At 51.4% G+C, this 56,738-nt stretch overlaps 5 protein-coding genes across 9 annotated transcripts in view; 1 reads left to right on the top strand and 4 right to left on the bottom strand.

Moving 5' to 3' along the window:
* Nucleotides 1-854, bottom strand: part of LOC119566364 (integrin alpha-M-like) — a 25,784-nt gene extending 24,930 nt beyond the window's left edge. Inside the window, exons 1-2 of one of the 4 annotated variants that reach the window (XM_043549181.1) lie at nucleotides 539-774; nucleotides 458-494 (exon numbers count right to left, since the gene is read on the bottom strand). In XM_043549181.1, the coding sequence (XP_043405116.1) occupies nucleotides 458-494 (37 nt within the window). In that variant the 5' untranslated portion in view covers nucleotides 539-774. Of the gene's footprint in view, nucleotides 1-457 lie in introns of all 4 variants that reach the window. The other 3 variants (XM_043549182.1, XM_043549179.1, XM_037899135.2) reach the window with 3 other exon arrangements.
* An 18,767-nt stretch (nucleotides 855-19,621) lies between these two features.
* Nucleotides 19,622-40,424, bottom strand: LOC122466288 (integrin alpha-X-like). Of its 2 annotated transcripts, XM_043549243.1 has the most exons (7): nucleotides 40,298-40,424; nucleotides 25,924-26,031; nucleotides 25,144-25,227; nucleotides 24,848-24,961; nucleotides 24,539-24,631; nucleotides 24,265-24,379; nucleotides 19,622-24,076 (listed from the first exon to the last, which is right to left on the bottom strand). In XM_043549243.1, the coding sequence occupies exons 3-7, from the start codon at nucleotides 25,162-25,164 to the stop codon at nucleotides 23,799-23,801; spliced, it is 621 nt and encodes a 206-aa protein (XP_043405178.1). In that variant the 5' UTR covers nucleotides 25,165-25,227; nucleotides 25,924-26,031; nucleotides 40,298-40,424; the 3' UTR covers nucleotides 19,622-23,798. The 2 variants fall into 2 exon arrangements, with proteins under 2 accessions (XP_043405178.1, XP_043405179.1); XM_043549244.1 differs by lacking the exon at nucleotides 40,298-40,424 and having other exon boundaries at nucleotides 23,809-24,076; nucleotides 24,269-24,379; nucleotides 25,924-26,034.
* On the bottom strand, nucleotides 31,954-40,306 carry LOC102937715 (zinc finger protein 572). The gene is given in 1 exon segment (XM_043549234.1): nucleotides 31,954-40,306. A coding segment is annotated over 1 exon segment (936 nt). The 5' UTR covers nucleotides 39,859-40,306; the 3' UTR covers nucleotides 31,954-38,922.
* Nucleotides 40,425-41,078: 654 nt separating the features above from the next.
* LOC114021342 (zinc finger protein 572-like) lies at nucleotides 41,079-45,512 on the bottom strand. The gene has a single exon (XM_037899131.2). It carries the CDS (start codon nucleotides 44,938-44,940, stop codon nucleotides 44,092-44,094), a length of 849 nt encoding a protein of 282 aa, XP_037755059.1. The 5' UTR covers nucleotides 44,941-45,512; the 3' UTR covers nucleotides 41,079-44,091.
* Nucleotides 45,513-51,580: 6,068 nt separating this feature from the next.
* Nucleotides 51,581-53,501, top strand: LOC102941991 (zinc finger and SCAN domain-containing protein 2). The gene has a single exon (XM_027830274.3). It carries the CDS (start codon nucleotides 52,140-52,142, stop codon nucleotides 53,073-53,075), a length of 936 nt encoding a protein of 311 aa, XP_027686075.1. The 5' UTR covers nucleotides 51,581-52,139; the 3' UTR covers nucleotides 53,076-53,501.
* The last annotated feature ends 3,237 nt before the right edge of the window (nucleotides 53,502-56,738 follow it).

A 56,738-nucleotide genomic window follows, 5' to 3' on the forward strand; every position in this document is an offset into this window, starting at 1 on the left:
GTTTTACACAAAGACTGAGCCATTTCAAACACTGCATCCACTACAAACCTGCTGGACTCTCCCCAAACCCGCCCCCCCCCACACCCCCCACATCCTACCGAGCACACACGCCCCACAGAGAAAGGGAGTCGCATCTGTGACCCACTCCCATCCCAGAGAGTCTGGGGGGAACAGAACAGAGAGGGAAGTGAACCCAGGAGTCCTGATTACCAGCCCTCCCCCACACAAGTCACGACAGCCCCATTCCCCTCCCAGAGCTGAGGAGAGAACCCAGGAGTCCTGATGCACAGGCCTCCTGCTGTAACCCACTGACCCCACTCCTCTCCCAGAGCCAGCCAAGGATAGCAGCCAAGAGTCCTGAGCGTCCAGCTGCTCCCATCCCCCTGCCAGAGGGGTACTCGCTGGGCACCCATGTGGAGGAGCCCAGCTTTTCCCAGGCCCTCTGGCTGGCACTTACCTGCGCACAGGTAGAGGAGCAGAGCCACGGGGTCCATCCTGTGCTGGGTGAGGGGTGTCTATGGAGCAGGGATGCTCCCGTAGGAGGTGTGAGGTTCAAGGGCGGTGCCTGGAGAGGAGGCAGCAGAATGCAGAGGAAAGAGAAGTGCTCGCTGAAAAGAGAGAAAAACTGTCAGGGTGGAGGGGGACTCAGGGTGTGATAGGGAGGGAGCAGAATGGAGAAGACGGGGGAAAAGTCAGCAACACTGAAACACTGAACTCGTCAGACAGACAGACAGCTGTATGGAGACAGATGTAAAACAAATAAAACGGCCAAACTCCACCCCTCTGAACTCTCCCCTCCCGCTTCCCCTCCATGCTAGTGGTCAGCTAGTCATTTTCCACCCTCCCCTCCCCCTCCACCCTTTGTAAATTCAAACACCCCCTAGTTTCAAATCTTGGGGAAAACACTGCACACACACCTATCCTGAAACAAACACACACGCAACCAGACAGACAGACAAGTGGTCAGACACACACAGCTACACTGAGACAGAAAACAGATACACAATTAGAAAACCAACTGCAGGGAGACATGCACACAGCTAAACAGACACACTCACAAACTCAGGGCCGTCCTTGGGCACATACAGAATATTCAGCTGTATAGGGCGGGGCACCTGAAAATTTGGAGCACCCCGGGTCTTAATATCCACCCATCCGCCTCCTCCTATGCCTGTTTTATGGTTGCTGCAGCCTGGTGAGTTTTCCTCTGGAGGGGATCTAGGTCTTGTCTACACTAGCAAGTTGGAGCTCATTAAATCGTCCCCGGGCGTCATAACGCCTGAGGTGTCCACACTGGCAAGGCACGTAGAGCGCCCGCACCCCGCGGCTGGAGCGCCCCTGGGAATCCACCTGCACAAGAGGCATAGAGCTTGCTGCACCCGGGCTGGAGCACTGCGGTGCCAGTGTGGACGCCCTGGTCTATTACTGCTCTCTGATTGACCTCCGGGACACGTCCCACAATGCCTGTTCTAGCCACTCTGCTCATCACTTTGAACTCTACTGCCCTGGCCTCAGGTGACCAACCAGGTCTGGGAAATTTGAAAGTCCCCTTCCGTGGAGTGCTCTCAGCGAATCTTTCCAGGTGACCATGTCTCCACCCGCCAGGCGATTCCCGGCATGGAGCGATGCCGAGGTGCTGGACCTCATCAGCATTTGGGGAGAGGAGGCTGTCCAGTCCCAGCTGTGCTCCAGCCATAGGAATTACGTTACCTATGGGCAGATATCAAGGGCCATGACCGAAAGGGGCCATGACCGGGACACAGTGCAGTGCAGGATTAAAGTGAAGGAGCTGCGGAACGCCTACCACAAGGTGCAGGAGGCAAACCGCCGCTCCGGTGCTCCCCCACGACCTGCCGGTTCTACAAAGAGCTGGACGCGATACGTGGGGGCGACCCCACCTCCATTCCGAAGAGCACCATGGACACTTCAGAGGCCGTTCCAGCCCAGAGTGCAGTGAGCCAGGATGAGGAGGAAAGTGGGAGCGAGGGTGCTGAGGAAGAGAGGTGCCCAGAGCCAAAGGACGACTCACCATCCCTAGATGCATGCAGCCAGGAGCTGTTTTCAAGCCAGGAGGAAGGTAGCCAGTGGCAGCATCCAGTGCTTGGGGAAGAGGAAACAGCAGAGGAGGTGCCCGGTAAGCGGCTTTGATTTTGTGAAGGGAGTTGTTGGGTGTGGGTTGTTGGGGCGAAGAGGCTTGGCTGTGTGCATGGCTAGATGTGGAATAGGGCGTGGATGTACTCTCTCACATCGCGGTAATCGGCCTCAGTGACTTCATCGAAGGTCTCATGCAGAAGCTGGGCAATCCGTTTACACAGGTTCCTTGGCAGAGTTACTGTGCTCCTTGTCCCGTAAGGGTAACATACCCATGCCACTGTGCCGTGAGGGGCGGGGGGACCATTGCTGCACACAGGCAAGCCGCATAAGGGCCAGGGTGGAAGCCGCATTGTACCAGAAGACCCTCCCTTGCTTCCCAGGTCACCCTCAACAGCAAGATATCTTCCGGGATGAACCAAGCCTGTGGAAAATCTGGGGACAGTGTTGGGTATAGGGGCCCCCTGCACCTGTTGGCTCTCCCCAAGACACAGGACCCCAGAGGACAGTATTGCCTGGAACAATCAGTTCCCCCTGCCCTTGTGGTTACTCACCATTTTGGGGCTCTTGTGGGTTATGTGCGCTCATCTTGGGACAGGCAGTTTGTGCTATTGTGTGAATTGTTCTTGTCTTTAAGATCAGCCAAATTATTGCCCTGTCTAGTGTGAACAATGCTGCCTCTGTAAAATGTCGCATTTTGGCCTCACAGATGCAACCTTGAGATCCCAGGCCATCCTTGTTATCAATGGCCGAATGGCTACGCAGCCTCAGGAAATGGCCATGAAGAAGCAAGGAGGACCTTCTGCATGAAGTCATGCCGCAGTCCCTTGCTGAAAATCAAAAATTCCAGGAGTGGCGGGAGAGCGAAAGGAGGCTCCGCCAGGAGAATGCGGACCGCCGGCAAGAAACCACGGAGCGGCTCCTAAGCATTATGGAGCGACAAGCAGACTCGATGCAGACGTTCATAGCGCTGCAGACAGAGCAGATCTGTGCCCGCTCCCCCCTGCAGTCCTTGTCCCAAAACTCTTTCCCTTGCGCCCCCATGTCACCGCCAACCTGCTTTACCCAACTTCCAGTTTCTACTCGCCACCAGCTGCCTCCATCACCTTTACCTTCACCGTCTACCCCTGCAAACTCCAACCCCTACCCACTGCACTCAACCCCCATCCCCATGCAGTTTAGCCAGCCTGAAGTGCAGCACCCATTGCAGGGCACTCCAGACAGGAAGGCTGAATACAATACCAGGACATACGCAAATCTTTTCTTTAGTGGGGGGACCAAAACTGGATGCAATACTCTCGGTGTGGCCTCAGAGAGGGGAAATTTTGCCAAAGAGAGGGGAATAATCAATTCCCTCAATCTGCTGGCAATGCTCCTGCTAATACAGCCCAATATTCTTGGCAACAAGGGCACTGCTGACTCATGTCCAGCTTCTCATCCACTATAATCCCCAGGTCCTTTTCTGCAGAATTATATCTCAGTCTGTTTGGAAAGAGCCCAGCACCGCAGTGATCACTGCTGCTGATACTGTTCTTAAGGCTGTTAACAAGTTCTGCTATCTTGGAAGTGTACTCTCCTCCAGTATAAACACTGATGACGTTGTAACGGCTCGACTAGCCAAAGCCAGCAATGCCTCTGGAAGATTGACTAAACGCCTATGGAATGGCCCTGGTGTTAAACGTCATAGGAAGGTCGTTTGTCAGGCAGTTGGACAGTCAGCAGTTGTCCTGACTGTCCTGTTGTATGGATCGGAGTCATGGACCATATATCGCCGCCACGTTTCGAAACTTGATCAGCTGCATGTGCGCTGCCTCAGGAAGATGGCCCATGTGAACTGGTGGGACAGAATTCCAAACACGGAGGCCCTTATGCTGTGTGGTATCATGGGCACGGAAGCAATGCTTATGAACAAACAGTTTCGCTGGACTGGTCATGTTATGAAAATGGATGACACGTGGATACCGAAGATGGTCTTCTACTGCCGGGTTGTTTGTGGAAAACGCTCCATTGGCGGTCAGTACAAGCGTTGTAAAGATGTCTTAAAAGCCAACGTGAAGTCATGCAGCATATCTCCCAATGATCTGGAAATGATAGCTCGGGACAGATGGTTCTGGCAGCAAACTATTACACTGGCTTTCAAACACTTCTATTGTCAGTGTATCCAGACATTACAGGAAAAGCGTAGGGTTCGAAAAGGGTGCATGGCACCCACAGTGGTGGGTTTTTATGTGACATCTGCGATCGGATTTGCCGATCGAGGATTGACCTAGTCGCTCACCAGCAGTGTCATAGAAGATGGCTCAATCCATATATAAACAGCCACCACCCCATGCTACAGAGCCAGCTGATGCCCATATACTCTGGTCCAGAGGAAAGCAGACAGGAGAGTTGGTCAGTTCAGAAAAAAGGGGGAACTAGAGATGCTGCTACTATCTCCAATTCTTGTCTGCGGGGCCAGCCTTGTGGTTGGGTCTGGGGATGGGAGGGAAGGTGCGGCATGGCTGTGCCTGGCCTGCGGCTCCTCTAGGCAGGTGCTGCATACTCAGGGCTTCAGCCAGCCCAGGGCTCCTCCGGCTGATGGGAGGTCATTCAGGGCATGTCTGGGTGGGGGAATTCTGGCTCTGGCCATGCGCGGGGGGAGGGGTCTCTGGGTTTTGGTCGTAGTGGGGGGAGGTGAATGGGGCAGAGACAGGGGCTAACCTCCCCAAAGGGGGGCTCCACCCACCATCCATGGTGTTATCCCTTTTGTATTGAGTGGTTAGTCAGTATTCGAGGTCGTGGGGTTTTTTTCTGTTAGAAGGCTAAATTGATGATGGAGTCAGGTATTTCTTTGACACTATCCTGTTTGTTTACAGTAAACATGGAAAGTCCTGTTTCCCTGAACACAGCAAGAATCAAATAGCCAGAGGCGGCAGGTTTCTACAGTTTTTGGTGGTGCCCAGAATGGGTCCAAGTCCAGCCCCCAAGACACACACACACCTGCTTTGTAAGGGTTGGGGGTGAGGACTCTGGCTCTGGGGTGGGGCTGGAGATGAGGGGTTTGGGATGTGGAGGGGCTCAGGGCTGGGACAGAGGGTTGGGGTGCGGGCTCTGCTGGGGGTGCGGGCTCTGCAGTGGGGCAGAGCAGGGGATACGTTGGTCGGTTGCCCACGTGTATGAAGATCCTTCCCTGTAGAGTAATTAAGAACCTGTGAATGTCCCCAGGTGGGAGGTGAAATGACTTGGCCCCAGGGGAGCAAGCTGCAAATGCCACTGCAGCACCCAGATCGGTTTCAACTGGCAGGAAAGCACATTGCAAAGCCCTGGTTTGGTTGCCCCTTGCCTCTCTATTCTCTCTCTATTCCTGCGCAGGTCTCATCTCTGCTGGCAAGCAGCTCCCCGGGGACGATTGCTGTGTGTATGTGAGAGGGCTGATGAGGACAAGGGGTCCCCTATGCTGAGGGAATGTACCGCAGAGCAAGCAGCGGGCAGGGGAGATCTGAGGAGCTGCTGGGGAAGCGCTGTGCGTTAATGCCAATGGGCGCAGATCTAAGTTTAGGACAACCTGAGGTTTTAAAAATAGACTGACAGACGCTGTCAACTGCGCCAGCGATTTATAAACGAGGCATTAAATGGTCACCTCCAATCTTGTCACAGCGACAGGAGCTCAAACTTTGTACAGTTTGACTTGAGCAGCAGGCAGGCTGCCCTGGGGCTGGGGCCAGAGAGGAGGACTCCCGCTCTCCCTGCTAGCACTCAGCCAAGCCAAGAGTCCACTCCGAGTCGCCTGCCGGGTGGGGGGCTGCCAGGCTCCTCCCCTGCCAGACACAGCGGTCAGCCGGCCCTGCTCCCTTACAGCCAGGCTGCAGCAGCCGGCGAGAACAATTATCCCGTAAAAGTGGGGATAGGGACATGCTGAATCAGAGCATCTGAGGGTGGCAGCTTGCAAGTGCTGCTCAAACCAGCGTAATGAGTCCAGGGACATATAAGGGGTCAGCTTGGGAGTGTTGATCAACGCGGTCCTCGCAGATGCGTTCTGTTAATGTGTGTGTGTGTGCTCATCTGATTCTGGGGTGGGAAAAACCCAGCCCTGGGGAACCTAAGTCCTGCAGGACAGCTCCATTGGGAGGGGACTTGCAGCAGGGAGAATTAGAGCTCCGTCTGAGAACACAAGTGACACAACCAGTACATTGATAGAATTACCAAACCCTAATAAATGAGCATACCCCAAAGTAACGGGCAAATCCGGTAACATTGGAGCAACAGCTCCTATGGTTTCCGCTAGCCATTGCATAAAGGAGATTGATGGTTTGTTTCTGACATGTATCCTGAACAAAGGGCAGATTGAATTAGGGTTTATCCAACCTGTAACAAAACCCTCCCCTCTCAGAAAGGAAATAATTTAACAAATTACCATTGATACAGTCTTCGGTATCTACATATTGACAAAGCACCTTTCTGTCAGGATGGTTTTCACACCAACTCCAATTTGATCTTACAAAACATTGCATAGGAGATGGGAGTTTTCCGGCCATGAGCAGACAGCATCCCCTCCCCATACTACAGTAAAAGCTGTCTTCCAAGATGGCTGTGTTTGCCAAATGATTTTTGAGTCATACCCCACACTGATATCTAGGTCTGCTATTTGGGAAGCTTTTTGTTGTTCTGGAGTCCACTCCTGGAAACCCCCCATTCACTGCTCCAACAGATGAGCCAGGAACATTTGCATTTCTGCAAGTTATGGGGAGAGAGAGGAGACAGCCATTTCTTCCTAATCACACCTGTTCCCCTTCGACACCAATTCCTTGCTCTCTGCTTGGGGCAGTGTTTGCCAATCACATCTCAACAAGGCCATCTAGCCATGGCCTGCGTGGGATTGTGCTGGGGTAAGCATGTGAAGGGGCATGGATACAGGAGGGCTAATGGGAGGTGGTTGATTACAGCAGGGAAACCACACTTGGGCAAATATCTCAGTTTTGATTGAGAGAAATGCAGTTTATTTGGTGTGATCAGTGGAGGGGTGTTTGATATTGAAAAGGTACAAAGGCAAGCGTGAGGTATGTGTACTATAGGGGACATTTGGATTTTAAATCTCAATACAAGCCCCTGGGTATTCTGAAGGAAAGGTTTGTTACTGTGTGGTTACTTTGTACAAATGAACCCTGCATAGCCCTGATGACTCAGAGCCCACAGAAAACATCCTGAGCATCCCAGGAAGCATAACCTTGGGCTGGATAATTGCATTTGTGGACCTCTGACCCTGGGGCTGTGTCTAATACGTCTAGGGGGACTCCAGATTTTGGCCTGACTCTTTACAAGCAAGTCCAAAAGTCTGCGTTTGTTTTTGGTGGCACTGTTCTCATGAACAGCTCTTCATTCCTGGAAACCCTGCCCCAACCGGGAAGTAAAATTAAACTTAACACTTCCTTCCATTTTTCTATTCGTAGATTAGATCTCCCTCTCCACGGTTCACCAACCAGAGCTGCGTCAAGAAAAAAGCAGCTGGCTCTAGTCAATCACAGTTGCCTGTAGCCCTGTTGACATTAGGTTTTTTTTCAATGACCTTTTACTCTCTAGGCCACTTTAGCAAGATCATGGCAAAGCTCCTTGGAAACCAGTAGGGTTTTTGCCTGAACACAGAGTGTCGGATTTGTCCCTGAGTGAGAAAGACTTGTCAGGGACAACAGTCACATTCAAAACTGATTGTCTTACTTTTATTTGTAGGGGCTCAGGGCACCGGTTTCTAAAGACTGATGGGCAGCTGGGACAGCAGAGGATGGAAAGACACCTGAGCCTCAGGCTATTGCACTGAGAATATTATAGCAACAGGTGCCTAGAAGAGTGTCACTTTGGGCCCAGCTTCCAGTATCTAATCACCTGGAACGTTAGACACTCCCCCACTGCCTTGGGTAAGTAAAGACTTAACCCAGATTAAGGTGCAAAACAAACCATGATTTATGAAGGGAAGTGTACAGAAAGTAGGCAAACCCAGGGGAAAAGATAAACAGACAACAAACACCTCAGTGGTTTAACCATACAGGCATGAAGCCCGGCTCCCAACTATCCTTGGCGATTCTATGGGTTTTATACTTGCAGGTCCTGATGGCAGAGGCAAGCAGAAGATGGACAGCAGCTGCTGACCACTGGAACCAGTCCCCAGGCAATCCATGGGCCCCACTTCTACTGTCCCAATGTAGCTTGAGCAGGAGGAACACGGAACCAGAGCAGATGTTGTCGCTCAGGAGCACTCTTCGATCTTCTCCAGGCAAGTGATGCGGGTGTTGACGGTCCTCGACTTTGTGAATGAAGGGCTGCTAGTGTGGATGCGCTCTGCCGACACAAGGAGCACAGTGTGGACATGCAACGGTGGTATAATTAAAGCGGCGTAACTTCTGTCAACAAAACTCTGTAGTGTAGACATAGCCTCAGCCTGTTCCTGCCTTTCCCCAGGGAGAAAAATCCATTGGCTTGAACGTTATTCCGATGCTGTCGTTTTCCTTTTTGTAGCTTTCCCACAGACCCTGTTGCATATACATATGTCCCTACATAGACACATCTCCTTACCCTTTTCCTTACTGAACATTATATCAGAGAAGCCGCAGTAGATACCTCCTGTCACTCAGGCCCTCTCTATGCTGTAGCCTCTTGCCCTAAACTATTTCCACCATTTATACCATGGGTCACAGCCAGTGAGAGGCGTATCTCTGAGATCTCTAGAGTGGACAAAGCTCCAGGGTCTCCAGGCGTTGTTACCACCACAATATCTGAATCAGCTCACAGCAGGATCAAGCTCAGCTACCTCTTCCACCAGAGCTGCTGTTGTGGCAGCCACACCAGGGCTAGATCAATTCTCAGTCCAGGCACTGGGACCCCTTTTGAGTGTGGGCCTGGTGCCACGGTGCCAATTGAAACCCAATATTGGTGGCAGTTCAATCATGGGAAGTTCCCCACCAATTGCCAGGGTAGATGCCGCAGGCAGGAGCTCTCAGCTCACTCCCTACTAATTCTGACTGACAGGTTTAGCTCTTTACTTACTCAGCCACTTTTACTGAAAATTTCGACACCAACATCTTGGTGCGTCATCATGTGGTGTTCCAGCAAATGGGCAGGGGTCAGTGCATTCATTACCTGCACTGATTTGTGTTACACAATGCTTGCAGAGCATGCTGGAAAGATTTTAAGTTATAGCTATTAACAGTTCTGTCTGTTTGATGCAGAACTGATCATTCGCACTAGAAAGCTAGGCCAAAATGCTCACTGTGGGCAGATTCTACCACCCCTCTACCCCCACATTCTGTAGTTCTCTTCCTCTGCAGGTAGATCCGTTGGAATGATTTTGTTCTTGGTTTCTGTAAAAAAAAAAAAAAATCTGTCAAATCTGACATGATTTCATTAAATGTTTTGTTTGTCGTGGGTGCACGGGCTTGGTGCTCTGGAATCGCTCTGAATGAAGTTCAGACAGGACCCTCTTGCAGCATGACAACCCCTCAGGGCACACTCTCACTTGGCTTCAGCACCTCCTTGGATCTCTTCCAACCTTGGAGCATTCAGCACCCCTGTTTGTGCCATGAGCTCCCCACACTGGGGAAGTCTTACATGCCCCCAAAAGGGCCATGTACCCCAACTTCACAGTCAGCAGTGACTCTCAGCCAGCTAGGTAAAACAGAAGGGTTTATTAGTCACCTGGAACAAAGCGTAGAACAGATCTTGTTAGCACAGAAAGCAGGAAGGTTCAGCAAAGTCCATGCATTAAATCGTCAGCCTCAGACTTGTCATAGCCACAGGAGCTCAAACTTTGTACAGTTTGACTTGTGCAGCAGGCAGGCTGCCCTGGGGTTCTGGCCAGAGAGAAGGACTCCCCCACACGGCACTCACCCAAGCCCAGACTCCACTCATCCCACCTGCAGAACCAGATTGCAGTATCCAGCCTGACTCATAAAAGACCTCCCCCATCAGCCTCTGCTTGAACCAAAGCCCATCAGAAGAAAGACTTACAAAAAGCAATAAAACGGCAGTAGGAGACAAACCTAAGCCCCTCCAGACAAGGTTGACAGGATTAAGGAAACTCCCCTAACCTCATTTGCATCAAAGATGGGACAGGGAGGCATCTCCGTTAGCATACAGCATGGAGAACAGAGATTCCAAGGCAAGAACCACACTGAACTCTGGGACCAGGAAAGCAGGGAAGCACTGCATCCTGGGGATCTCTGCTCCAGATGTGAATGAATCCATGCCTGCACACACCCGCTTATCAGACTAATTCTAGCAATAAATCTTCTATGGGTATCCAAAATACTGAAGCTGCCTAATTGCATTATGAGCTCCCTGGAAGGAGCACCACCAACAGCCTGGAATGATCAGTTCCTATTGTCTAGCCTGAACAAAACAACTTTGGTATACTCCCTTGAATAATCAGTTTACCCAGACAAATCTAGTGTTATTTCCCTGCAAAAACCCAGACTCACTCTCGAGTATGGGCTCTGATGCCTGGATCCAAATTTTGTATCAGTTCCATTCGGACTTCATCTTCTCCTGACTGGTTGTGCTGGGGGCTCTGCCTGTCTCCAGCACTCCGGACACCACCTGGGAACCCTGATTGAGTCACGCTTCACGGAATGGTGAGAACCCACCCCTCTCTTTCTCTCGGTACAGCCTTCTGACCATGACTTGTGGGATCAGTTATAGTTTGCTAAACCTAACTTTCCGGATCAAATTTAAGTTAGATTTAATATTATAACTGTTTTGTTTGGCTCCCCAAACATGTCAGAAACAAACCAGGAGCTTGATGGTTTGTTTCTGAAATGTATCCTGAACAAAGGGCAGGTTGAATTAGGGTTTATCCAACCTGTAACAAAACCCTCCCCTCTCAGAAAGGAAATAATTTAACAAATTACCATTGATACAGTCTTCGGTATCTACATATTGACATAGCACCTTTCTGTCAGGATGGTTTTCACACCAACTCCACTTTGATCTTACAAAACATTGCATAGGAGATGGGAGTTTTCCGGCCATGAGCAGACAGCATCCCCTGCCCATACTACAGTAAAAGCTGTCTTCCAAGATGGCTGTGTTTGCCAATGATTTTCCAGTCATACCCTATGCTGATATCTAGGTCTGCTATTTGGGAAGCTTTTTGTTGTTCTGGAGTCCACTCCTGCAAACCCCCCATTCACTGCTCCAACAGTTGAGCCAGGAATACTTGCATTTCTGCAAGTTATGGGGACAGTGAGGAAACAACCATTTCTTCCTAGTCACACCCGTCCCCCTGCAGCACCAATTCCTTGCTCTCTGCTTGGGGCAGTGTTTGCCGTTCCCATCTCAACAAGGCCATCTAGCCATGTGCCCAGCCCTGTGTGGGATTGCGAAATCGTAGCTCTGCAGTGCTGCTAACCACACAGCAAGTTGCCCCTCAGGATTCCTGACTCTAAAGAGCCATTTCGGAGACGCATGCTCTGTCCTGATCATAAACATCCTCCCATCCAAACCGTGCTGAAAACATTGTATCGATTTTTCCACTACCAGGAGCTCCCTCGGGCTGGTGCCATCATTTCTCTCTGGCAGACTTGGACTTTGGCAGTAATAAGCTCTGGCCCTCCCCGGTGCTTTGTGTTCTTGTGTCGGCACTGCCCCCAATCCATCTGTGGCCAATAGGAAAGGGGGTTTGAAACCTGGGTAGGCCCTGACAGGAGCAGTCACAGGAGCCTTTGTCCAACTCTGAGAAGGCTACATCACATTCTGCTGGGCACAGGAACGTCTCACCCAGCCTACGCAATGGGTTTGCAACTCTGGCACCACCACAGACAAATCTTCTGCGATAGGAGCAGAGCCCTACAAAGGGATTTAGGCCATTTAAATAATCAGAGCCTGGTGTGATGGGTTCTCTCATCGGGACCCCCTTGGGACTGTCACTGGGTATGCTGAGATACCACTTAACCTTTCTGCCAACCTGGGCACCCCTCAACTCTGTCTTGCTGAGCCATACCCGCCAGGCCTCCTCCAGCACAGACTCAGGGACTGGGCCACATCCCTCTGCAGAATACAGACACTGAGATCAACTCTGGGAAGACTCAGTTAAAGGGACGTGCCTGAGCACCCCAATGCGCAGCCTTTCTGGGAGCCTGAACCCCAGATAAATTTGTGTCAGACTGTATAAAATTTCATACAGCATAAGTTCATATTATTCACCCTCTTTCTCGAAGTAAAGAGAGATATGCACAGAGTGCCCCCCAGGTAACAATTACTTAAACTGGGTTTATTAATAAACAAGAGTGGTTTTATTAAGTATAAAAGGTAGGATTTAAGTGATCATAAGAGGTAACAAACAGAACAAAGAAAGTTACTAAGCAAAATCAAACAAACACGCAAGGCTAAACTTAATATACTAAGAAACTGGTTACATGTAATCTCATCCTCAAATCATAGAATCATAGAATATCAGGGTTGGAAGGGACCTCAGGAGGTCATCTAGTCCAACCCCCTGCTCAAAGCAGGACCAATCCCCAACTAAATCATCCCAGCCAGGGCTTTGTCAAGCCTGACCTTAAAAATATCTAAGGAAGGAGATTCCACCACCTCCCTAGGTGTTCTAATAAGCTTCTTTCACAGACTAGACTCATTTCTAGTCTGGGCCCAATCCTTCCCCCTGTTCAGTCTCTGTTAATTCCAGCAGACATCTTAGGTGGTAAGCAGGGTTATTCTCCTCACTCCTTCTCTGTTCTGCTTCACACCCTTATATAGATTTGGCAAAAGGCAGAAATCCTTTGTCTCTTTGTTTAAACTTTTCTCACGCCTTGTGGAAAAATATAAAATCCAAGATGGATTCCAACATCAGGTGACACAGACACATATCTTCACAGGGACCCCCATCACCCCTCCTCCTCCTCACAAGCATCCCACAGACTTACAGGAAAACAAATCCATTCGCAGCCAATTGTTTCTTGCTTCAGAGTCATCAAGTTGCTGAAATACCATTAATGGCCCTCACTTATCATAACTACATTCGTAACATAGATTTACACTTCATATTTCTAACTTCAGACACAGAAATGATGCATACATACAAATAGGATGAACACACTCGGTAGATTTTTACCTTTCCTATCTTACGTGACTCATTTTGCATAAAGCGTATTCCAGTTGTCATATTCATAAGTATATTTCCATAAAAAATGTGGAGTGCAATGTAACACCTGGTCCTTTAGCTCAGAAAGCAGAGAGAGGCTTTCCAGTAAAGTTCAGTCCTTGCAGATGACTTGCCCCAAAGAAATGCAGAGATGGGGCATTGAGGGTGAAGTGCTCCCTGTTCACTACAGGGTCTTAGCCTGTGCCCATCACTGAGCGCCTTCTACTCATGCAATGAGACTAGCAGAGAGGGATCGGACAGATACATAAGGAGCTTGTTGGGTGGGGTGTGAACAGATGCAAGGAGCCCATGGCATGTGCTGTGAGTTCTGCTTGCAGAAACAACGAAGGTGTGAGACCCTCTTGTATATGTATACACACACACACAGAGCTCTATGCTTGAGAAGGCAAGATCAAAGAAATGCTCCAATGCGTGGAGTGAAGGTGGGGAGGTTTGGAATGGTCTGTAGTCACTGGGGGAATTTGTTCCAGCCTGGGACCAGCCCCTGAGAAAGTTCAATCTCCTCTATTGTATTATTATTATTTATTAGGAGAATGATGGTAGCAATTAGGACACCCCAGGCATGGTGCAGGTCCCCATTGCTATAGGCACTTCATAGTATTTATTAAGTGTATTACGGTAGTGCCTAGGAGCTGCAGTCATTGGCCAGGATCCTATTGTGCTAGGCACTGTACATTATTTACTGGGTGAATTACGGTAGCACCTAAGATACCTGCCCTTGGACCACACCCCCACCGTGCTAGGCACTGTACAGAGGCAGAACAACAAGACCCAGAGGGCAGACTTGTTAACCCTAATCCTTATCCTGGAGCTTGACATGTTTTTCCGATTTCCTGGGCCCAGGCCTTGAAGCTAAGGACAAGCCTTTGAACCAGGTTCAATATTCTCAGGATATGGATTCAGGTGGGTATGCATTTATGGTGCAGTTCTCCACTTTCAACATGGGTGAAACATAACAGGAACCAGACCCTCCTTTTCTGGAATTGGCGCGTCCGCACATGGCATCGGTCAGGAGTTGCTCCTGAAGGGAAGCCGGTGGAGGGAGTGGACAGGTCTGATGCACGCCCAATATCCCGCACTGCAGCGTTCCGTACCAGCTGTTCCTAAGCACCAAAGGCTTGGGCAGTAAAGCCAACAGGGACTGTCCATCATGGGCTTCCCCCTGCTGACTGCAGCACCTTCCCCAGTCAGGGCATTCACAGTGCCTCTGCCCTGGGGGTGGTCCTTGGAGCCGAGACCAAGCTTTGATTACAATGGGGTCACCACTGGGATTTCCCTCTCTTGTGTCTTCCCTGGTGCTCCATAAGGTTGGAGTTAGGAGCCCTCCCCAGACTGGGGCTTCCCCCTCAGGTTGATCCTCTGGCAGTAAAATAAACTCTGCATCCAGCTGGCTTCATCCATGATGTGGCAGGGTCAGCCTCCCCAGTGCCCACTTGTGGCCTACCTTCCCCCACTGGGAGACTGATAGCCCTACACAGGAGCACCATGAAACAGAAAGGTCTGCTGTCCCCCATCCTCCTGGCTGACCCTTCGAGCCCTGCTCTCTCACAGAGCATTGACCCTCCAGATTGTCTCCCTGGAGGCCTGGCTCCTACCCAAGCCTGGAGTCTCTCCCCCAGGCTGCAGCCTTATTCCCAATCTGCCTCCAGGACATCTGCCCCTCCAGGGCCTGCCCCTGGAATCTCCTTTTCTTCTGCCACCGTCTCCCTAACTTAGTTCTCCCAAGGTTGGGAGGTAGTTGGGTGACCCCAAGACTGGGTGTGCAGGGGATGCAGATGTTTTTCCAGCAGAGGGAACTCTCCTTGGGGCTGGGGGGACCCCAAGACTGTGAATGACGTGGGTGGCGGTGTCTCCCCAGCAGGGGCTGCTCCCCCCTTTTTGGAAAGCACCTGGCTCTTCCCCAGCTGGATCTGATCGTTGAATTGAACCACATGATCAGGAGCAGCTGGCAGGGGTGGCTGACCTGTCACAAGCAGGGCTGATCCCCTTAAATAGCCAGCCTTTGAGCCTGTGACCCCACACTGATGGGTCTTCCGGTGTCTGCTGAGGGTAGGAGATAGGGTGAACCCTCTCCAGCACGGGGGACATTTTTAGGGTGTCTCCCCAGTGTTGCCAAGATCCCAGCAAAGGCAGTCAGGGCCAGGGGTCAGAGCAGGGGCAAACCTGAGGCTAGGAGTGGCCAAGGAGTCCGTAGTCAGGTCCAGACCAGGGTCGGGGTCCAGGTGAGGTTTCTGGGACTGAGCCAGAAGTCAAACCAGGAGTTCAAGAACATGGACCAAGCACAGTCATGGCAGCTAGCGAAAACTCACGCTGCTGTCTGAACATCTCCTGAAGTGCCCCTTGGGTTTATATAGGGCAGGAAGCCAATCAGGAGCCATGGGGCTGCTGCCTGTCAAACCCTTGAGGCGGAACAGCCCATGGTCTGTGTCCACAGCGGGTCATGGGAAGTGGAGCAGCAGCTGGTTATAGCTACTGCTGTGTGGCAGCCTGGAGCTATTAGCTGCCTGGTAATACTACAGCCATGGGTTGTGGGGCCTTATATTCCCCTTCCTGCAGGCCTCAATTTTTAAGATTTTGTGCCAAAACCACAACACAAACTGTGGACCCTGATCATGGAAGGCTGCCATGAAGTTGGGTGCATGGTCTTGGGATGCAGGCGTCCGGGATTGCTCTTCCGGGCCAGAGCCCTCCCAGCCTATAAGGAGCCGTGTTTGAATTTCTGAGTCCAGTAACTCATGGACCTTGCACTCATCATGTCCTGGGACCCTCACTGGAGGCAGCCATGCTTGAGCCTGGGGAGTCCAAATGAAGCCCAGGTCAAGCCAGGAGTTCAGGAGCAGAGAACAGGAACAGTGGTAGCAGCTACCGAAGAGACACGCTGCTGCCTGGGTGCTTTCTGGACCACCCCTTGGGTTTATATAGGGCAGGGAGCCAATCAGAAGCCATGGGGCTGCTGCCTGTCAAACCCTTGAGGCGGAACTTCCCCTGGTCTGAGTCCACAATCTAATCTTATAACCTGGGGTCCAGATATTTCAGTGAAGTCAATGCCTGCAGCAACTTACAAGCATTTCATAAAGTCTAAGTACAACACACATTTGTCAAAACCTAATACCTAATTTAACAATGCTAAAGCACAGGTGAGCCAGCCCAGTTCCCAGCTGTGTGGGTGTCAGTGTGCAGTGAGGCCTGGGGGCCTTGGCAAGAGCAGGCAACTGGTCTGACAGAGTCATAGATGTGTTTTAACACAGCCAAATGAAAAGCTGTACATCCCCGACCAACAAGACTATCTTTCCCATTTACTGTATGGGGTGGGGGAGGTACCTTGGAAAGCAGTGACTCTGGAAAGCTCGAAGGGGGTACAGTTAGGGCTGTGATGATGTTAGAACTGTCATGGATGGCCTGATTTTATTTTGTGTTTGAGATATTTGTGTGTGTGTGTGTCCAGGATTTTAATAAAGGAATGTTTCCCAACCAGTGGGTGACCAACCACCAGTGGGATATGGCCAGGTTTGAGAGAGGTGGCCGGCCGGTTGTGGAGGGGAAGCCTGACTGGCTGGAAGGTCTGGAGAGACAGTCCAACCTGGTGCAGAGCAGAGGCCCAGGGGGTAGAGCTGGAGATGGTGTTTTTTAAACGCTGATGGCTTCATGCCCCGGTCTATCACATTACTGTAATCCAGCCAAGAGGTGGTGAATAGATGTGGAACCCTTCCACCAGGTGGAGTCAGCACCAGCCAGGGCCAGGTTCAATATCTAGGGATTCCTTTCCATCAATACAACACAGAACTGACTCGAGCCCTCACCCAGTAACCTGGGAAATTTACCCACTGGGCACCTCTGAGAGGCAATACTTCCCCATGGGCAAGCACAGAGTCTGAGTGTAGAAAAGAAACTTTTAATAAAAGGAGGGAAGTAACCTGGAATTAATTTGGGAAAACACCACAGGCAGGGTTCATAAACATAAACCATGAGTAAAAGCCCCACCCCAAGTACGTTGGGCAGAGTCTTTTTCCCCTCAGGTTCTTAAGTCCAGCAACCCAAAAGTCCCCTTCCCATGCCTGACCCTTCTCTTCACCCCACTCACAGTTGCTGTCTTTGGTCAGTGCAGACCCAGAGTTCAGAGGTGCATCTGCAGAGTTCACCGCCCACCCTGGGTGTGGGGTGAAGAGGCATCTTCCTCGCTCTGCTGGCTGCTCACTGGCCACGCGCTCACTGCTCTCCACCGCCGCCCTGCTGGCTGCCCCTCTCGGCCGCCACCTTGCTGGCTGCTCATCGCACCTCTTTGGCACCACCCTGCCAGCCACCTACTCCCGGCTCCCCCTGGGCAGTCTCTTAGTGCTTTTCGCTCTGTGTAATCTGGGCAGAAACACAGTCTTGCCACAAGTGATTTTACTTCTGATTAAGCAAATTGAAAACAACACAGCTGAACAGTGGGGAGAAATAGGGTGAGCCAGTCTTACCACAAACCCTTTAGAACACGCAACCTGCTGGTTGAGAGTCCTGTCCCCCTATCTCTTACTTTCATTGGGCTCTGACATTCAAGCCCTTGTCTTACTGAGGTTCTTTCACTGAGAGTGACTCCCTCCCTTGGGACAGGTTAAGCACAGTCCTGCTTTTCTGTATTCCCACAATAATTACAATAGTGGTGACCATATTTCACTACCCCTGCATTCAGTACTAACCTAATTTGTGACCCAACACCAGCCAAGTTGATTACAGTGAGTAAAACACCACTCCATCAGCTGAATATCTAGCAAATCTAAGCAAAGCAGGAGCAAAGTGTATTTACATAAACATACCCAGGGTCTCTCCCCCATCCCCAGCCAGCTGCCAGCATCCTGGGAAATGCCCAATTTAGGTAGCTGTCTGGGGAAGTCAAAGTGCCCCAGACTGGCTGAGTACCACCCTGGAGGGAAGGACTCAGACTGGCCTGGAGACTACTGTGTGCTCTGATTCAAGGGATTTGGGTTTGATTCCTGGCTCTGTCCAAGACCCTTTCTCTCTGTGCCTACTTGGTGCCATGGCAGAAAGGAAGCGCTTCTGTGGATCTCAACAGCAGGAGGAGATCTCATCCCTTCCTGCTGCCAAAGTACCAGCCCCAGCCTCGCAAGTCAGAGGGGAATATTTATTGCATGAGGATCTTTATTTAATCTTTGTTGGTAGAGGATCTGTGACACACAGCTGCGTAGATCTCAATCCACCACTGCTTGTGGAGTCAGTCTCCTGCTCCCTGGGGATACCCACAGTTGTGAGGAACCTGCCCTTAGCGTGAAGCAGCCGTGGCCATGCCGGCCGGGGGTCAGCTCCCTGACTCTCCAAGCCACAGGCATCACACGCCCTCCCCTCTCAGCCCAAGAAGGCTCTGCTGTCTCTCCTCAGCTTAGAGAGAAGCACAATCCTTCGAGCCTCCCCCGGGAGTGCCCAACCCCTGGTCCCCCGGACACTCACCGAATCACCAGGCCTGCGGTTCCCATAGCAACAGTACACCCAGCGCACTGGTTACCCCTTGAAGTACAGCTCCGTGTGACACACAGCACCTACAGTCTTTTATAGAGGAAGCCATTCTAAGTATAACGAAGGGCAGAGAGTCAAAGGGTAGCAAACAGGACACAACGGGTGACAGGTGCACTAAAATCCTAACATATTCCACAGCTTCAGTGCAACTAACAAGATCCCCCCTTGGCTAAGAAGGTACTGCTGCCCCCAAAGTCCTCTGCCAGCATGGTTGAAACCCTCTTTCCATGAATCAACACTGGCAACTTGTCTTCCCAAATGAAGGATGCCAGGGTGTCTTTCTGCACCCCCGGATATACCAGCTCTGACCTTTGCTCTCCACCTGAAAACATGGTCTTCCCACATATCACACACACACACACACACTTTACCTCTTCTTGTTAATTTTCCTTCTGTAGTCATAAGAACATAAGAATGGCCATACTGGGTCGGACCAAAGGTCCATCCAGCCCAGTATCCTGTTTCCCAACGCCAGGTGCGGAAGTGCTTCTTTTAATATCCTGAGGTTTGTGCTTCTGGTTCAAAAGGATCCCACCGCTCTGCCACCATGTCAGGGTTCCCTCCCCACTCTGAACTCTGGGGTACGGATGTAGGAACCCACATGAAAGACCCCCTAAGCTTATTTCTACCAGCTTAGGTTAAAAACTTCCCCAAGGCACAAATCCTTCCTTGTCCTTGGATGAATACTGCTGCCACCACCAAGTGAGTTAGACAAAGATTCAGGAAAAGGACCACTTGGAGTTTCTGTTTCCCCAAAATATCCCCCCAAGCCCCTTCACCCCCTTTCCTGGGGAGGCTTGAGAATAATCTACCAACCAGATAGGTAAACAAGGTGAGCACAAACCAGACCCTTGGGTTTTTAGGACACTAAAAACCAATCAGATTCTTAAAAAAACAAAAACAGAACTTTATTATAAAGAAAAAGAAGTAAAAGAAGCACTTCTGTAAAATCAGGATGGAAGGTAATTTTACAGGGTAGTAAGATTCAAAACACAGAGGATTCTCGTCTAGGCAAAACTTCAAAGTTACAAAAACAGGGATAAACCTCCCTCTTAGCACAGGGAAAATTCACAAGCTAAAACAAAAGATACTCTAACACATTTCCTTGCTATTACTTACTATTTCTAGATGTAATTTTAGATGTATCATTCAGTAGGATATGGATTACTTGCTTGGTCTCAATCTTTGTCTCCTGGGAGAACAACAACAGCCCAAAACAAAAACCTTCCTCCAAAGATTTGAAAGTATCTTCTCTCCTTATTGGTCCTTTTGGTCAGGTGTCAACCAGGTTATCTGAGCTTCTTAACCCTTTACAGTTAAAGGAGGGATTTTATGCTACCCTTAGCTGTATGTTTATGATGTAAACATTTGAAAATGAGAAATTGACCAATTTTAAAACCCTCTGGCCACGAAATTTATCAAAATGGACAGGGAATGTGGTAGGCCCTAGCGATAAGTGTCTCCCACCTCCTGGCTGGAGAAGTGTGTCTCAAGGGATGCTGCCTCCGAGAGACCTGCCTTTAACAACAAGGCCTAGAGAACATAATACCCAGGACATATACCAGGTCCCCAGGAAGGAGCTATATTCCATCACCGCAGCCCAGCCCATATCCCACTGGTGGGGTTCCCCCACCCGCAACCCAGACAGCTCCGAGGCAGCACAGGGAAATCCCTGCAGTTAGTATTCCCTGGTGGTTGCAGCATGACTACTGGTCCTTTGTTGTTTCAATCTTGGGGCAGAGCACCCTCTGCTAGGAGATTAGAGGAATGTAAATTATCAAGGAGGTAGCAGGCTACTGTTTCTGCCGATTCCCATCTTGCAGGCAATACTGGGACAGGAGTTCAGAAGAGAAGGTTTATGGGGGACCCTCAGCAGCCATCCTGGCCAGATGGAGCTCTCCTGATACAAGAGGAGGTGGAGGGTTGAGCTAGACAGCTCCAGAACTTGTCCCCTTTTGCAGGGTTAAAAACAGACAAGTGGCTTCCTGTTGTACTGTGAGCCATCCAGGCCGCTGCCTCCTGACACCCCTCACCCCCACCCCGCAGGGTCTGCAGCCCATATACCCCCAAAGGGTCTCCAGGAACATTTCCCCATGTTGCCCCCAGCAGAGAATGGGGCTAAAATCAGGGAGTGTTCTCTGTACAGAGCCCTCCCAGATAGAGCTGGGCAAATAATAGAATGAGGGGGAGGGGGTTCCCTGGCAATTCCAGGAAAAACAAACAGGAAAATTTTCAGTTCAGGTCATACTGAACATGAAGTTTTCCAGCTAATTGAAGACTTTTTGATCCTCCCAAAATCATTCAACGTCAGGCTTTTGTTAAAGCAAAGGAAACGATTCCCAAAAACGGCCAGAGAAGGAGGAAGAGGGGGTGGCTCAGGGGTAATGCCACATGTCCTGAACATCGGAAGGGACTGGGGGAGAGGAAGGGATATTATCATCTGGAGAGGAATGTCTGTGGAATGTCATCTGAGGAATGTCATCACCTGCTGAACATCTGGAGATACTGGGGAGTGTTGCAGGGGCTGAATATCTGAAGATGCCTGAAGCGATGATCTGGTGAGCCCCCAGAGAGTCCCTATGGGCTTTGGCAAGCTGAGGGTTCCTGCTCATCACACATATTGTCTGGACTCTTATCAGACCACGTGGGATGGCTCCGGGATGGAACCTGTGCCAATTCATCACTGTATAAGCAGGAAAACCTCAAATAGGAGTAGAGAGGTTATTTTACCCCTATATTTGGCACTGCTGCCACCTCTGCTGGAATCCTGTGTCTAATTCCGGTACCCAAAATTCAAGAAAGAAATTGATAAATTGCAGAGGGGACAGAAAAAAGCCATAAGAATGATTGAAATGATAGACTCAAGGAGCTCAATCTATTCAGCTTAACAAAGAGAAAGTTGCAGGGTGACTTGATCCTAGTCTATAAGTATCTACATGAGGAACAAATATTTAATAATGGGCTCTTCAATCTAGTAGACAAAGGTATAACATGATCCAATGGCTGGAAGCTGAATCTAGACAAATTCAGACTGGAAATAAGACATACATTTTTAACAAGAAGATGTGAGTCATTACCCGGTAGACCAACTTGAAAAGGGCCAGACTGGATTCTTTATCACTGACCGTTTTAAAATCAGAATTGGGCGCTTTTCTAAAAACTCTACTCTAGGAATTATTTCAAGGAAGTTCTAAGGCCTGTGTTACACAGGAGGTCAGGCTGGATGATCACAATGGTCTCTTCTGGCCTCGGATCTGGATTTCTGAACAAAACCACGGCTCTGCAGTACGGCTCCAGCATCGATCACCACCATGCCCCAGCTCTCCAGCAGGGCTCCAATGTCTCTCACCATGCCCTGGCTTTCCGGGACAGCTCCAGCATCTCTCGCCATGCCCCAGCTCTTCAGTACAGCTCCAACACCCTTCTAGCTGGGGTGCTTTTCCATTTTGTTTCATTCCCAGGCATGGTTCCAGTTGGAGACATCAGCGGGTTTAACCCTCCATCCTTCCCCAGAGTTCAGCCCTCTCTGGCCCTCTGGCTTCAGCTGTCCTGCTGAGAGAACCAGCACCCTCCTGCTGCTGCTCTCAGCCTTCAGCCCTCTCCGGCCATGGATCTGTGGTCTGGGGCTGCATGGGGCCCTGGGGGACAGGGCCTCTCTGTGTTCCCGAGCTTCTGCTGTCCTGCCCCCTTGCACTGTTCTGGAGAGAGATCCCTCCTCTGCAGGGCCTGGGGCAGGGTGTCGGGGAGTAGGTCTGTGAGGGGATGCTGGGATGTGAGGGGGTGGGAGGCGCTGGGCAGTGGGGGAGGTTTGTGTATTTTGGGATGCTGGGCAGTGGGGGGGGGCGGTCTGTGTGAGGCGCAGTGTAGTTGTGGTGGTGGGACTGTGGGGAAGGGTACTGGGCAGTGGGGGTGGGGGAGATCTTTGCATGTTAGGGTGCTGGGCAGTGGGGGGTCCTGGGCAGTTGTGGTGGGGTGCTGGGCAGAGGTGGTGGGGCTGAAGGTGGGGGGGGGTGCTGGGCTGGGGTGACGGTGTTCAGGGCACTGTGCATTTGTGGGGGGGGTGCTGGGCATAGTGGGTCCAGGGGTGCTGGGTGGGAGGGCTGTGTGGCATGGCATGGACCCCCCCCCCCGCCCACGGGGAAGGGGCACACTGGCAGCACAGGGCTGCGGTTTGTAAACAGTGCTCTTGAATTGGATGAAGTGGGGATGCCCCCGCCGTGCCGTGCCCTACTGTCCTACTCATACATCCCAGAATGACATTTGCTTTTTTTGCAACAGCGTTACACTGTTGACTGATATTTAGCTTGTGGTGCACTATGACCCCCAGATCCCTTTCCGCAGTACTCCTTCCAAGGCAGTCATTTCCCATTTTGTATGCGTGCATCTGATTGTTCCTTCCTCAGTGGAGTACTTTGCCTTTGTCCTTATTGAATTTCATCCTATTGACAATGTTGAGACACATATCTTAGCAGGACAATACTGATCAACAACTTGTGAGGTTTCGAATTATACCTCACAAGGCATACTTCGTACAAAGATTATAACAATAATATGTAGGGGTGTGAATACAGGAACGTATTCTGTCACAGCCTCATTACTACATGCGGCAGGGAGTTCCTCAGTTTAAACCTGCAGGGCAGAGACATTGATTTTTTTCCTTTTCAATCAGTTTTAGAAGTTCTCAAGCCGCAAATTTTGATGATTAGCGACGGAAATATTTTGCCGGCAGCTTGCGCGTGTGTGATGAATTCAACATTTACCAATAAAAATCCAGTCCTTCTAAGCATAATTATAAAGCTCCACTTCTTGAATCTCAACCTCTATTGCCATTAAATAATTGTCTGACCTTCACCTATGGCCTGACTCCCAACACATACAAGTTCCCACAACCGTGATTATTTAAACTGATAAAAATGGGGGAGGGAGGGATGCTTAAAACAAGTAATTTTCCACATCAAAATTTAAATCAATAGAACTCTTAAAAAAAAATGCCTATAAACTAACTTTAATGTTCTCCATCAAAATGATAAAAAGGTGAGCAGAATTCTGCCCAGCCTAATTTGAGTAACAATTAGCTCGAGTTGGCACTCGGATCTCTTTTATTGGTTGGGGGATGGGCAGTGGCCGGTCTTTCTGCCTCTTGGGGGCGGCAAACACAAGGAGGCGGAGGTGGATCTAGAGCAACTAAGAGGGAGGCAAAGCCGGGGGGCGTTGGCGCCTGGGGGGCTACTGTTTTGGGGCATCGGAAGCAGGGGGGTTGCCAGCGGTTGTGCTCTGGGTCGGGCCAGGCCCCTCGCCCTCCACAGCGTCCTCCATCATCTGCTTGTACTGGCGCTGGAAGAAGCCGAGCTGTAGGGAGACAAATGGGGAGATGGTGAGAGGCAGACAGAGACAGGCTCATGGCGGAGGATGGGGAGAGACAGGCTGTGGGAACCTCCAAAGGAAAGACCCTTGCCCCTTCTCCACCAGCTGGGAGAGCTACAGGCCCCGCCCCCAGGGTGATGGGCGGTGGGGGAGGGGTCCAAGCGCTGCCCCACTCACCTTGCAGAGGGCTGCGGTGATGAGAACCAGCAGGACCAGGCCCCCCACACTGCTGCCCACGATGATGGGCAGGTAGTTATAGCCCACGAAGCGCTCCACCACCGTCTGCACCTGGGGGAGAGGAGCTGTGAGATGGGGACCCAGGAGTCCTGACACAATCAAACCATACCCCACTTCCTCCCAGAGCAGGGACAGAACCCATGAGTCCTGGCTCCCAGCTCTAACCACTAGCCAATGCTCTCTCTATCCCGGGCACAGTCATTCTGGTACCTGGCGCTGGACGAATCCCTCCTTCTGGGTGTATTTCTTCTCCTCGTATTCAATCCGGGCCTCGCTCACCAGACTCACTTTCTGCTGCTGAGTCTGGAACAGAGAAATTCACCATCCCTGACCAAAAATGACACAAACCAGCACAGAGCATCATCCCAGAGGGACCCAGAGCAACTTACGAGCTGTTGAAACAAGGGCAATCCCTTGCCCGGCACTGAGATGCAGCAACCCTCAGCGGTGAGGCGTGGGGGCTGTTCACATTGGGGGGATCCCTCACCCGGTGCTGAGAGGCAGAGGCAGTTCTTGTACCTGGGAGACCCATTGGAAGCTGATGTTCCCTTTGATCATGAACTCCAGCGGCTGGTGCATTTCCAGGGAGGCGATTCTGCACCGGATCTTCTTACAGGTGGCCACAGAGCAGTCCTGGGTGCAGAAGGATATCGCCGGGTGAGGCAGGGGGCGTGCAGGGGCTCAGCATGGTCATGAGGGTCTGGGTCTGTCTATAGCACGGGGCCCTGTCCCTCCCCCAGCGCAGCCCCGCATGCACTGTCCGTGTTAGCGCAGAGGGGAAGGGGCTGGTGGGATCCGCACTGGCCTGTACTCACCAGCAGGGGGCGCTCGCTCATCCGCTTCACAAAGTCCTTCGAACGCGGGGTTCCAGCCTCACTTACGCACTGAGCCAGCTGGGGCTGGGGAGGGAGAGAGACACGGTGTTAATAGGGGCAGGAATGGGACATGGGACCTTTCACCTCTACAGAGCCCCAGCGCAGGGGGCTGGCTGGCTGGCTGAGGAGCTGGGGAAGGGGCAGCGGTGAATGTAACCTGGTAAGGGCCGGTGTGGTGTACTGATAAGAAAAAAGCCAGGCTGGTTCGGTCCGGTCTGCTGTACCAGAAAGCTATTTATAGCCGGCACGGCATACCGGAAAGACACCGTACCGCCCCCAGCTCCTCCATGGAGCTGAACCTCCTCCAGCTCGTCACATACAGCAGCAGCCTTGCCGAAGGAGATGCAGTTCTGAGGAAGCGTAGGGGGCTGGGAGGGGCAGCGGGGAAAGGAGAAGATGCCAGTAGCTCCTCCGGATGCTGTACTGCTCCCAGCCCCCTCTCCCCCCAGGTAACGGGGATGGGGAGGGGAAAAGCGTGTGGATCCTGGGCTGGGGACAGGGCAGAGTCACAGGGAGGGTCATGTGGGGAGGTGACGTGCCCCCACCCCTTAGCTGGTGTGCCTCCCCCCCACCCCCAATACTGGGAAAAATTAATTTTACTTTCACCACTGGGAAGGGGTCTTCCCCCACAGGCAGCCTGTCCCAGCAGGGGGCGCTGTAGGGCCGAGCAGGCGTCACTGGGCCCATCTCACACACACAAGGGCAGGGAGAGGCAGGTACCTTGGAGGGGACGACCTCAGAGGCATCCCACACCCGGACCCCGCTCAGCTCCACGGGGAACTGGAACGTGACTGAGAGGGGGACACTTCACTGCCGCAGGTTCTTGACCTGAAAAAAAAAAAACACCATAGGGCACTACAGGAAGAGAACCCAGGAGCCCTGATCCCCAGCCCCTGCTCTAAGCCTCAGACCCCACTCCCCTGCCAGAGCTGGGGATAGAACCCAGGAGTCCTGGCTCCCTGCTGCCGGCCTCACCTCGTACTGATGTGTCTCTGGCACACTTGCCCCTGCCTCCTCGGTGGACAAGTTGATATACTTGGTTGAGTCCTTGAGGCTTGGGGAAGCAAAGGATGGAAAGAAGGAGAGAGACGAGAGTGTGATGGATGGGGCTAGAGAGCGGCAATAGGTTGGGGCACTGTGCTGCAGGGAAGGGCTCAGTAGGGGGCGCTGTGCTGCAAGAAACAGGGTGAGGACCCAGTAGGGGGCGCTCTCCCTTTGCAGTCAGCGCTGACGCCTATGACCAAGTCCAGCGCTAGGGAGCTCTGTGCTGCAGGGCACAGGGGGCCCAGCAGGGGGCGCTCTCCCCTCTGTCTCCGCACTAACCTACCTCGTGAGGATGATGAAGATGCCACTCTGCAATATCAAGTTGGGAATAAGAGGAACCGTGATGGCTTGTCGTATCGACAGCCTGACTGGTTCTGGAAAGCGGAATTGTCTGTACCATACTGGTGCAATGAGAATCACAGAAGCTGAGTCTTCTCTGAGCTTCATTAAAGTTCTTGGAATCAGTGGAATTGATGGTTAAGCATAATGAAGGCCAAAGATCCTGAGGTTGGGGGTGAGTAAAAATATTCACATGCCTAAGAAGGAATCTGGCACCTCTTTTCTGTTCTCGTGGCAGTGGGCATCAGAGAGGAGGGAGTCTGCCAGAGGATCATGGTAAGCTCCCAGATGGCCTCATGAATAAGCAAAACTACTCTAGCAGGCCCAGCAATATGTCAAATATGAACTAACTTATATGGATTGTCATTAACCAATTCTACCTGTGCACCTAGGCTGCCCTTTTCATAAGTTTCTGGTGCACCTTATAATTGTCAGGAACCGGGAGGATGATTCAGAGACAGTGGCCTCTGTGATGCCGGCAGGCCAGGTGCCAGCCCATGACAAGGCCCCTAAGTCTCAACTGAATACTGACCTGGAAATGAATCTGGCTCACCTGTACGAACTTTTTAAACGCAAGGCCAAAATTAGGATGGAGCTAACACCCGAGCATGCCCGTCGGCAGTTCAGAGCCCTAAGGTAGAAACCAGACGTGGCATTTTCCCAACACGCCGACCACATTGTGAAACATTGGGATGCCTGGATATCAGGAGCAAGCGTTAAATCTCTGGAAGATCTGTCTCTCCTAATGCAAATGGAGCAGTTCTTAGAGGGTGTTCCTGAGGAGATAGAAAGGTACATCCTAGACGGGAAGCCCAAAACTGCAATCAAGGCGGGGCAGATCGGAGCCAAATGGGTGGAGGTGGTGGAGAAGAAGGAAGCTAGTAGCAGTTGGAGCGGATACCAGAAGGGGCAACCCGACCAGACACCCCACCATCTGGGTCAGCCCAAGGCCCCACCTTGCAAGGAGGAGCCCTCCACACAGCCAGGGAGATCCCAGATGCTTTTTTATCCCACCACCCTACTCTCCAACCACCCACCTCGCCCCAACCCACAGTCAGCTGGGCGATGCTTCAAGTGTAATGAGCTGGGGCATGTGAAGACCAACTGCCCCAAGAGCACCAGCTGACTGCAACTCATCACCCCAGGGTCCCACCAAGAGCCTTCAGGCCCAGATGCCTCACAAATACCTCCAGAGCGAAGGGAAACTGTGAGTGTGGGTGGGAGGAAGATTACTGAGTGGAGAGTCACTGGAGCACAGGTGTCAGCTATCCACCAATCCCTGGTGGACCCCAAATTCATCAACCCAGAGGCCCAAGAGATGGTGCAACCCTTTAAGGCCGACTCTTTTAAGGCCAGGTTGCCTGTCCAATACAACGGTGGGTCAGGAATATGGACTTTTGCAGTCTATGACGATTATCGCATTCCCATGCTGCCGGTAGAAGACTTAGCCAACCATGTGAGGCTAACAAAATGGATGGGGATGGTCACCCATGACCAGGCTAAACAGGCCTCTACACCTAACTCCATTCCTGAGCCTCCTACAGGGACCCAGCCAGAGCTGATGGAACCAGACCCCAGACCAGAGTCTATGACAACGGTCGTAGATCCAGTTCCTGGGACCCAGCCAGAACCAGCCCAAGGATCGGAACTGGCAGAGCCCTCAGCACCAGAGCCCGTGCTTGCAACCCCACCAGAGTCCGGGGAGCCAGCACCAAAGGGCGCCACAGAGCAGCAGCTCAACCGGCGCAAGAAGCTCAACCGGAGCCTGAAATACAACCCAGTGCACCAGCGGAGAGCGGTTCACAGTCAGCGGAGACACCCCTCGCGTCACCCGCCTCACTTCCAGTGGGACCAAGCCCAAGTCCACAACCCCGTCAGGAACGGATGTCTCCAGCATCAAGGGAGCAGTTCTGGGCCGAACAGGAAGCGGATGAAAATCTTAAGGAACCTTGGACAGTGGCACGGAGCGACCCACTGCCTGTCAGCTTGTCCAATAGGTCCAGATTTGTTGTAGAAGGAGGACTCTTATACAAGGAGACCCTTTCTGGTGGGCACAAGGAGGACTGGCATCCCCAGAGACAATTGGTAGTTCCAACTAAGTATAGGGGAAAACTCTTGCACTTAGCCCACGATCACCCTAGTGGCCATGCTGGGGTGAACAGGACCAAGGACCATTTGGGGAAGTCATTTCACTGGGAGGGAATGGGCAAGGACGTTTCTACCTATGTCTGGACTTGTGAGGTGTACCAGAGGGTGGGAAAGCCCCAAGACCAGGTCAAAGCCCCTCTCCAGCCACTCCCCATCATTGAGGTTCCATTTCAGCGAGTAGCTATGGATATTCTGGGTCCTTTTCCTAAGAAGACACCCAGAGGAAAGCAGTACATACTGACTTTCATGGATTTTGCCACCAGATGGCCGGAAGCAGTAGCTCTAAGCAACACCAGGGCTAAAAGCATGTGCCAGGCATTAACAGACATTTTTGTAAGGGTAGGTTGGCCCTCCGACATCCTTACGGATTCAGGAACTAACTTTCTGGCAGGGACCATGAAACATCTTTGGGAAGCTCATGGGGTGAACCGCTTGGTTGCCACTCCTTACCACCATCAAACAAATGGCCTGGTGGAGAAGTTTAATGGGACTTTGGGGGCCATGACACGTAAATTCGTGAATGAGCACTCCAGTGATTGGGACCTAGTGTTGCAGCAGTTGCTCTTTTCCTACAGGGCTGTACCACATCCCAGGTTGGGGTTTTCACCCTTTGAACTCGTTTATGGATACGAAGTTAGGGGGCCATTACAGTTGGTGAAGCAGCAACGGGAGGGGGTTACATCTTCTCCAGGAACTAACATTTTGCATTTTGTAACCAACCTGCAAAACACCCTCAAGGACTCTCTAGACCTTGCTTGAGAAAACCTACAAAATGCTCAACAAGAGCCAAAGGCCTGGTATGATAAACATGCCAGAGAGCGTTCCTTCCGAGTAGGTGACCAAGTCATGGTCCTGAAAGCGCTCCAGGCCAATAAGATGCAAGTGCCATGGGAGGGACCATTTATGGCGCCTAGGAGCTGTTAATTACCTCATAGCATTCCCAGACCCTACCCTAAAACCTAAAGTATACCATGTTAATTCTCTAAAGCCCTTTTATTCCTGAGAAATCAAGGTTCTCCAGTTTACAGCCCAGGAGAGAGACGATGCTGAGTGGCCAGAAGGAGTCTACTATGAAGGAAAAAGCAATGGTGTTGTAGAAGAGGTGAGCCTTTCCATCACCCTTGGGCATAAGCAGCGACAACAAATCCAGGAGCTGTGCACCAGCTTCGCACCGATGTTTTCAGCCACCCCAGGACGGACAGAACGAGCGTACCACTCCATTGACACAGGTAATGCCCGCCCACTTACAGCCCAACCCTACCGGGGGGCTCCTCAAGCCAAAACTGCTGTAGAAAGGGAGATGAAGGACATGTTACAGATGGGTGTAATCCGCCCCTCTGAGAGTCCATGGGCCTCTCCAGTGGTTCTGCTTCCCAAACCCGATGGGGAAATTCGTTTTGTATTGACTACCATAAACTAAATGCTGTAACTCACCCAGAAAACTATCCAATGCCATGCACAGATGAACTATTGGAGAAACTGGGACATGCCCAGTTCATCTCCACCTTAGATTTAACTAAGGAGTACTGGCAAGTGCTGCTAGATGACCCCACCAAGGAAAGGTAAGACCCATGTAGAGCTGTATGAATTTAATGTGCTTCCTTTCGGATTGCAAAATACACCCGCCACCTTCCAGAGACTGGTAGATAACCTTCTGGCTGGATTGGGGGAATTTGCAGTAGCCTACCTTGACGATGTGGCTATATTCTCAGATTTATGGGCAGAACACCGGGAACACCTCCAAGCTGTCCTCCAGCGTATAAGGGAGGCAGGATTAACCGTTAAGACCAAAAAAGGTCAAATAGGCCTAAACAGGGTAACAGGTACCTTGGACACCAGGTGGGTCAAGGAACTATCAACCCCCTACAGGCTAAAGTAAATGCTATCCAAAATTGGCTTGTCCCTATGTCACAGAAACAGGTCCAATCCTTTTTGGGCTTGGCTGGGTATTATTGAAGATTTGTACCACACTACAGCCAAATTGCCACCCCACTGACAGACCTAACCAGGAAAAAACAGCCAAATGCCGTTCAGTTGACCGAAAAGTGTCAAAAAGCCTTTAACCAGTTTAAGGCAGCCCTTACGTCTGACCCTGCACTAAGGGCCCCGGACTTTGACCAACTTTTCGTCATAACCACAGGTGCATCCGAGCGTGGTGTAGGAGCAGTTTTAATGCAGGAAGGACCAGATCAGCAATTCCATCCTGTCGTGTTTCTCAGCCAAAAAACTGTCTGAGAGGGGAAGCCACTGGTCAATCTCGGAAAAAGAACGTTACGCCATTGTGCGTGCTCTAGAGAAGCTACGCCCATATGTTTGGGGATGGCGTTTCCACCTGCAAACCGACCATGCTGCGCTGAAGTGGCTTCACACAGTCAAAGGAACTAACAAAAAACTTCTTTGGTGGAGTTTAGCTCTTCAAGACTTTGATTTTGAAATACAACACACTTCAGGAGCCTCTAACAAAGTGGCTGATGCCCTCTCCCAGAAAGGTTTCCCAGAATCAGCTGGGTAAAAATGTCCCTGGATTCTAAGTCAATGTAGTCCTTGAAATGTGAAAAATACTGTTGAGTTCTCCATGTAATTGGTAGTAAAATTAGAGGTGCGTGTATCTTATTAACTCTATTTCCTAAACCTCCAGGAGGAAATCCCAGCCAGTGTGGACCTGACCTGAACCAGGCTGGCCAGCATCATCTGTGATTTGGGGGGCATGTGATAAATGAAGGGGGGGAGGGGTAGCTCCCTTTTATGGACACCCAGCCAGCCAGTTAGCTATAAAATCCATGTTAGTAGCTGTTCTCTACTTGCTTTACCTGTAAAGGGTTAAAAAAGCCCATAGGTAAAAAGGAAGGGAGCGAGCAACTGACCAAAAGAGCCAATGGAAGGGCTAGAACTTTTTAAAATGGGGGGGGGGGACTTTCCCTTTGTCAGTGGTAAAGCTATGCTGTAAAAAGCTGTGAACCAGGTATGAAAATCACCAGATCATACCTAGAACTACTCAATTTGAAACCCCAGATATGTAAGTAGATCAGGCAATGTCTAGGAAGGCGCGATTAGGTTCTCTCTTTTATTTCTGTAAGGCTTGTGGACTCCTCTGTGCTAACCCCCAAAATCCTTTTGTTTTGCTGGTAACCATTAAGCTGGACCTCAAAAAAAAAACATTCTTGATGCTTAATTATTAGATTTGCTCTTTTTAAATCTAGCAATAGCCTAAGTTCCAGATGTATTTTCTTTCTTTTTGTTTTTAATAAAATTTACCTTTGTTAATAACAGGATTGGGGTTTTTGTGTCCTAAGAGGTTTGTGCAGATGTTGTTTCATTAGCTGGTGACAACAGCTAATTTCATTTGTTTTCTTTCTCAACTCTTCCCCGGAGGGGTGGGGAAGAGGGCCTGAGGGTACCCCACAGGGAGGAATTCCCAAGTGCACCTTCCTGGGTTCAAAGCGTTTTTTTGTATTTGGGTGGTGGCAGCATCTACCCATCCAAGGTCAGAGAGAAGCTGTAACCTTGGGAGTTTAATACAAGCCTGGAGTGGCCAGTATCCATTTTTAGAATCCTTGTGGGCCCTCACCTTCTGCACTCGAAGTGCCAGAGTGGGGAATCAGCCTTGACAGAGGGCCTGAGCTTCACAAACTGTTAATTCCCCCTTTGAAAAATTGCCATTTATAGATGCGACAGCGAGGACGTGTGGCCTCCCTCTGAGGCTGACAGGGAGGGACGTCCATGCATTCCTACAGAGGGATAAAGCAGTGCTGTCCTGTCTTGCACAGTAGCACAAGCTGCTTAAAGAAACACATACGTACGAAGAGCTTTCCACTTTGATTTATTATCAATAGTCACAGGTGCTTTTAACATGAGCTGTTTGACCCCATCTTCCCCTCAGTCCATTTCAGTGTCTCCCAGGACACTGCATTTCTGCTGCTTGCAGATGAAGCTATGCTTTCAATTTTCACTGTTAATTTTCACTGGTTCCCTTTGTGAGGCCTGGGAGTGTCAGTTCAAAGTTTTCTTCGCTGCAGATGTGTGTTTCCAAAGTAGTAAGAACACCTAAATATCACTTTTAATCTGCGGACCACAAAGGTGAGTTTCATAATTGCTATTTTATGGGTGGGGAAACTCAGAAACAGATGCAAAATTATTTTCCCAAGGTCACACAGTGAGTGAATGCACAATGGGGCCATAGTTAAGGATATTTCTCATGGCAGTTTTTAGGGGGAAATCTGATGTGAAGAGGGCAAAGTTACAGAAATGTTACTTTAAAATATATCCCTAGTGTCAAATAGTGCTTTGCATTTCAAGGCTGCTTCATGGAGCAGCTAGTCCTGGAACCCACAAAGGGAGAGGCAATTCTTGATGAAGTGGCGCACAGTATCTGGTCCAAAAGATTAATATAGCATGATGGCTCAGTGATAGCAACCATGATGTAATTAAATTTCACAACCTTGTTGGGGGGGGGGGGTGGGAATACCAAAGAAACCCCCCACTATAGCACTTAACTTCCAAAAGAGGAGCTACACAAAAATGAGGAGGAAATGGAAATAAAAATAAAGAGTGAAATGCCTGCAAGCTGCATGGAAACTATTTAAAACACCATAAGAGGCCCAAACTACCATATACCCCAAATAAATAAATAAAAAAAACAGGGAAAAACGTGACCACTGCTAAAGAGCAGAGTAAAAAGGGTTCTTAGAGGCGAAACAGCATCCTTTAAAAATTGGAACTCAAATACTACTGAAGAAAATAGAAAGGAACAAAAACTCTGGCAAGTCAAGTGTAAAAGTATAAGCAGGAAGGCCAAAAATGTATTTGAAGGCTAACAAGCAAAACACTAACAGCAAAAAGTTGTTTAGAAGTAGGAAGGCTGCCAAACAATCAGTGGTGCCACTGGACCATCAGGGTGCTAAGGGAGCACCCAAGGAAGACAAGGCCATTGCGGAGAAGCTAATTATTTGTATTGGTCTTCACAGCTGAGGATGTGAGGGAGATTCCCATACCTAATCCAATCTTGTTCGGTGACAAATCTGGGGAACTGTCCCACATTGAGATGTCAGAGGAGTTTTTGGAATAAATTGATAAATTAAACAGTAATAAGTCCCCAGGACCAGATGCGATCCACCCAAGAGTTCTGGAGCAACTCAAATATGAAATCCCAGAACTACTAACTGTGGTACATAACCTATTATGACGTCCCAGGACTTGACCTCAGGCTTACACATCCCCAAACAGCTGTCACATCCTGGCTTCCACCCAATGGCTATTGAAGTCAAGTGGGCTGAAAAGCTACTGGGGTTATAGGCATCACCCACGAGCGCTCTGACTGGAGTACTGCCCAACTCTGCTGATTGGTCCTACTACGCTATTTAAGCCAGGAGGCGGAACAGGACATTTGTCTGAGCAACAAGGTCGTTTCCTGTTGTGGCTGCATTGGACCCTGCTTGTGCCTGTCTCCTGCACTCATCCCTGCTCCTGGCTTCACTCTTGTTCCCACCATGCTCCTGCTCTGTGCTTGATCCTTGTGTCTCCTCCTGCCCTTATGCCTCACCTCCAATCCTCAGTGACCCGTCCTGGCTTTGACCCCATCCTCTGACTCCTGATCCTGGCTCTGGAATTTGGCATCCAACCTTGGCTCTGACCTTCAGCTTCAATTTCTAGTTCTGACTCTGGCTTGACCCCTGGTTCTGGTAACTGGTAGTTGACTGGTGCTGATCCTTGCCTTCGTTCCCCAACCTGGATGCCTGCTCCACCCCCTAGATCTCACTCCTGCTCTTCTAGGCCAGACCACCTACACTCCACTCCATAACACCTATCCGTTAAATCAGCCTCTGTAGCGGAAGACTGGAGGATAGCTAATTTAACATTTTTATTTTATTTTTTTAAAAGAAAAGGCTCTAGAGGTGATCCAGGCAATTACAGGCTGGTAAGCCTAACTTCAGTACCAGACACATTGGTCAAAACTATAGTAAAGCACAGAATTATCAGACACACACATGAGCGTGAATTGATGGGGAAGAGTCAATGTGGTTTTTGTAAAGGGAAATCACGCCTCACCAATCTATTAGAATTCTTTGAGGGAGTCACCAAGCATGTGGACAAGGATGACCCAGTTGATATAGTGTACTCCTCACTTAAAGTAACTCCTCACTTAAAGTCGTCCTGGTTAACGTTGTTACATTGCTGATCAATTAGAGAACATGCTCATTTAAAGTTGCACAATGCTCCCTTATAACGTCATTTGGCAGCCTCCTGCTTTGTCCACTGCTTGCAGGAAGAGCAGCCCGTTGCAGCGAGCTGGTGGGGGCTTGAAACCAGGGTGGACCAACAGCCCCCCTAAATTCCCTGTGCAGCAGCCACCCAGCATGCTATCCATTGCCGGCAGTTCAGCTGTCCCTCCCCCCGACTGCCATGTGCTGCTCCTGCCCTCTGCCTTGGAGCTGCTCCCAGGAGCCTCCTACTTGCTGTGTGGGGGGGGGTGGGGGGGGGGAGGGAAGAGGGGTGATAATGTCAGGATGTGTCCCCTCCCCGCTACTTTACCCCATTTCCACAGAGCGGGGGGAAGGGGGAGAGACACAACAAGGCTCAGGACAGAGGGAGCTTGCTGGCAGTAGCTGCTGTCTCAACTTGCTGATCTACTTAAAAAGGCAATGTACTTAGAGTGGCGTCAGCGTACTTAAAGGGGCAATGTGCATCTCTCTCACACACAGGGTGTGTCTCTCTGTCTCTCTCTGCCATGCTGTCTCCCCTCCCTTGTAGGGTGTGAGGCTACATTAACAACAATGTGTTAACCCCTGAGAGCTCAGCCGAGTGCTAGCTCATCATTGAGCAGTAAGGCATTCCCTGGGAAATATCCACCCTCTGACTTCACCACCTCAACCAAGCTTCACAATCATCACTGTTGTGCACAGTATTAACTTGTTTGTTTAAAACTTTTATATACAGTATTTTGTCTGACCAAAAAAAATTCCCTGGAACCTAACTCCCCCTATTTATATTAATTCTTATAGGGAACTTGGATTCACTTAAAGTAGCATTTTTCAGAAACATAACTACAACGTTAAGTGAGGAGTTACTGTACTTGGACTTTCAGAAAGCCTTTGACAAGTTCCCACACCAAAGGCTGTTAAGCAAACTAAGCAGTCATGGGACAAGAGGGAAGGTCCTCTCCTGGATCAGTAAGTGATTAAAAGACAGGAAACAAAGGGTAAACATAAATGGTCAGTTTTCCCAGTGGAGAGAGGTTAAACAACAGGGTCCCCCAAAGATCTGTCCTGGGACCAGTGCTGTTCAACATATTCATAAATGATCTGGAAAAAAAGACGAAACATTGAGGGGGCAAAGTTTGCAGAGGATACAAAGTTATTCAAGGTAGTCAAGTCCAAAACCGACTCTGAAGAGATCTCAAAAAACTGGGTGACTGAGGAACAAAATGGCAGATTGAATTCAATGTTGGTAAGTGCAAAGTAACGTGCACATTGGAAAACATAATCCCAACTGTATGTATAAAGTGATGGAGTGTGCACCCCAAAACAGATCACCAGTCTCCATAATGGGACACTCTGGTGCACCCCAAGACAACAATCCCAAAACACGAGGAAATGGCTGCAAGACATGCAGGTAGGTGAACAATCAAACCATGTAACAACCATCACACAGTGAAGTTAGACAGGCAGGCAGACACACGAACATTGAGTTCAGGGAAAAGGAACCAGAAAACTAACAGAAGGCAGGAAGCAATTATCAGGAAGACCCCCTCTAATAAATATAAAGGGGAGGGTAAACACCTTTAAAATCCCTCCTGGCCAGAGGAAAAACCCTTTCACCTGTAAAGGATTAAGAAGCTCGGATAACCTCCCTGGCACCTGACCAAAATGACCAATGAGGAGACAAGATATTTTCAAAGATATGGAGAGGGAGAAACAAAGGCTCTGTATGTATGTGTGTGATGCTTTTGCCGGGAACAGAAAAGGAATGGAGTCTTAGAACTTAGTAAGTAATCTAGCTAGGTATGCGTTAGATTATGATTCCTTTAAATGGCTGAGAAAGTAAGCTGTGCTGAATGGAATGGATATTCCTGGTTTTGTGTCTTTTTGTAACTTACGGTTTTGCCTGGAGGGATTCTCTGTGTTTTGAATCTAATTACCCTGTAGGGTATTTACCATCCTGATTTTACAGAGGTAATTCTTTTTACTTCTAATAAAATTCTTCTTTTAAGAAACAATGCTTTTTCATTGTTCTTAAGATCCAAGGGTTTGGGTCTGTGGTCACCTATGCAAATTGGTGAGGATTTTTATCAAACCTTCCCCAGGAAGGGGGTGTAACGTTTGGGAGGCTTTTGGGGGGGAAAGACGTTTCCAAACGGGCTCTTTCCTACTAATATTCTGGTTAGATGTTTGGTGGTGGCAGCGAAAGTCCAAGGGCAAAAGGTAAAATAGTTGGTTCCTTGGGGAAGTTTTAACCTAAGCTGGTGAAAGTAAGCTTAGGAGGTTTTCATGCAGGTCCCCACATCTGTACCCTAGAGTTCAGAGTGGGGAAGGAACCTTGACACCAGCCCTCCCCCGCATAAACACACAGGGTCCATATTAACTGTTACCACTCAAGAGAGAGATCTTGGAATCATCAGGGCTAGTTCTCAGTCACAGTCGCAGGTGTAGAACAGCCTAAAGGATCAGTAACTGCGACCGATAACAATTTGCTACCTCTGCACCAGAAGATGGGAAAGGCGAGAGGTAGCAAATACTGGTAGCAAATTCCTACAAATAGTTTCTCATAGCAGTTTCTCACGCTATAGGGTATGAGAAACTGCTGTCTGTAGGAATTTGCTACATCACCTAGCAGTTTTTTTTACAATCCTTTATTTATGAGAAACTTCTATAGGTAGCAAATTCCTACAGATAGCAGTTTCTTGTATTATACCCGCCGCTGCTTCCTCCCGGCAGCGATTTCCTGCCTCTGCTGCTGTTTCTCTCTCCCCTTGAGCCGCCTCTCCATCTCTCTCTTCCTCCTGGGCTCTGGGGCTGCAGATGGGGACTCGCCCCTGTGCGCACACAGTGCAGGACTGGGAGCAACTCTGCGCAAATTATCTGCTTAGCAAACCAGATAATCACCTGATTGAGGGGGTGGGAACAGGAAGGTTCCTGTGCTATTACAGCCCCCTCACACACACCCCCCCGCCCCAGGGCACCACCCACTGCACTTTGGGAAGGGAGGGGGAAATTGGGATTAACTCTTTACATCACCTCCCAGATATTCTCAAATAGCCCTTATCAATGAGATCAGCTGTCAGCATGGGATACACCCTTGGCCAGGGCAGAAGATGAGGGGCACACTGGAGTACAGAAGAGGACACCAGAGCCACTCAAGACTTCATCCTTATGGATGAACAAGCACAAATGGACACGGTCACTCAGGGGATCCCTCATCTCCAGGACAGTGCTGCCGGACGGAATGTTGGGGACCTGACGGTTCCGTAGCACTAGAGCGGAATGTTGGGGGCCTGAGAGTTCCACAACAGATTGTGAGGGAGGAGCAGCTGAATGGAATGCCCAGGCAAAGGGCCCATCTCTCAGTATCTGCCCTGGAGGTAGCGGAGGAAGCAAGGAATGTAAGAAACCCCATGCCCCTCCCAGCCCGTCCCTCAGTGTGGACATTTGTGCATTGGATCTGGACTGTGACCTGACAGAAGAGGGTAGTAGTGTGGCACTGCTCACCCCGTATGGTACAGATCAATACTGCACAGGAATTGACCCACAAAAGGGACAAGACTGGCCTCACAGACACACTTGATCTCCACCCCCACCCACCTTTAGGATAGCGCGAAGAAAAGAATTACATTCTACCAGAAAAAAAAAAAAAAAAAAAAACTTCACATTCAAGCTGAATTTTTAATAACCCAGACTGGACAAGAACAAAATGGCTCTTGCAAAAATAAGAGGTAGAAAAGAAACTCACTATCCACCCCACTCCTCCGCCACACCAGAAGTCCTGTTCTGAGCTCTGAATGACGCTTACCTCCACATTTATTTCTCAGGCCTGTCTCTGCTGTCGATCTTCTGATGAATAACAAGGTACATCCTGGGACTAAAGCTCTTCCATCAGTTGGGGCGTTTATAGCATCTCTCCACTGCATGGGTTCTCTGTCTAAAGAGCCCAGAGTGATCACAGTAGCATCTCCCAGAATTGGGTCACCTGTCGGGTTTACTCCTGGGCGTGGGTCCTCAGATGCCTGCTAAAATTTGGCCAGCCACTAAAGCTCTTCCCAAAGTGGGGACATTTATAGGGTCTCTCTCCTGTGTGGATCCTCTGGTGGACAACAAGGCTGGAACTCACACTGAAGCTCTTCCCACACTCATCACATCTATAGGGCCGCTCCCTGGTGTGGGTTCTCAGATGCTGGGCATGGGTGGAGCTCTGACTAAAGCCCTTCCCGCAATGGACACACTTGTAGGGTCGCTCGCCTGTGTGGATATGCTCATGCCGGGTCAGGACAGAGGGATCGCTGAAACACTTCCCGCAGCAGGAGCATTTGTAGGGTCGGTCCCCCGTGTGGATCCGCTCATGCTTGATCAGAACTGAGCGATCGGCGAAGGCCTTCCCACAGTGGGGGCATTTGTAGGGTCACTCCCCTGTGTGGATCCTCCTGTGTTGAATAAGCACAGAGCGGTGTTTGAAGCTCTTTTCACATTTGGGGCATTTATAAGGTCTCTCACCCGTGTGGACCCTCTGATGGTCAATCAGTGAGGAGCTATGGCAGAACATTCTCCCGCAGTCAGGGCATTTGTAGGGTTTCATGCCTGTTTGAATCCTCTGGTGCTCTAGGAGGTTGGAGGTCTGAGCAAAGCTCTTCCCACACTCATCACACCTGTAGAGTTTCTCGCCTGTGTGGGTCCTGCGGTGTGTGATCAGGCTCGAGCTATGCCCAAAACTCTTCCCGCACTGGGCACACGTGTAGGGTCGCTCCCCCGTGTGGCTCCTCTGATGGCGAAGGAGGCTGGAGCTGTCCGCAAAGCTCTTCCCGCACTGGAGGCATTTGTAGGGTCGCTCCCCCGTGTGGGTTCGCTGGTGCCTCCTTAGGGTCGAGCTCTGCTTAAAGCTTTTCCTGCAGTCAGAACATTTATGGGGATTTTCTTCCATGAGGACAGGGGTCGTCTCTACTCTGGGATTGGGGGGCGGGGGGTTTCCTCTCTGCTGCCGACCAGCCCCGCGCTGCGCCAGGCTGGTGTCTCTCCCGGCTCAGGGCTTGGGCTCTCCCCGCGAGGGGCTGTGCGGCTCCGGGCTCCAAGTCCCGGCCTGACGGGGATTCCCTTCTTTGTTCTCACCTTCGGGGCAGGAGGAAAACGCCGCACAGCTGATCTAGAAACCCCCCTGCGACTGCTGCCCCAGGGCGGGCTCGGCTGGGGGGGCCCTCCTGGGCTCAGGGGCACCGACCCCCCCGCGCGGCTCCAGAGCTGGCTGGGGGCGGGGGGGTCTCCCCGGTCCCAGCCGCGTTTCGGCTCCGAGCCCCCCGCCCCTGCCACCACTTCCTCCAGGCAGCGATTTCCTGCCTCGGCCTCTCCCCAGCGCCCCCACTCACCGCCCGGCCGGCCGGGGCGAGCCCTTGCGGGGCCCGCGGGCTGCAGACTGGGACTCGCCCCCTCACGGCGCTGCGAGCCAGGCTCGGAACCCAGGCGTCCGGGGCGCTGCTGCGCTCCCACCCTGCTCCCGACCTGCCCTATCACAGCCCCGTTATGGCACCACATGCCCCGGGAAAGGGCGGAGTTGGGATTAACCCTTCCCTGCCCACACGGTCGGCGCAAGGCTCTGGCGAGGGCGGGAAATAGCGATAGCCGAGGCATTAGCGAGCTGCCCCGGCATGCTTGGCCGCCACCCGGGGGGGCACTGGCGGGCAGCCAGCCCTTGTGGCGGGGAGCCCCGGCCGGGATCTCATCCAAGGCCTCAGCCCGATGGATGTTCCAGCACCAATGGACACAGTCCCACAGGGATCCCTTAGCCTACGGACAGTGCAGCTGGGCGAGATGTTGGGACCCTGAAGGTTCTGTGGCAGCTGGGCAGAATCTTGGGGTGCCTGAAGGTTCCAAAGCAGCTGCACAGAATGTTGGGCCTCTGGGGGTTCTGAAGCAGCTGGATGGAATGTTGGGGCCCTCAGGGTTCTGAGGCAGTGTTGAATGAGAAGCAAACTTGATTCCACAGGAAGGGGTTTCATGTTGCCTGAGACTTTGCCCTGGGGTGGGGTGGGGGGTTCCTATTGAGGCTCTGAGGAGGTGATGGTGGAAGCCCACCATCAATGAATCAATGAATGCTCAGCAGAAGGGGTATGCATTAGGTAGGAAAGGCAACTATTAGTACTCAGCAGATGGGGCTAACAAATTTTTATTCAGGCAAAACACTCAGCAAGTTGTGATCAACTACTTAGAAGCGGGAAGCTCATTAGGACGACTGCAGTCACTTCCAGCATCAGACAATACAGCTTCAACTTCCCTTTGTTACACGAACTTACCATTTTTTATCTTTTCTTATAGATGTGTATTAGTCTCTCATTTCCATGTCAACTCTCCTCCCCCATCAGTACAAATTTAGTGTTAGTTCAAACGGATCTTTTCTTGTTCTCACTGCCATGATTGCTCTGCAGTTTCTTACACATACATAGCTCAGCTTCTGCTGTTAAACGTTATCAGAACAAACTCTTAAAATCCACAGCAGGCTTCTGCCTACATATGCCTTCGTTCCCAAAGGGCTCTAGTTCACGTTTTATTATTTTGGTTTTGTATTGTGACCACCTCTCTCTGGTTTCTAGTGGAATGTCTATGTTTTTCCTAAATAAACCTTTTGTTTTATTATAAGTGCTCACTAGTGCTATGCGAGCAGTGAGGTAAGGTCAGACTCGTAAATGGGGGTACACTGCTCCTTTGGGAGCGGAGGATCTGGGATTTCTGTGAGTAACCAGTGTCAGGGGCTAGATGTCACTAGGGGGATGCTTCAAGGAGACTACAGTGCACCTCTTGTTTACCTGCAAAGTAAACACAGGGCTGGTATAGCTCAGAGGAGAGTGTTTGGTGGCTGAGCAACGTAACTGGGTTGACTTAATTTTTGAGTGTAGACCTGGATTTAGGAAGAAAAAAAAAAAATCAACTGGAGAACTCCAAAATGGGGAGCACTGGCTAACAGTAATACAACTGAAAAGCATCTGCAATTACAGTGGATCACAGATTGGATATGAGTCAATACAATACAGACTAATATCGTTCTGGGGCGTATTAACAGGAGTGTTCTATGTAAGACATGAGAGGTAGCTGCTCTACTCAGCACTGGTGGGGCCTCAGCTGGATACTGGGTCCAGTTCTGGGCGCCGCACTTTCAGAGAGATGTGGACAAACTGGAGAGAATCCAGAGGAGAGCAACAAAAATGATCAAAGGTTTAGAAAACCTGATCTATGAGAGAAAGAAACTGAGCATATTTAGTCTTTACAAAAGAAGACGGGAGGGGAGGCCCTAATAACATTTTTCAAATATAGCAAGGGCTGTGATAAAGACGACAGTGATCATTTGTTCTCCACGTTCACCAGCGGCAGGACAAGAAGTAATCAGCTCAGTTTGCAGCCAGGGAGATGTAGGTTAGATATTGGGGGGAAAGTCTTTCTAACTCTCGGGCTAGTTAAGCTCTGGATCAGGCTTCCAAGGGAGGCTGTGACCTCCCTGTCCTTGGAATTGTGGATGAACAGCTTGGACAAACACTGGTCAGGGATGGTCTAGGCTCAGGGGCAGCAGGTTGGTGGAAATTTTGGTGGTGCCGAGAACACCCAGAGCCTGCCCCCCCCCACCCCCCACCCCAAGTCCCACCACCTCCATCTGCCTAAGGCTCTGGGAGGGATTTTGGGTGGGGGGGGGGAGGGGGTCTGGGCTGCAGGCTCTGGGATGGAGTTTGGGTGCTGGGTGCAGTCTCCAGGCTGGGGCAGGGGGTGGAGGTGCAAGAGGGGTGAAGGCTCTGGGACGGAGTTTGGGTGTAGGCTGGGGCAAGGAGTGGGGGTGCAGGACCGGGTGAGGGGTGCAGACTCTGGTAGGGCGTTTGGGGACAGGAGAGGGTGTATAGGAAGGGGTTGGGGGTACAGGCTCTGGGATGGAGTTTGGGTGCAGGCTCTGGGCTGGGGCAAAGGATGGGGTGAGGGACGCAGGCTCTGGAATGGAGTTTGGGGGCAGGAGGGGGGTGTGGAAAGCGGGAGGGGATGCAGGCTCTGGGTGGGGAGGGTGCGGCGCTGACCTGGGGCTCCTAGGCAGGGTGGGCCAGGGGGCCTCCGCGTGCTGCTACCCCCAGGCACTGCCACCCACAGCTTCCTATTGGCCGCAGGGGCGCTTTGGGGCGGGGAGCAGCGTGCATAGACACAGATCCCCCCCCGCCCCAGGGCCGCAGGGAGGGGCCGACAGCCACGTGGAGCGAGCAGGCAGGAAGCCGCTCAGCTCCGCTGCGCTGCCCGTGATGGGTGGGGGCCCTGGACCGTTTTAAATCGCCCGGGGGACGCACAGGTGGTGGAGCTCCTGGGGGCGGAAGGCGGGGCCGAGAGACCCGGCCTCGAACATTGCTGGAGCCGGGCCCCAGGCCAGGAATATTCCTGGTGCCCATGCACCACGACCCCACAGAACTTGCACCCCATGGCTAGGCTTGGTCCTTCCTCAGCGCAGGGGGCTGGACTAGAGGAGCTCAGGAGGTCCCTTCCAGGCCAACTTTTCTAGGACAGGAATGAATGGCGACACTGTGTTGCTCCCCGGGGCTCCAAAGACGGTTTCGGACGAGAAGAACCTCTACTGGAAGGACCTTGCCTGATACATCCTGGGATCGTGTTTGCCTTTTGCATGGCCACAGGACATTGGGGCTCATTGGTATCCTAGCAATGGTGTTTATAAAACTAAAAGGTTAGGAAAGTAATGAAATACTCTCCCCACTCTAACCAGTAGACCCCACATCCTCCCAGAGCTGGGAATGGAGCCCAGTCATGCTGACTCCCAGCTCCTCCTCTAACCCACTAGACCCCACTCCCACAGCAGGGAACAGAATCCAGGTGTCTTGACTCCTGGCCCCCTGTTTTAACACACTAGACCCCACTTCTCTCCCAGTGCAGGGAATAAAACCCAGGAGTCCCAACGTTCATCCCTCCCACTGTTCTATCCCATTAGACCCCACTCTCTTACTATAATTGAGAATAGAACCCAGGAGTCCTGATAATCCAAGAGCCCTGCTCTCTCCCTGGTCAGAGCTCCAAATAAAGCTTTCTTCTAAATTTATTTCTCGGGCCCATCCTGGGTATGTGTCTTCAGAGGTCTTGTGAAATTTGGCCAGTCACTAAAGCGCTTCCCACAGTTAGGACATTTATTGGGTCACTCCCCTGTGTGGATCCTCTGGTGCATAACAAGCCTGGAGCGAACACTGAAGCTCTTCCCACATTCATCGCATGTATAGGGTCGCTCCCCTGTGTGGGTCCGCTGGTGCTGCGTGTGGTTGGACCTCTGGCTAAAGCTCTTCCCACAGATGACACAGTTGTAGGGTCGCTCACCGGTGTGGACCCTCCGATGGCCTGTCAGCGAGGAACTATGGCAGAACATTCTCCCGCAGTCAGGGCATTTGTAGGGTTTCACGCCCGTGTGGATCCTCTGATGCTCCAGGAGGTTGGAGGTCTGAGCAAAGTTCTTCCCGCACTCATCACACCTGTAGGGTTTCTCACCTGTGTGCGCCCTGCAGTGCTTCATCAAGCTCGAGCTTTGCCCAAAGCTCTTCCCGCACTGGGCACACATGTAGGGTCGCTCCCCCGTGTGGCTCCTCTGATGCCGAAGGAGGTTGGAGGGGTCAGCAAAGCTCTTCCCACACTGGGGGCACATGCAGGGTCGCTCCCCCGTGTGGCTCCTGTGATGGCGAAGAAAGCTGGAGCTGTCGGCAAAACTCTTCTCACACTGGGGGCATTTGTAGGGTCGCTCTCCTGTGTGGGTTCTCTGGTGCTCTAGGAGCTTGGCGCTGTCGGCAAAGCTCTTCCCGCACTCACAACTGTAGGGTCGCTCCCCCGTGTGGCTCCTCTGATGGCGAAGGAGCTTAGAGCTGTCGGCAAAACTCTTCCCGCACTGGAGGCATTTGTAGGGTCGCTCCCCCGTGTGGGTTCGCTGGTGCCTCCTTAGGGTCGAGCTCTGCTTAAAGCTTTTCCTACAGAGAGAACATCTATGGGGATTTTCTTCCATGAGGACAGGGGTCGTCTCTACTCTGGGATTGGGAGGCGGGGGGTTTCCTCTCTGCTGCCGACCAGCCCCGCGCTGCGCCAGGCTGGTGTCTCTCCCGGCTCAGGGCTTGGGCTCTCCCCGCGAGGGGCTGTGCGGCTCCGGGCTCCAAGTCCCGGCCTGACGGGGATTCCCTTCTTTGTTCTCACCTTCGGGGCAGGAGGAAAACGCCGCACAGCTGATCTAGAAACCCCCCTGCGACTGCTGCCCCAGGGCGGGCTCGGCTGGGGGGGCCCTGCTGGGCTCAGGGGCACCGACCCCCCCGCGCGGCTCCACAGCTGGCTGGGGGCGGGGGGGTCTCCCCGGTCCCAGCCGCGTTTCGGCTCCGAGACCCCCGCCCCTGCCACCACTTCCTCCAGGCAGCGATTTCCTGCCTCGGCCTCTCCCCGGCGCCCCCACTCACCGCCCGGCCGGCCGGGCCGAGCCCTTCCGGGGCCCGCGGGCTGCAGACTGGGACTCGCCCCCTCACGGCGCTGCGAGCCAGGCTCGGAACCCAGGCGTCCGGGGAGCTGCTGCGCTCCCACCCTGCTCCCGACCTGCCCTATCACAGCCCCGTCATGGCACCACGTGCCCCGGGAAAGGGCGGAGTTGGGATTAACCCTTCCCTGCCCACACGGTCGGCGCAAGGCTCTGGCGAGGGTGGGAAATAGCGATAGCCGAGGCATTAGCGAGCTGCCCCGGCATGCTTGGCCGCCACCCGGGGGGGGGGGGCACTGGCGGGCAGCCAGCCCTTGTGGCGGGGAGCCCCGGCCGGGATCTCATCCAAGGCCTCAGCCCGATGGATGTTCCAGCACCAATGGGCACAGTCCCACAGGGATCCCTTAGCCCACAGACAGTGCAGCTGGATGGAACGTTGGAGCCCTGCCCTGAAGGTTCTGTGGCAGCTGCACAGAATGTTGGGTTCCTGAGGGTTCCGAAGACACTGGATGGAATGTTGCTGTCCTGCAGGTTCTGAGGCAGTGGATGAGTGAGAAGCAGACAAACAGGTTTCATGGGCCGGGATTTCATGCCTGAGCATTTGCTCTGGGGGGTGTTGGGTACTGGGAATGGGTGAGCCAAAAGGGCGGAGCTACTGAACCCAGGTCAGAAATTATTTTAAGGGACAACAAATTAAAAATACAGGGATGTGAGTGAAAGTCACAGTTTCAAAAACAAGGATTCAGAGGGGGGCACTGAGCAAGGAATCCCGGACAGTGCCCACTGCTCCTCAAAGCCATCCATGGAGCCAGTGGACATGGCCCTGAGGAACTCTGCCTGGAGATGTGATTTAAGGGAGGATTGGAAGTAGGCCCCATAGTTCCAGAGCATCTCCCTGTCCAGCTCCCTCCTCCTGGTATGGTGGATGGTCATCTTGGCCAGCGCCAGGTGGAGGTCCACAACATAGGGTACTGAGGTGTGGTTTTTTTTCCTGTGTGCCATGGAGATGCGTGCCCCATGAGACAGCCAGTATTTTTCCAGCCCAAAGGGTCAAGATATAAAAGGAGAGAACAAAGGCTCCTCCCCACCTCTTTCCTAGCCCATTTCTGGACTGATGAATTCTAACAAGGGAATTTTGAACAAGAGGACAGAGGTCCCCCCAAACTACCTGGGCAATCCAGAAAGATTTACAGAAAACCAGCAGATTTAACATCCCTGCTCTCTTTTGGACTACATGCTATATAATTCAACCGTAATGTCCTTTATCTGTTTAACCTTTTAATAACTCTCATTTCTTTTTCTTAGTTAATAAACCTCTAGACTTCGCTTACTAAAGGATTGGCTATCGGCATGGTTTTTTATTTATGATATGAAGTATCCGTTGACCTGGGTACGTGGCTGGGCCCCTGGGGCTGGAAGAACCCGATGTGAGGTGAATTTGGTTTTAATAAGCTTTCATCACAAAGTCCAGTTTGTCTGATGATGAGACCAGTTGGGCTCTGTGTGGTGAAGGGGGGCCGGGGCGAGTCCCTGTCTGCAGCCCCAGGCCCAGGAGGCGATTGCCCCAGCTGGGCGGTGAGCGAGGGCGCCAGGGAGACGCAGGCTCAACAAGGGGGACTCGCGGGAGGGAGAGAAACATAAGCAGAGGCAGGCAATAGCTGCCTGGAGGAAGTGGGGGTCGGGGGGGGTGTCATAAATATAAAGGGAAGGGTAAACCCCTTTAAAATTCCTCCTGGCCAGAGGAAAAATCCTCTCACCTGTAAAGGGTTAAGAAGCTAAAGGTAACCTTGCTGGCACCTGACCAAAATGACCAATGAGGAGACAAGATATTTTCAAAAGCTGGGAGGAGGGAGAAAAACAAAGGGTCTGTGTCTATCTGTATGCTGCTTTTGCCGGGGACAGAACAGGAATGGAGTCTTAGAACTTTTAGTAAGTAATCTAGCTAGGTATGTGTTAGATTATGATTTCTTGAAATGGCTGAGAAAAGAACTGTGGTGAATAGAATGACTATTCCTGTCTGTGTGTCTTTTTTGTAACGTAAGGTTTTGCCTAGAGGGATTCTCTTATGTTTTGAATCTAATTACCCTGTAAGGTATCTACCATCCTAATTTTACAAAGGTGATTCCTTTACTTCTATTAAAAGTCTTCTTGTAAGAAAACTGAATGCTTTTTCATTGTTCTAAGATCCAAGGGTTTGGGTCTGTGGTCACCTATGTAAATTGGTGAGGATTTTTACCAAACCTTCCCCAGGAAGTGGGGTGCAAGGGTTGGGAGGATTTTGGGGGGAAAGACGTGTCCAAACTACGTTTCCCAGTAAACCCAGATAAAGGTTGGTGGTGGCAGTGGAAATCCAAGGGCAAAGGGTAAAATTAATTTGTACCTTGGGGAAGTTTTAACCTAAGCTGGTAAAAGTAAGCTTAGGAGGTTTTCATGCAGGTCCCCACATCTGTACCCTAGAGTTCAGAGTGGGGAAGGAACCTTGACAGGGGGAGAGGTCGGGATCAGATCCAAACAGGGACTGGAGACACACACACACACACACACCCTGCCAGCTCCAAAGCAGCAAAGGGAGGGAGTTTGGGGAGCTGAATCCCAGGGGTCTCCCACCCATCCAGCCGGCTCTAGGGCAGCAGTGAAGCAGGAAAGATTTGGCTGTATTCATCTGCTGCTCAGCTGTGGTTTATTCTCTTCCAGGAGGTGAGGAGGAGAGCCCCCCAGGAGGAGATGCCAGCGAGAGTCAGGGCAGAGCAGGACAGCCGCCGGCAGACCCCCGCTCAGCATGGAGGAGACTTCAGCCAAACCAAAGCCAACCCTATCACCATGGGAGAAAAAGCCCACAGGGAGCAACCCTACATGTGTGCCCAGTGCAAGAAGAGCTTCAGTCAGAGCGCGACCCTAATCAAGCACCGCAGAACCCACATGGTTCGAGAAGCCCTATGGGTGTGGCGAGTGTGGGAAGAGCTTCGCTCAGACCTCCAACCTCCTCGAGCCATCAGAGGATCCATATAGGCATGAACCTCTACAAATGCCCTGACTGCGGGAGAATGTTCTGCCATAGCTCCTCGCTGTCAGACCATCGGAGGGTCCACACCGGTGAGCGACCCTACAACTGTGTCATCTGTGGGAAGAGCTTTAGCCAGAGGTCCAACCACATGCAGCACCAGCGGACCCACACAGGGGAGCGACCCTATACATGCGATGAATGTGGGAAGAGCTTCAGTGTTCGCTCCAGGCTTGTTATGCACCAGAGGATCCACACAGGGGAGTGACCCAATAAATGTCCTAACTGTGGGAAGCACTTTAGTGACTGGCCAAATTTCACAAGACCACTGAAGACACATACCCAGGATGGGCCCGAGAAATAAATTTAGAAGAAAGTTTTATTTGGAGCTCAGACCTTGGTGGTGAGAGCAGGGCTCTTGGATTATCAGGACTCCTGGGTTCTATTCCCAATTCTAGTAAGGGAGTGGGGTTTAATGGGATAGAACAGCGGGAGGGATGAACGTTGGGACTCCTGGGTTTTATTCCCTGCACTGGGAGAGAAGTGGAGTCTAGTGTGTTAAAACAGGGGGCCAGGAGTCAAGACACCTGGATTCTGTTCCCTGCTGTGGGAGTGGGGTCTAGTGGGTTAGAGGAGGAGCTGGGAGTCAGGATGGCTGGGCTCCATTCCCAGCTCTGGGAGGATGTGGGGTCTACTGGTTAGAGTGGGGAGGGTATTTCATTACTTTCCTAACCTTTTAGTTTTATAAACACCATTGCTAGGATACCGATGAGCCCCAATGTCCTGTGGCCAGGCAAAAGGCAAACACGACCCCAGGATGTATCAGGCAAGGTCCTTCCAGTAGAGGTTCTTCTCGTCCCAAACCATCTTTGGAGCCCCAGGGAGCAACGCAGCGTCGCCATTCATTCCCGTTCTAGAAAACCATCCAAGACCGATGGCTGTCCAGCCTCCTTTGGAAAACCTCTGGTGAAGGAGCTTCCACCACTTCCCTAGGCAGTTTTGCGTTTTCATATCTTGTTCTCTTGACACCACCTCTGGTTGTTGAGCTGCTTCTTTCCAGAACTTGTGCTTGTCCAATCTTTGTGATTTCTTCACTGCTTTGTGCAACACCTTTTCTTCTTCCACTTTCCCAGCAGCCTTGGCTTGTTTACACTTTTCCTGCAACGTTCCTGTTTTGTTACTTATCCAGTTTTTCCTTGTGTGCTTATACCTTCCAGTAACTTCCTCCGCTGTATTTTGTATAGCTTCCTTGAATGGTTCCCATTCAGTCTGTAGTGAGATTTCCTCGTCATCACAAATTAATACTCTGAAATACCCCCCCAAGCATGGCCTTGTGTGCCTCCCTCGTGGAGTTTTCCTTTATCAAAATCAAATTTGGCTCCAGCTGCACCCATCTTTTTCTTGGGCTTTCGCTTAATCATTCCCATGAGTAGTTTGTGATCCCGGCCACACTCTATAGACTCTAACATCCAACAGTGGCCATGCGGGCCTTTCACTGATAAGAATCAGGTCAGTCAGGTTTTTGGTTTGACCAGCTGGTGAATTCCAAGTAGCTGTTTGCATAACTCTGGGAGGAAGCCAAGCACGGCCAAGCATCAGGTTGTGTATCTCACAGCAAGTTCTTAACCTTTCCCCATTATTGCTCTCTCAACGCCATGTAGTCCAACACTATTCATTTGTTTATCATGTCCGCTAACAATTGTGATGGTTCTCTCAGCATATCCAGGATTGTAAATCACCTTGTTACCCGCCTGCCTCTGGTGAGAGGGAGCCTTGCCTGTGATAGCTGGGGGTTAACTCCCTATCACCACCATCCTTCACCCACCAAACACTCTCCTCTGGACTATGCCAGCCGTGTCTTTACCTGGCAGGTAAAGAAGAGGTTCACTAGTCTCCTTGAAGCATTCCCAGTGTGACATACAGCCCCTGACACTGGAGTAGTGTACCCCAATTTACGAGTCTGACCTTACCTCACCGCTCGCATAGCACTTGTGAGCACTTATAATAAAACAAAAGGTTTATTTAGGGAAAAGATAGACATTGCGCTAGAAACAAGAGAGGTGGTCACAATACAAAACAAAATCATAAATCACGAACTAGAGCCCGTTGGGAACAAAGGCATATTTACGCAGAAGCCTGCTGTGGATTTTAAGAGTTTGTTCTGATAACAGCAGAAGCAGAGCTATGTATATGTAAGAAACTGCAGAGCAATCATGGTTGTGAGCACAAGAAAAGATCCAGTGCCTTAAAAGCTAGAAAAGACCGGTTTGAACTAAAACTAAATTTGTACTGATGGGGGAGGAGAGTTGACGTGGAAATGAGAGACTAATACACATCTATAAGAAAAGAATAAAAATGGTAAGTAAGTTTGTGTAACAAAGGGAGGTTGAAGCTGCATTGTCTGATGCTGGAAGTGACTGCAGTCGTCCTAAGGAGCTTCCCACTTGTAAGTAGTTGATCACAACAAGCTGATTGTTTTGCCTGAATAAAAATTTGTTAGCCCCATCTGCTGAGTACTAATAGTTGCCTTTCCTACCTAATGCATACCCCTTCTGCTGAGCATTCATTGATTCATTGATGGTGGGCTTCCACCATCCCCTCCTCAGAGCCTCAATAGGAACACCCCACCCCACCCCAGGGCAAAGTCTCAGGCAACATGAAACCCCTTCCTGTGGAATCAAGTTTGCTTCTCACTCAACACTGCCTCAGAACCCTGAGGGCCCCCAGCATTCCATCCAGCTGCTTCAGAATCCTCAGAGGCCCAACATTCTGTGCAGCTGCTTTGGAACCTTCAGGCACCCCAAGATTCTGCCCAGCTGCCACAGAACCTTCAGGGTCCCAACATCTCGCCCAGCTGCACTGTCCTTGGGCTAAGGGATCCCTGTGGGACTGTGCCCATTGGTGCTGGAACATCCATCGGGCTGAGGCCTTGGATGAGATCCCGGCCGGGGCTCCCCTCCACAAGGGCTGGCTGCCCGCCAGTGCCCCCCGGGTGGCGGCCAAGCATGCCGGGGCAGCTCGCTAATGCCTCGGCTATCGCTATTTCCCGCCCTCGCCAGAACCTTGCGCCGACCGTGTGGGCAGGGAAGGGTTAACCCCAACTCCGCCCTTTCCCGGGGCACGTGGTGCCATGACGGGGCTGTGATAGGGCAGGTCGGGAGCAGGGTGGGAGCGCAGCAGCGCCCCGGACGCCTGGGTTCCGAGCGTGGCTCGCAGCGCCGTGAGGGGGCGAGTCCCAGTCTGCAGCCCGCGGGCCCCGGAAGGGCTCGGCCCGGCCCGGCCCGGCCCGGCACGGCCGGGCGGGCGGTGAGTGGGGGCGCCGGGGAGAGGCCGAGGCAGGAAATCGCTGCCTGGAGGAAGTGGTGGCAGGGGCGGGGGGCTCGGAGCCGAAACGCGGCTGGGACCGGGGAGACCCCCCCGCCCCCAGCCAGCTCTGGAGCCGCGCGGGGGGGTCGGTGCCCCTGAGCCCAGCAGGGCCCCCCCAGCCGAGCCCGCCCTGGGGCAGCAGTCGCAGGGGGGTTTCTAGATCAGCTGTGCGGCGTTTTCCTCCTGCCCCGAAGGTGAGAACAAAGAAGGGAATCCCCGTCAGGCCGGGACTTGGAGCCCGGAGCCGCACAGCCCCTCGCGGGGAGAGCCCAAGCCCTGAGCCGGGAGAGACACCAGCCTGGCGCAGCGCGGGGCTGGTCGGCAGCAGAGAGGAAACCCCCCGCCTCCCAATCCCAGAGTAGAGACGACCCCTGTCCTCATGGAAGAAAATCCCCATAAATGTTCTGACTGCAGGAAAAGCTTTAAGCAGAGCTCGACCCTAAGGAGGCACCAGCGAACCCACACAGGGGAGCGACCCTACAAATGCCTCCAGTGCGGGAAGAGCTTTGCGGACAGCTCCAACCTCCTTCGCCATCAGAGGAGCCACACGGGGGAGCGACCCTACACGTGTGCCCAGTGTGGGAAGAGCTTCGGGCACAGCGCGACCCTGATCAAGCATTCCAGGACCCACACGGGCGAGAGGCCCTACAGGTGTGATGAGTGCGGGAAGAGCTTCTCGGAGAGCTCCAAGCTCCTAGAGCACGAGAGGATCCACACAGGCTTGAAACCCTACAAATGCCCTATCTGTGGGAAAGTGTTTTGCCACAGCTCCTCGCTGACCAATCATCAGCGGGTCCACACGGGTGAGAGACCCTATAAATGCCCCGAGTGCGAGAAGACTTTTGGACGCCGCTCCATGCTCATTCGACACATGAGGATCCACACAGGGGAACGACCTTACAAATGCCTCCAGTGCGGGAAGGCCTTTGCCGTTCTCTCAGTCCTGATCCAGCATGAGCGGATCCACACGGGGGAGAAACCCCACAAATGCGCCCACTGCGGGAAGTGTTTCAGCGATCCCTCCGTCCTGACCCGGCATGAGCGCATCCACACTGGCGAGCGACCCTACAAGTGTGTCCATTGCGGGAAGGGCTTTAGTCAGAGCTCCACCCATGCCCAGCATCTGAGAACCCACACCGGGGAGCGGCCCTATAGATGTGATGAGTGTGGGAAGAGCTTCAGTGTGAGTTCCAGCCTTGTTGTCCATCAGAGGATCCACACAGGAGAGAGACCCTATAAATGTCCCCACTGTGGGAAGAGCTTTAGTGGCTGGCCAAATTTTAGCAGGCATCTGAGGACCCACGCCCAGGAGTAAACCCGACAGGTGACCCAATTCTGGGAGATGCTACTGTGATCACTCTGGGCTCTTTAGACAGAGAACCCATGCAATGGAGAGACGCTATAAATGCCCCAACTGTAGCCAGAGCTTCTGTCTCAGCTCGGAGCTTAGTAGGTACCAGAGAATGCACGTGGGGGGCTACCTATAAACGCCCCAATTGATGGAAGAGCTTTAGTCCCAGGATGTACCTTGTTATTCATCAGAAGATCCACAGCAGAGACAGGCCTGAGAAATAAATGTGGAGGTAAGCGTCATTCAGAGCTCAGAACAGGACTTCCGGTGTGGCGGAGGAGTGGGGCCTCCGAGTGGGGCGGATAGTGAGTTTCTTTTCTACCTCTTATTTTTTGGAAGAGCCATTGTGTTGATCTTGTGCAATCTGAGTCAATAAAAATTCAACTGGAATGTGAAGTTGTGTTGTTTTCTGGTAGAATGTCACTTTTCTTCACACTATCATAAAGGGGGGGGAGAATCTAGTGTGTCCGTGAGGCCAGTCTTGTCCCCTTGGGGGTCAGTTGCTGTGTACCATCGGTCAGAACCATATGGGGTTAGCAGTGCCCTAGAATTGCCTGGTCTACGCTACAGAGTTAGGTCGATGCGAGGCAGCTTGCGTCTACCTAGCTTTGTAAGCGTCTGTGCTAAAACATAGCTCCCACTGACTTAACTCCACCTCCCCGAGAGGCATAGTGCTTAGGTTGATGTCGTTAGGCTGACACAGTGTCAGTGTAGACACTGAATGCTTACATCAACTGTTGCTGCCTTTCAGAAACCATCCCCCAATGCCTGACCCTGGCAGTTAAATTGGTGCAAGCACCTCTAGTGAGGATGTGCACAGTTGACGCAAGAAGCATAGTGTAGACATGTAAAAGCGATTCAGTTACTGCACTGGCTGTACGTCTACTTAACTTGGGTCGGCCTAATTTTGTAGTGTGGATTTGCCCTGTGTCAAACATCCCACACTGCTACCCCCTTCTGCCAGGTCCCAGTCCGGATCCAATGCACAAATGTCTTCACTAAGGTACAGGCTGGGAGAGGAACAGGGTGTCTTACTACAGGGAAAGATCAAATACACACATGAGGGAATCCCCTTCACTATTCCTTGTAAATCCAGCGCTTCTTTACAGCTGGGATTTTGGGTACCTAACTCCCTGAGGGTCCTTTGAAAATCCCAGCATGCATCATCACCTCTAAGAAACAGCCGGTGGGAAATTTAAAGATAATCCTCAGGAGACATTATTCCCTCATGAAACGGGATCTGTTACCTGTAAAGTGTGTTCTTTCAGGCTTATTGCGTCACAGTACATGAACACACACACACACACACACACACCATTCAGATGTTGCAACCAGCACAATGGATCTCACCTCAGTGAAGCAGCTGGAATTCGTTTTCAAAACCCCGCTACTTACGTCATGAGTCAACTACCTCCAAAGTTCTTTTGTACCTCGAGATCACGTACCTTAACTTTGTGTTTCCTGGTTTTCAGAGGTTTAGGTTCAACCACTGTGAAAGGGGACGGGGCACCATTGGGCAACTTTAACTCTGCATTAATCAAGTTGTGGGGCATTTAAATAAGGGATGGGCATATAGGTTCCTTCTTGAGGCCCGTGAGGGTGCAGGGATAGGCACTAAGTCAGCCTCTCTGGGCCACTTCCTACCTCCTTTTTCCTGCTCCGGGATGCATGATGTCCTCATAAGCACCAGTTTGCAGGTTGCCTACCCGCCTCCAACTCGTACAGGCTGCCGCACCTGTTCCTAGCCAGGGCCTGGCTGCATCCTGTCCTGGAGGAGGTCCTTCTCCCTGCCCTGTCCAGCCCCCATAGAGCCGCTTGCTTCCTTTTAAACCCCGCCTCCAATTGGAGCATGCTCAGCAAGGGTGGACGGGTGGGGCCTCCTGAGCCTGGAGCGTCTCTTACATCCTCCGATGTCCAGTGAGGGATTTATACACCCTGTCACATCCCAGAAGGACGTTCGCTTTTGTTTGGAACAGCGTTACATTGTTGACTCATATTTAGCTTGTGATCCACTATGACCCATAGATCCTTCTCTGCAGTGCTCTTTCCTAGTCACTTCCCATTTTGTATGTGTGCAACTGATTGCTCCTTCCTAAGTGGAGTGCTTTGCATTTGTCCTTACTGTATATCATCCTTTTTATTTCAGACCAATTCTCCAGATCATTTTGAATTCTAATCCTATCCTCCTAAGCACTTGCAACCCCTCCCAGCTTGGTATCGTCCGCAAACTTTACAAGTGTGCTCTCAGTACCATTATCCAAGTCACTAATGAAAATATTGAATAGTTGTGAGACCCAAGACCGACCTCTACAGTACCCCACTAGATTGTTGGCAAACCAGTCATAACTACACTTTGAATATGGTCTTTCAGTCCTTTGTGCACACACCTTATTGTCGTTTCATCTAGACCACATTTCCCTAGTTTGCTTATGGAAATTGTCATGTGGAACTGTGTCAAAAGCCTTCCTAAAATCAAGCTATATCCCGTCTACTGCTTTCCCCCTTTTCACTAGGCCAGTAACCCTATCAAAGGAGGAAATTAGGTTGGTTTGGCATGATTTGTTCTTGACAAACCCATGCCGGCTAGTCCTTATAAACCCGATTATCCTCCAGGTGCTTACCAACTGATTAATAATCTGTTCCAGTCTCTTTCCAGCTAGCAAAGTGAGGCTGACTGGTCTATAATTCTCCTGGTCCCTTTGTTCCTCTTTGTAGAGACTGAGGTCTGCATCCCAGTTTTAGGCTCCACTTGCAATTCCCAAAACTCCCGCCAAACCCTTTAGGCACCTAAACAAACTCAGCAGCTACATCTTCTGGGTAAAAGTTCCTTAAGCGTCTCTGTCTCCGCCTTTGAGCATGCACATGGCTGCCTTATCCTAGGCATCTGGATGGTGATATCCAACCGAACCCCCGGAGTGATTCATGAATCAGGGAAGATGGTAGGTGAGGGTGGGTAATGCTTATCTTGCGTTTGGGTCCTGATCTGGTAGGTGTCCTCAGAGGCTAACTACTGGATCAGGGCCCATTCAGAATCTGGCTGGAGGAGGACAAGGTGGGTGACTATACTCTCTAGCCCAGTGGTTCACACATTTGCCTGGGATGTGGGAGACCTAGGTTCAGTTCCCCCCCTTGAAGAGAAAGGATTTGAACAGAGGTCTGCCCTGTTGGAGGTGAGTGCTCTAACCCCTGCAAGGTGGGCACCATCTCCTCTTCTGGCTATTTTGTGGGGAGCAAGACACCAGCCTAGCTCATTCTCTCAAGACACAGCTGAGGCACCTAAGCCTCCTGGCTCCAGGAGAGGAGTTCCCCATTCATGGATTGCCAGGCAGAGCTTGGCGACAACTACAAGGGGTTTGGCCATCATGCCAGAATGACCCCATACTGATGATCTGCAATTGTTCTCTGTGTACGAGTGCCTGGAGAGAGAGGCCCCAGGCATCCAAGGAGACAGTGTTACAACACGGTATCTAAAACCACCCAGGCAACCCCCACAAGGCTCAAAGAGGGGGCTCAAAAGAGGTGTGGATGGAATCTACTCATAACCACCCCCTTACCCAAACTTAGTTTTGGAGAAAGGAGATGCTGATGATATTGATGGTATATGGCTCAGGATACAGGCAAAGGACT

This window comes from Chelonia mydas, chromosome 6 (assembly GCF_015237465.2).
Source record: "Chelonia mydas isolate rCheMyd1 chromosome 6, rCheMyd1.pri.v2, whole genome shotgun sequence".
Lineage (NCBI taxonomy): Eukaryota > Metazoa > Chordata > Testudines > Cheloniidae > Chelonia > Chelonia mydas.

Coding starts and splice junctions, on each gene's coding strand:
- LOC122466288 (XM_043549243.1), bottom strand. CDS start 25,164: ATGAGCGAGCGCCCCCTGCTG. Junction 24,962..25,143: donor TGAGCGAGCGCCCCCTGCTG/GTGAGTACAGGC, acceptor TTCTGCACCCAG/GACTGCTCTGTGGCCACCTG. Junction 24,077..24,264: donor CGCAGCCCTCTGCAAGGTGA/GTGGGGCAGCGC, acceptor GTCTCCCTACAG/CTCGGCTTCTTCCAGCGCCA.
- LOC114021342 (XM_037899131.2), bottom strand. CDS start 44,940: ATGGAAGAAAATCCCCATAGATGTTCTCTCTGTAGGAAAAGCTTTAAG.
- LOC102941991 (XM_027830274.3), top strand. CDS start 52,140: ATGGAAGAAAATCCCCATAAATGTTCTGACTGCAGGAAAAGCTTTAAG.